The following is a 72,089-nucleotide window of genomic DNA, read 5'->3' as shown; positions in this document are numbered from 1 at the left end:
GCACTGTCTGAGGTGGGATTCGAAACCACGCCTCCTGGGGAGACTGCGACCTGAACGCAACGCCTTAGACCGCTCTGCCATCCTGGCATCTGGTAATGCTCTCTTGAATATGTTTGCTTTGTTCTTGCTTGGTACTTTCAATGGGCACTGTCTGAGGTGGGATTCAACCCACGCCTCCTGGGGAGACTGCGACCTGAACGCAACGCCTTAGACCCCTCTGCCATCCTGGCACCTCGTAATGCTCTTATGACTGTGTTTGCTTTGTTCTTGCTTGGTACTTTCAATGGGCTCTGTCTGAGGTGGGATTCGAACCCCTGCGTCCTGGGGAGACTGCGACCTGAACGCAACGCCTTAGACCGCTCTGCCATCCTGGCACCTGGTAATGCTCTCTTGACTGTGTTTGCTTTGTTATTGCTTGGTACTTTCAATGGGCTCTGTCTGAGGTGGGATTCGAACCCACGACTCCTGGGGAGACTGCGACCTGAACGCAACGCCTTAGACCGCTCTGCCATCCTGGCAACTGGTACCTCTCTCTTGACTGTGTTTCCTTTGTTCTTGGGATTCGAACCCACGCCTCCTGGGGAGACTGCGACCTGAACGCAACGCCTTAGACCGCTCTGCCATCCTGGCAACTGGTAATGCTCTCTTGACTTTGTTTGCTTTGTTATTGCTTGGTACTTTCAATGGGCTCTGTCTGAGGCGGGATTCGAACCCACGCCTCCTGGGAAGACTGCGACCTGAACGCAACGCCTTAGACCAATCTGCCATCCTGGCATCTGGTAATGCTCTCTTGAATGTGTTTGCTTTGTTCTTGGGATTCGAACCCACGCCTCCTGGGGAGACTGCGACCTGAACGCAACGCCTTAGACCGCTCTGCCATCCTGGCAACTGGTACCTCTCTCTTGACTGTGTTTGCTTTTTTCTTGCTAGGTACTTTCAATGGGCTCTGTCTGAGGTGGGATTCGAACCCAAGCCTCCTGGGGAGACTGCAACCTAAACGCAACGCCTTAGACCACTCTGCCATCCTGGCATCTGGGAATGCTCTCTTGAATGTGTTTGCTTTGTTCTTGCTTGGTACTTTCAATGGGAACTGTCTGAGGTGGGATTCGAACCCACGCCTCCTGGGGAGACTGCGACCTGAACGCAACGCCTTAGACCACTCTGCCATCCTGGCATCTGGTAATGCTCTCTTGAATGTGTTTGCTTTGTTCTTGCTTGGTACTTTCAATGGGCTCTGTCTGAGGTGGGATTCGAACCCACGCCTCCTGGGGTGACTGCGACCTGAACGCAACGCCTTAGACCGCTCTGCCATCCTGGCAACTGGTAATGCTCTCTTGACTGTGTTTGCTTTTTTCTCGCTTGGTACTTTCAATGGGTTCTGTCTGAGGTGGGATTCGAACCCACGCCTCCTGGGGTGACTGCAACCTGAACGCAACGCCTTAGACCGCTCTGCCATCCTGGCAACTGGTAATGCTCTCTTGACTGTGTTTGCTTTTTTCTCGCTTGGTACTTTCAATGGGCTCTGTCTGAGGTGGGATTCGAACCCACGCCTCCTGGGGTGACTGCAACCTGAACGCAACGCCTTAGACCGCTCTGCCATCCTGGCATCTGGTAATGCACTCTTGAATGTGTTTGCTTTGTTCTTACTTGGTACTTTCAATGGGCACTGTCAGAGGTGGGATTCAACCCACGCCTCCTGGGGAGACTGCGACCTGAACGCAACGCCTAAGACCGCTCTGCCATCCTGGCACCTCGTAATGCTCTTATGACTGTGTTTGCTTTGTTCTTGCTTGGTACTTTCAATGGGCTATGTCTGAGGTGGGATTCGAACCGACGCCACCTGGGGAGACTGCAACCTGAACGCAACGCCTTAGACCACTCTGCCATCCTGGCATCTGGGAATGCTCTCTTGAATGTGTTTGCTTTGTTCTTGCTTGGTACTTTCAATGGGCACTGTCTGAGGTGGGATTCGAACCCACGCCTCCTGGGGAGACTGCGTCCTGAACGCAACGCCTTAGACCGGTATGCCATCCTGGCAACTGGTAATGCTCTCTTGACTTTGTTTGCTTTGTTATCACTTGGTACTTTCAATGGTCTCTGTCTGAGGTGGGATTCGAACCCACGCCTCCTGGGGAGACTGCGACCTGAACGCAACGCCTTAGACCGCTCTGCCATCCTGGCAACTGGTAATGCTCTCTTGACTGTGTTTGCTTTGTTATTGCTTGGTACTTTCAATGGGCTCTGTCTGAGGTGGGATTCGAACCCACGCCTCCTGGGGAGACTGCGACCTGAACGCAACGCCTTAGACCACACTGCCATCCTGGCAGCTGGTAATGCTCTCTTGACTGTGTTTGCTTGTTTCTTGCTCGGTACGTTCAATGGGCTCTGTCAGAGGCGGGATTCGAACCCACGCCTCCTGGGGAGACTGCGACCTGAACGCAACGCCTTAGACCGCTCTGCCATCCTGGCAACTGGTAATGCTCTCTTGACTGTGTTTGCTTTTTTCTTGCTTGGTACGTTCAATGGGCTCTGTCTGAGGCGGGATTCGAACCCACGCCTCCTGGGGAGACTGCGACCTGAACGCAACGCCTTAGACCGCTCTACCATCCTGGCAACTGGTAATGCTCTCTTGACTTTGTTTGCTTTGTTATTGCTTGGTACTTTCAATGGGCTCTGTCTGAGGTGGGATTCTAAACCACGCCTCCTGGGGAGACTGCGACCTGAACGCAACGCCTTAGACCGCTCTGCCATCCTGGCAACTGGTAATGCTCCCTTGACTGTGTTTGCTTTGTTATTGCTTGGTACTTTCAATGGGCTCTGTCTGAGGTGGGATTCGAACCCACGCCTCCTGGGGAGACTGCGACCTGAACGCAACGCCTTAGACCACACTGCCATCCTGGCAGCTGGTAATGCTCTCTTGACTGTGTTTGCTTGTTTCTTGCTCGGTACGTTCAATGGGCTCTGTCAGAGGCGGGATTCGAACCCACGCCTCCTGGGGAGAATGCGACCTGAACGCAACGCCTTAGACCGCTCTGCCATCCTGGCAACTGGTAATGCTCTCTTGACTGTGTTTGCTTTTTTCTTGCTTGGTACGTTCAATGGGCTCTGTCTGAGGCGGGATTCGAACCCACGCCTCCTGGGGAGACTGCGACCTGAACGCAACGCCTTAGACCGCTCTGCCATCCTGGCAACTGGTAATGCTCTCTTGACTTTGTTTGCTTTGTTATTGCTTGGTACTTTCAATGGGCTCTGTCTGAGGTGGGATTCTAAACCACGCCTCCTGGGGAGACTGCGACCTGAACGCAACGCCTGAGACCGCTCTGCCATCCTGGCAACTGGTAATGCTCTCTTGACTGTCTTTGCTTTGTTATTGCTTGGTACTTTCAATGGGATCTGTCTGAGGTGGGATTCGAACCCACGCCTCCTGGGGAGACTGCGACCTGAACGCAACGCCTTCGACCGCTCTGCCATCCTGGCATTTGGTAATGCTCTCTTGACTGTGTTTCCTTTTTTCTCGCTTGGTACTTTCAATGGGCTCTGTCTGAGGTGGGATTCGAACCCACGCCTCCTGGGGTGACTGCAACCTGAACGCAACGCCTTAGACCGCTCTGCCATCCTGGCACCTCGTAATGCTCTTATGACTGTGTTTGCTTTGTTCTTGCTTGGTACTTTCAATGGGCTAAGTCTGAGGTGGGATTCGAACCGACGCCACCTGGGGAGACTGCAACCTGAACGCAACGCCTTAGACCACTCTGCCATCCTGGCATCTGGGAATGCTCTCTTGAATGTGTTTGCTTTGTTCTTGCTTGGTACTTTCAATGGGCACTGTCTGAGGTGGGATTCGAACCCACGCCTCCTGGGGAGACTGCGACCTGAACGCAACGCCTTAGACCGCTCTGCCATCCTGGCAACTGGTAATTCTCTCTTGACTGTGTTTGCTTTGTTATTGCTTGGTACTTTCAATGGGCTCTGTCTGAGGTGGGATTCGAACCCTCGCCTCCTGGGGAGACTGCGACCTGAACGCAACGCCTTAGACCGCTATGCCATCCTGGCAACTGGTAATGCTCTCTTGACTTTGTTTGCTTTGTTATCACTTGGTACTTTCAATGGTCTCTGTCTGAGGTGGGATTCGAACCCACGCCTCCTGGGGAGACTGCGACCTGAACGCAACGCCTAAGACCGCTCTGCCATCCTGGCAACTGGTAATGCTCTCTTGACTGTGTTTGCTTTGTTATTGCTTGGTACTTTCAATGGGCTCTGTCTAAGGTGGGATTCGAACCCACGCCTCCTGGGGAGACTGCGACCTGAACGCAACGCCTTAGACCACACTGCCATCCTGGCAGCTGGTAATGCTCTCTTGACTGTGTTTGCTTTTTTCTTGCTCGGTACGTTCAATGGGCTCTGTCAGAGGCGGGATTCGAACCCACGCCTCCTGGGGAGACTGCGACCTGAACGCAACGCCTTAGACCGCTCTGCCATCCTGGCAACTGGTAATGCTCTCTTGACTTTGTTTGCTTTGTTCTTGCTTGGTACTTTCAATGGGCTCTGTCAGAGGCGGGATTCGAACCCAGGCCTCCTGGGGAGACTGCGACCTGAACTCAACGCCTTAGACCGCTCCGCCATCCTGGCACCTGGTAATGCTCTCTTGAATGTGGTTGCTTTGTTATTGCTTGGTACTTTCAATGGGCTCTGTCTGAGGTGGGATTCTAAACCACGCCTCCTGGGGAGACTGCGACCTGAACGCAACGCCTGAGACCGCTCTGCCATCCTGGCAACTGGTAATGCTCTCTTGACTGTCTTTGCTTTGTTATTGCTTGGTACTTTCAATGGGATCTGTCTGAGGTGGGATTCGAACCCACGCCTCCTGGGGAGACTGCGACCTGAACGCAACGCCTTCGACCGCTCTGCCATCCTGGCATTTGGTAATGCTCTCTTGACTGTGTTTGCTTTGTTCTTGCTTGGTACTTTCAATGGGCACTGTCTGAGGTGGGATTCGAAACCACGCCTCCTGGGGAGACTGCGACCTGAACGCAACGCCTTAGACCGCTCTGCCATCCTGGCATCTGGTAATGCTCTCTTGAATATGTTTGCTTTGTTCTTGCTTGGTACTTTCAATGGGCACTGTCTGAGGTGGGATTCAACCCACGCCTCCTGGGGAGACTGCGACCTGAACGCAACGCCTTAGACCCCTCTGCCATCCTGGCACCTCGTAATGCTCTTATGACTGTGTTTGCTTTGTTCTTGCTTGGTACTTTCAATGGGCTCTGTCTGAGGTGGGATTCGAACCCCTGCGTCCTGGGGAGACTGCGACCTGAACGCAACGCCTTAGACCGCTCTGCCATCCTGGCACCTGGTAATGCTCTCTTGACTGTGTTTGCTTTGTTATTGCTTGGTACTTTCAATGGGCTCTGTCTGAGGTGGGATTCGAACCCACGACTCCTGGGGAGACTGCGACCTGAACGCAACGCCTTAGACCGCTCTGCCATCCTGGCAACTGGTACCTCTCTCTTGACTGTGTTTCCTTTGTTCTTGGGATTCGAACCCACGCCTCCTGGGGAGACTGTGACCTGAACGCAACGCCTTAGACCGCTCTGCCATCCTGGCAACTGGTAATGCTCTCTTGACTTTGTTTGCTTTGTTATTGCTTGGTACTTTCAATGGGCTCTGTCTGAGGCGGGATTCGAACCCACGCCTCCTGGGAAGACTGCGACCTGAACGCAACGACTTAGACCAATCTGCCATCCTGGCATCTGGTAATGCTCTCTTGAATGTGTTTGCTTTGTTCTTGGGATTCGAACCCACGCCTCCTGGGGAGACTGCGACCTGAACGCAACGCCTTAGACCGCTCTGCCATCCTGGCACCTGGTAATGCTCTCTTGACTGTGTTTGCTTTGTTATTGCTTGGTACTTTCAATGGGCTCTGTCTGAGGTGGGATTCGAACCCACGCCTCCTGGGGAGACTGCGACCTGAACGCAACGCCTTAGACCACACTGCCATCCTGGCAGCTGGTAATGCTCTCTTGACTGTGTTTGCTTGTTTCTTGCTCGGTACGTTCAATGGGCTCTGTCAGAGGCGGGATTCGAACCCACGCCTCCTGGGGAGACTGCGACCTGAACGCAACGCCTTAGACCGCTCTGCCATCCTGGCAACTGGTAATGCTCTCTTGACTGTGTTTGCTTTTTTCTTGCTTGGTACGTTCAATGGGCTCTGTCTGAGGCGGGATTCGAACCCACGCCTCCTGGGGAGACTGCGACCTGAACGCAACGCCTTAGACCGCTCTACCATCCTGGCAACTGGTAATGCTCTCTTGACTTTGTTTGCTTTGTTATTGCTTGGTACTTTCAATGGGCTCTGTCTGAGGTGGGATTCTAAACCACGCCTCCTGGGGAGACTGCGACCTGAACGCAACGCCTTAGACCGCTCTGCCATCCTGGCAACTGGTAATGCTCCCTTGACTGTGTTTGCTTTGTTATTGCTTGGTACTTTCAATGGGCTCTGTCTGAGGTGGGATTCGAACCCACGCCTCCTGGGGAGACTGCGACCTGAACGCAACGCCTTAGACCACACTGCCATCCTGGCAGCTGGTAATGCTCTCTTGACTGTGTTTGCTTGTTTCTTGCTCGGTACGTTCAATGGGCTCTGTCAGAGGCGGGATTCGAACCCACGCCTCCTGGGGAGAATGCGACCTGAACGCAACGCCTTAGACCGCTCTGCCATCCTGGCAACTGGTAATGCTCTCTTGACTGTGTTTGCTTTTTTCTTGCTTGGTACGTTCAATGGGCTCTGTCTGAGGCGGGATTCGAACCCACGCCTCCTGGGGAGACTGCGACCTGAACGCAACGCCTTAGACCGCTCTGCCATCCTGGCAACTGGTAATGCTCTCTTGACTTTGTTTGCTTTGTTATTGCTTGGTACTTTCAATGGGCTCTGTCTGAGGTGGGATTCTAAACCACGCCTCCTGGGGAGACTGCGACCTGAACGCAACGCCTGAGACCGCTCTGCCATCCTGGCAACTGGTAATGCTCTCTTGACTGTCTTTGCTTTGTTATTGCTTGGTACTTTCAATGGGATCTGTCTGAGGTGGGATTCGAACCCACGCCTCCTGGGGAGACTGCGACCTGAACGCAACGCCTTCGACCGCTCTGCCATCCTGGCATTTGGTAATGCTCTCTTGACTGTGTTTCCTTTTTTCTCGCTTGGTACTTTCAATGGGCTCTGTCTGAGGTGGGATTCGAACCCACGCCTCCTGGGGTGACTGCAACCTGAACGCAACGCCTTAGACCGCTCTGCCATCCTGGCACCTCGTAATGCTCTTATGACTGTGTTTGCTTTGTTCTTGCTTGGTACTTTCAATGGGCTAAGTCTGAGGTGGGATTCGAACCGACGCCACCTGGGGAGACTGCAACCTGAACGCAACGCCTTAGACCACTCTGCCATCCTGGCATCTGGGAATGCTCTCTTGAATGTGTTTGCTTTGTTCTTGCTTGGTACTTTCAATGGGCACTGTCTGAGGTGGGATTCGAACCCACGCCTCCTGGGGAGACTGCGACCTGAACGCAACGCCTTAGACCGCTCTGCCATCCTGGCAACTGGTAATTCTCTCTTGACTGTGTTTGCTTTGTTATTGCTTGGTACTTTCAATGGGCTCTGTCTGAGGTGGGATTCGAACCCTCGCCTCCTGGGGAGACTGCGACCTGAACGCAACGCCTTAGACCGCTATGCCATCCTGGCAACTGGTAATGCTCTCTTGACTTTGTTTGCTTTGTTATCACTTGGTACTTTCAATGGTCTCTGTCTGAGGTGGGATTCGAACCCACGCCTCCTGGGGAGACTGCGACCTGAACGCAACGCCTAAGACCGCTCTGCCATCCTGGCAACTGGTAATGCTCTCTTGACTGTGTTTGCTTTGTTATTGCTTGGTACTTTCAATGGGCTCTGTCTAAGGTGGGATTCGAACCCACGCCTCCTGGGGAGACTGCGACCTGAACGCAACGCCTTAGACCACACTGCCATCCTGGCAGCTGGTAATGCTCTCTTGACTGTGTTTGCTTTTTTCTTGCTCGGTACGTTCAATGGGCTCTGTCAGAGGCGGGATTCGAACCCACGCCTCCTGGGGAGACTGCGACCTGAACGCAACGCCTTAGACCGCTCTGCCATCCTGGCAACTGGTAATGCTCTCTTGACTTTGTTTGCTTTGTTCTTGCTTGGTACTTTCAATGGGCTCTGTCAGAGGCGGGATTCGAACCCAGGCCTCCTGGGGAGACTGCGACCTGAACTCAACGCCTTAGACCGCTCCGCCATCCTGGCACCTGGTAATGCTCTCTTGAATGTGGTTGCTTTGTTATTGCTTGGTACTTTCAATGGGCTCTGTCTGAGGTGGGATTCTAAACCACGCCTCCTGGGGAGACTGCGACCTGAACGCAACGCCTGAGACCGCTCTGCCATCCTGGCAACTGGTAATGCTCTCTTGACTGTCTTTGCTTTGTTATTGCTTGGTACTTTCAATGGGATCTGTCTGAGGTGGGATTCGAACCCACGCCTCCTGGGGAGACTGCGACCTGAACGCAACGCCTTCGACCGCTCTGCCATCCTGGCATTTGGTAATGCTCTCTTGACTGTGTTTGCTTTGTTCTTGCTTGGTACTTTCAATGGGCACTGTCTGAGGTGGGATTCGAAACCACGCCTCCTGGGGAGACTGCGACCTGAACGCAACGCCTTAGACCGCTCTGCCATCCTGGCATCTGGTAATGCTCTCTTGAATATGTTTGCTTTGTTCTTGCTTGGTACTTTCAATGGGCACTGTCTGAGGTGGGATTCAACCCACGCCTCCTGGGGAGACTGCGACCTGAACGCAACGCCTTAGACCCCTCTGCCATCCTGGCACCTCGTAATGCTCTTATGACTGTGTTTGCTTTGTTCTTGCTTGGTACTTTCAATGGGCTCTGTCTGAGGTGGGATTCGAACCCCTGCGTCCTGGGGAGACTGCGACCTGAACGCAACGCCTTAGACCGCTCTGCCATCCTGGCACCTGGTAATGCTCTCTTGACTGTGTTTGCTTTGTTATTGCTTGGTACTTTCAATGGGCTCTGTCTGAGGTGGGATTCGAACCCACGACTCCTGGGGAGACTGCGACCTGAACGCAACGCCTTAGACCGCTCTGCCATCCTGGCAACTGGTACCTCTCTCTTGACTGTGTTTCCTTTGTTCTTGGGATTCGAACCCACGCCTCCTGGGGAGACTGCGACCTGAACGCAACGCCTTAGACCGCTCTGCCATCCTGGCAACTGGTAATGCTCTCTTGACTTTGTTTGCTTTGTTATTGCTTGGTACTTTCAATGGGCTCTGTCTGAGGCGGGATTCGAACCCACGCCTCCTGGGAAGACTGCGACCTGAACGCAACGACTTAGACCAATCTGCCATCCTGGCATCTGGTAATGCTCTCTTGAATGTGTTTGCTTTGTTCTTGGGATTCGAACCCACGCCTCCTGGGGAGACTGCGACCTGAACGCAACGCCTTAGACCGCTCTGCCATCCTGGCACCTGGTAATGCTCTCTTGACTGTGTTTGCTTTGTTATTGCTTGGTACTTTCAATGGGCTCTGTCTGAGGTGGGATTCGAACCCACGCCTCCTGGGGAGACTGCGACCTGAACGCAACGCCTTAGACCGCTCTGCCATCCTGGCAACTGGTACCTCTCTCTTGACTGTGTTTGCTTTTTTCTTGCTAGGTACTTTCAATGGGCTCTGTCTGAGGTGGGATTCGAACCCAAGCCTCCTGGGGAGACTGCAACCTGAACGCAACGCCTTAGACCACTCTGCCATCCTGGCATCTGGGAATGCTCTCTTGAATGTGTTTGCTTTGTTCTTGCTTGGTACTTTCAATGGGCACTGTCTGAGGTGGGATTCGAACCCACGCCTCCTGGGGAGACTGCGACCTGAACGCAACGCCTTAGACCACTCTGCCATCCTGGCATCTGGTAATGCTCTCTTGAATGTGTTTGCTTTGTTCTTGCTTGGTACTTTCAATGGGCTCTGTCTGAGGTGGGATTCGAACCCACGCCTCCTGGGGTGACTGCGACCTGAACGCAACGCCTTAGACCGCTCTGCCATCCTGGCAACTGGTAATGCTCTCTTGACTGTGTTTGCTTTTTTCTCGCTTGGTACTTTCAATGGGTTCTGTCTGAGGTGGGATTCGAACCCACGCCTCCTGGGGTGACTGCAACCTGAACGCAACGCCTTAGACCGCTCTGCCATCCTGGCAACTGGTAATGCTCTCTTGACTGTGTTTGCTTTTTTCTCGCTTGGTACTTTCAATGGGCTCTGTCTGAGGTGGGATTCGAACCCACGCCTCCTGGGGTGACTGCAACCTGAACGCAACGCCTTAGACCGCTCTGCCATCCTGGCATCTGGTAATGCACTCTTGAATGTGTTTGCTTTGTTCTTACTTGGTACTTTCAATGGGCACTGTCAGAGGTGGGATTCAACCCACGCCTCCTGGGGAGACTGCGACCTGAACGCAACGCCTAAGACCGCTCTGCCATCCTGGCACCTCGTAATGCTCTTATGACTGTGTTTGCTTTGTTCTTGCTTGGTACTTTCAATGGGCTCTGTCTGAGGTGGGATTCTAAACCACGCCTCCTGGGGAGACTGCGACCTGAACGCAACGCCTTAGACCACTCTGCCATCCTGGCAACTGGTAATGCTCTCTTGACTGTCTTTGCTTTGTTATTGCTTGGTACTTTCAATGGGATCTGTCTGAGGTGGGATTCGAACCCACGCCTCCTGGGGAGACTGCGACCTGAACGCAACGCCTTCGACCGCTCTGCCATCCTGGCATTTGGTAATGCTCTCTTGACTGTGTTTCCTTTTTTCTCGCTTGGTACTTTCAATGGGCTCTGTCTGAGGTGGGATTCGAACCCACGCCTCCTGGGGTGACTGCAACCTGAACGCAACGCCTTAGACCGCTCTGCCATCCTGGCACCTCGTAATGCTCTTATGACTGTGTTTGCTTTGTTCTTGCTTGGTACTTTCAATGGGCTAAGTCTGAGGTGGGATTCGAACCGACGCCACCTGGGGAGACTGCAACCTGAACGCAACGCCTTAGACCACTCTGCCATCCTGGCATCTGGGAATGCTCTCTTGAATGTGTTTGCTTTGTTCTTGCTTGGTACTTTCAATGGGCACTGTCTGAGGTGGGATTCGAACCCACGCCTCCTGGGGAGACTGCGACCTGAACGCAACGCCTTAGACCGCTCTGCCATCCTGGCAACTGGTAATTCTCTCTTGACTGTGTTTGCTTTGTTATTGCTTGGTACTTTCAATGGGCTCTGTCTGAGGTGGGATTCGAACCCTCGCCTCCTGGGGAGACTGCGACCTGAACGCAACGCCTTAGACCGCTATGCCATCCTGGCAACTGGTAATGCTCTCTTGACTTTGTTTGCTTTGTTATCACTTGGTACTTTCAATGGTCTCTGTCTGAGGTGGGATTCGAACCCACGCCTCCTGGGGAGACTGCGACCTGAACGCAACGCCTAAGACCGCTCTGCCATCCTGGCAACTGGTAATGCTCTCTTGACTGTGTTTGCTTTGTTATTGCTTGGTACTTTCAATGGGCTCTGTCTAAGGTGGGATTCGAACCCACGCCTCCTGGGGAGACTGCGACCTGAACGCAACGCCTTAGACCACACTGCCATCCTGGCAGCTGGTAATGCTCTCTTGACTGTGTTTGCTTTTTTCTTGCTCGGTACGTTCAATGGGCTCTGTCAGAGGCGGGATTCGAACCCACGCCTCCTGGGGAGACTGCGACCTGAACGCAACGCCTTAGACCGCTCTGCCATCCTGGCAACTGGTAATGCTCTCTTGACTTTGTTTGCTTTGTTATTGCTTGGTACTTTCAATGGGCTCTGTCTGAGGTGGGATTCTAAACCACGCCTCCTGGGGAGACTGCGACCTGAACGCAACGCCTGAGACCGCTCTGCCATCCTGGCAACTGGTAATGCTCTCTTGACTGTCTTTGCTTTGTTATTGCTTGGTACTTTCAATGGGATCTGTCTGAGGTGGGATTCGAACCCACGCCTCCTGGGGAGACTGCGACCTGAACGCAACGCCTTCGACCGCTCTGCCATCCTGGCATTTGGTAATGCTCTCTTGACTGTGTTTGCTTTGTTCTTGCTTGGTACTTTCAATGGGCACTGTCTGAGGTGGGATTCGAAACCACGCCTCCTGGGGAGACTGCGACCTGAACGCAACGCCTTAGACCGCTCTGCCATCCTGGCATCTGGTAATGCTCTCTTGAATATGTTTGCTTTGTTCTTGCTTGGTACTTTCAATGGGCACTGTCTGAGGTGGGATTCAACCCACGCCTCCTGGGGAGACTGCGACCTGAACGCAACGCCTTAGACCCCTCTGCCATCCTGGCACCTCGTAATGCTCTTATGACTGTGTTTGCTTTGTTCTTGCTTGGTACTTTCAATGGGCTCTGTCTGAGGTGGGATTCGAACCCCTGCGTCCTGGGGAGACTGCGACCTGAACGCAACGCCTTAGACCGCTCTGCCATCCTGGCACCTGGTAATGCTCTCTTGACTGTGTTTGCTTTGTTATTGCTTGGTACTTTCAATGGGCTCTGTCTGAGGTGGGATTCGAACCCACGACTCCTGGGGAGACTGCGACCTGAACGCAACGCCTTAGACCGCTCTGCCATCCTGGCAACTGGTACCTCTCTCTTGACTGTGTTTCCTTTGTTCTTGGGATTCGAACCCACGCCTCCTGGGGAGACTGCGACCTGAACGCAACGCCTTAGACCGCTCTGCCATCCTGGCAACTGGTAATGCTCTCTTGACTTTGTTTGCTTTGTTATTGCTTGGTACTTTCAATGGGCTCTGTCTGAGGCGGGATTCGAACCCACGCCTCCTGGGAAGACTGCGACCTGAACGCAACGCCTTAGACCAATCTGCCATCCTGGCATCTGGTAATGCTCTCTTGAATGTGTTTGCTTTGTTCTTGGGATTCGAACCCACGCCTCCTGGGGAGACTGCGACCTGAACGCAACGCCTTAGACCGCTCTGCCATCCTGGCACCTGGTAATGCTCTCTTGACTGTGTTTGCTTTGTTATTGCTTGGTACTTTCAATGGGCTCTGTCTGAGGTGGGATTCGAACCCACGCCTCCTGGGGAGACTGCGACCTGAACGCAACGCCTTAGACCGCTCTGCCATCCTGGCAACTGGTACCTCTCTCTTGACTGTGTTTGCTTTTTTCTTGCTAGGTACTTTCAATGGGCTCTGTCTGAGGTGGGATTCGAACCCAAGCCTCCTGGGGAGACTGCAACCTGAACGCAACGCCTTAGACCACTCTGCCATCCTGGCATCTGGGAATGCTCTCTTGAATGTGTTTGCTTTGTTCTTGCTTGGTACTTTCAATGGGCACTGTCTGAGGTGGGATTCGAACCCACGCCTCCTGGGGAGACTGCGACCTGAACGCAACGCCTTAGACCACTCTGCCATCCTGGCATCTGGTAATGCTCTCTTGAATGTGTTTGCTTTGTTCTTGCTTGGTACTTTCAATGGGCTCTGTCTGAGGTGGGATTCGAACCCACGCCTCCTGGGGTGACTGCGACCTGAACGCAACGCCTTAGACCGCTCTGCCATCCTGGCAACTGGTAATGCTCTCTTGACTGTGTTTGCTTTTTTCTCGCTTGGTACTTTCAATGGGTTCTGTCTGAGGTGGGATTCGAACCCACGCCTCCTGGGGTGACTGCAACCTGAACGCAACGCCTTAGACCGCTCTGCCATCCTGGCAACTGGTAATGCTCTCTTGACTGTGTTTGCTTTTTTCTCGCTTGGTACTTTCAATGGGCTCTGTCTGAGGTGGGATTCGAACCCACGCCTCCTGGGGTGACTGCAACCTGAACGCAACGCCTTAGACCGCTCTGCCATCCTGGCATCTGGTAATGCACTCTTGAATGTGTTTGCTTTGTTCTTACTTGGTACTTTCAATGGGCACTGTCAGAGGTGGGATTCAACCCACGCCTCCTGGGGAGACTGCGACCTGAACGCAACGCCTAAGACCGCTCTGCCATCCTGGCACCTCGTAATGCTCTTATGACTGTGTTTGCTTTGTTCTTGCTTGGTACTTTCAATGGGCTATGTCTGAGGTGGGATTCGAACCGACGCCACCTGGGGAGACTGCAACCTGAACGCAACGCCTTAGACCACTCTGCCATCCTGGCATCTGGGAATGCTCTCTTGAATGTGTTTGCTTTGTTCTTGCTTGGTACTTTCAATGGGCACTGTCTGAGGTGGGATTCGAACCCACGCCTCCTGGGGAGACTGCGACCTGAACGCAACGCCTTAGACCGGTATGCCATCCTGGCAACTGGTAATGCTCTCTTGACTTTGTTTGCTTTGTTATCACTTGGTACTTTCAATGGTCTCTGTCTGAGGTGGGATTCGAACCCACGCCTCCTGGGGAGACTGCGACCTGAACGCAACGCCTTAGACCGCTCTGCCATCCTGGCAACTGGTAATGCTCTCTTGACTGTGTTTGCTTTGTTATTGCTTGGTACTTTCAATGGGCTCTGTCTGAGGTGGGATTCGAACCCACGCCTCCTGGGGAGACTGCGACCTGAACGCAACGCCTTAGACCACACTGCCATCCTGGCAGCTGGTAATGCTCTCTTGACTGTGTTTGCTTGTTTCTTGCTCGGTACGTTCAATGGGCTCTGTCAGAGGCGGGATTCGAACCCACGCCTCCTGGGGAGACTGCGACCTGAACGCAACGCCTTAGACCGCTCTGCCATCCTGGCAACTGGTAATGCTCTCTTGACTGTGTTTGCTTTTTTCTTGCTTGGTACGTTCAATGGGCTCTGTCTGAGGCGGGATTCGAACCCACGCCTCCTGGGGAGACTGGGACCTGAACGCAACGCCTTAGACCGCTCTGCCATCCTGGCAACTGGTAATGCTCTCTTGACTTTGTTTGCTTTGTTATTGCTTGGTACTTTCAATGGGCTCTGTCTGAGGTGGGATTCTAAACCACGCCTCCTGGGGAGACTGCGACCTGAACGCAACGCCTGAGACCGCTCTGCCATCCTGGCAACTGGTAATGCTCTCTTGACTGTCTTTGCTTTGTTATTGCTTGGTACTTTCAATGGGATCTGTCTGAGGTGGGATTCGAACCCACGCCTCCTGGGGAGACTGCGACCTGAACGCAACGCCTTCGACCGCTCTGCCATCCTGGCATTTGGTAATGCTCTCTTGACTGTGTTTCCTTTTTTCTCGCTTGGTACTTTCAATGGGCTCTGTCTGAGGTGGGATTCGAACCCACGCCTCCTGGGGTGACTGCAACCTGAACGCAACGCCTTAGACCGCTCTGCCATCCTGGCAAATGGTAATGCTCTCTTGACTGTCTTTGCTTTGTTATTGCTTGGTACTTTCAATGGGATCTGTCTGAGGTGGGATTCGAACCCACGCCTCCTGGGGAGACTGCGACCTGAACGCAACGCCTTAGACCGCTCTGCCATCCTGGCAACTGGTAATGCTCTCTTGACTGTCTTTGCTTTGTTATTGCTTGGTACTTTCAATGGGATCTGTCTGAGGTGGGATTCGAACCCACGCCTCCTGGGGAGACTGCGACCTGAACGCAACGCCTTAGACCACACTGCCATCCTGGCAGCTGGTAATGCTCTCTTGACTGTGTTTGCTTGTTTCTTGCTCGGTACGTTCAATGGGCTCTGTCAGAGGCGGGATTCGAACCCACGCCTCCTGGGGAGAATGCGACCTGAACGCAACGCCTTAGACCGCTCTGCCATCCTGGCAACTGGTAATGCTCTCTTGACTGTGTTTGCTTTTTTCTTGCTTGGTACGTTCAATGGGCTCTGTCTGAGGCGGGATTCGAACCCACGCCTCCTGGGGAGACTGCGACCTGAACGCAACGCCTTAGACCGCTCTGCCATCCTGGCAACTGGTAATGCTCTCTTGACTTTGTTTGCTTTGTTATTGCTTGGTACTTTCAATGGGCTCTGTCTGAGGTGGGATTCTAAACCACGCCTCCTGGGGAGACTGCGACCTGAACGCAACGCCTGAGACCGCTCTGCCATCCTGGCAACTGGTAATGCTCTCTTGACTGTCTTTGCTTTGTTATTGCTTGGTACTTTCAATGGGATCTGTCTGAGGTGGGATTCGAACCCACGCCTCCTGGGGAGACTGCGACCTGAACGCAACGCCTTCGACCGCTCTGCCATCCTGGCATTTGGTAATGCTCTCTTGACTGTGTTTCCTTTTTTCTCGCTTGGTACTTTCAATGGGCTCTGTCTGAGGTGGGATTCGAACCCACGCCTCCTGGGGTGACTGCAACCTGAACGCAACGCCTTAGACCGCTCTGCCATCCTGGCATCTGGTAATACACTCTTGAATGTGTTTGCTTTGTTCTTACTTGGTACTTTCAATGGGCACTGTCTGAGGTGGGATTCAACCCACGCCTCCTGGGGAGACTGCGACCTGAACGCAACGCCTTAGACCGCTCTGCCATCCTGGCACCTCGTAATGCTCTTATGACTGTGTTTGCTTTGTTCTTGCTTGGTACTTTCAATGGGCTAAGTCTGAGGTGGGATTCGAACCGACGCCACCTGGGGAGACTGCAACCTGAACGCAACGCCTTAGACCACTCTGCCATCCTGGCATCTGGGAATGCTCTCTTGAATGTGTTTGCTTTGTTCTTGCTTGGTACTTTCAATGGGCACTGTCTGAGGTGGGATTCGAACCCACGCCTCCTGGGGAGACTGCGACCTGAACGCAACGCCTTAGACCGCTCTGCCATCCTGGCAACTGGTAATTCTCTCTTGACTGTGTTTGCTTTGTTATTGCTTGGTACTTTCAATGGGCTCTGTCTGAGGTGGGATTCGAACCCTCGCCTCCTGGGGAGACTGCGACCTGAACGCAACGCCTTAGACCGCTATGCCATCCTGGCAACTGGTAATGCTCTCTTGACTTTGTTTGCTTTGTTATCACTTGGTACTTTCAATGGTCTCTGTCTGAGGTGGGATTCGAACCCACGCCTCCTGGGGAGACTGCGACCTGAACGCAACGCCTAAGACCGCTCTGCCATCCTGGCAACTGGTAATGCTCTCTTGACTGTGTTTGCTTTGTTATTGCTTGGTACTTTCAATGGGCTCTGTCTGAGGTGGGATTCGAACCCACGCCTCCTGGGGAGACTGCGACCTGAACGCAACGCCTTAGACCACACTGCCATCCTGGCAGCTGGTAATGCTCTCTTGACTGTGTTTGCTTTTTTCTTGCTCGGTACGTTCAATGGGCTCTGTCAGAGGCGGGATTCGAACCCACGCCTCCTGGGGAGACTGCGACCTGAACGCAACGCCTTAGACCGCTCTGCCATCCTGGCAACTGGTAATGCTCTCTTGACTTTGTTTGCTTTGTTATTGCTTGGTACTTTCAATGGGCTCTGTCTGAGGTGGGATTCTAAACCACGCCTCCTGGGGAGACTGCGACCTGAACGCAACGCCTGAGACCGCTCTGCCATCCTGGCAACTGGTAATGCTCTCTTGACTGTCTTTGCTTTGTTATTGCTTGGTACTTTCAATGGGATCTGTCTGAGGTGGGATTCGAACCCACGCCTCCTGGGGAGACTGCGACCTGAACGCAACGCCTTCGACCGCTCTGCCATCCTGGCATTTGGTAATGCTCTCTTGACTGTGTTTGCTTTGTTCTTGCTTGGTACTTTCAATGGGCACTGTCTGAGGTGGGATTCGAAACCACGCCTCCTGGGGAGACTGCGACCTGAACGCAACGCCTTAGACCGCTCTGCCATCCTGGCATCTGGTAATGCTCTCTTGAATATGTTTGCTTTGTTCTTGCTTGGTACTTTCAATGGGCACTGTCTGAGGTGGGATTCAACCCACGCCTCCTGGGGAGACTGCGACCTGAACGCAACGCCTTAGACCCCTCTGCCATCCTGGCACCTCGTAATGCTCTTATGACTGTGTTTGCTTTGTTCTTGCTTGGTACTTTCAATGGGCTCTGTCTGAGGTGGGATTCGAACCCCTGCGTCCTGGGGAGACTGCGACCTGAACGCAACGCCTTAGACCGCTCTGCCATCCTGGCACCTGGTAATGCTCTCTTGACTGTGTTTGCTTTGTTATTGCTTGGTACTTTCAATGGGCTCTGTCTGAGGTGGGATTCGAACCCACGACTCCTGGGGAGACTGCGACCTGAACGCAACGCCTTAGACCGCTCTGCCATCCTGGCAACTGGTACCTCTCTCTTGACTGTGTTTCCTTTGTTCTTGGGATTCGAACCCACGCCTCCTGGGGAGACTGCGACCTGAACGCAACGCCTTAGACCGCTCTGCCATCCTGGCAACTGGTAATGCTCTCTTGACTTTGTTTGCTTTGTTATTGCTTGGTACTTTCAATGGGCTCTGTCTGAGGCGGGATTCGAACCCACGCCTCCTGGGAAGACTGCGACCTGAACGCAACGCCTTAGACCAATCTGCCATCCTGGCATCTGGTAATGCTCTCTTGAATGTGTTTGCTTTGTTCTTGGGATTCGAACCCACGCCTCCTGGGGAGACTGCGACCTGAACGCAACGCCTTAGACCGCTCTGCCATCCTGGCAACTGGTACCTCTCTCTTGACTGTGTTTGCTTTTTTCTTGCTAGGTACTTTCAATGGGCTCTGTCTGAGGTGGGATTCGAACCCAAGCCTCCTGGGGAGACTGCAACCTAAACGCAACGCCTTAGACCACTCTGCCATCCTGGCATCTGGGAATGCTCTCTTGAATGTGTTTGCTTTGTTCTTGCTTGGTACTTTCAATGGGAACTGTCTGAGGTGGGATTCGAACCCACGCCTCCTGGGGAGACTGCGACCTGAACGCAACGCCTTAGACCACTCTGCCATCCTGGCATCTGGTAATGCTCTCTTGAATGTGTTTGCTTTGTTCTTGCTTGGTACTTTCAATGGGCTCTGTCTGAGGTGGGATTCGAACCCACGCCTCCTGGGGTGACTGCGACCTGAACGCAACGCCTTAGACCGCTCTGCCATCCTGGCAACTGGTAATGCTCTCTTGACTGTGTTTGCTTTTTTCTCGCTTGGTACTTTCAATGGGTTCTGTCTGAGGTGGGATTCGAACCCACGCCTCCTGGGGTGACTGCAACCTGAACGCAACGCCTTAGACCGCTCTGCCATCCTGGCAACTGGTAATGCTCTCTTGACTGTGTTTGCTTTTTTCTCGCTTGGTACTTTCAATGGGCTCTGTCTGAGGTGGGATTCGAACCCACGCCTCCTGGGGTGACTGCAACCTGAACGCAACGCCTTAGACCGCTCTGCCATCCTGGCATCTGGTAATGCACTCTTGAATGTGTTTGCTTTGTTCTTACTTGGTACTTTCAATGGGCACTGTCAGAGGTGGGATTCAACCCACGCCTCCTGGGGAGACTGCGACCTGAACGCAACGCCTAAGACCGCTCTGCCATCCTGGCACCTCGTAATGCTCTTATGACTGTGTTTGCTTTGTTCTTGCTTGGTACTTTCAATGGGCTATGTCTGAGGTGGGATTCGAACCGACGCCACCTGGGGAGACTGCAACCTGAACGCAACGCCTTAGACCACTCTGCCATCCTGGCATCTGGGAATGCTCTCTTGAATGTGTTTGCTTTGTTCTTGCTTGGTACTTTCAATGGGCACTGTCTGAGGTGGGATTCGAACCCACGCCTCCTGGGGAGACTGCGTCCTGAACGCAACGCCTTAGACCGGTATGCCATCCTGGCAACTGGTAATGCTCTCTTGACTTTGTTTGCTTTGTTATCACTTGGTACTTTCAATGGTCTCTGTCTGAGGTGGGATTCGAACCCACGCCTCCTGGGGAGACTGCGACCTGAACGCAACGCCTTAGACCGCTCTGCCATCCTGGCAACTGGTAATGCTCTCTTGACTGTGTTTGCTTTGTTATTGCTTGGTACTTTCAATGGGCTCTGTCTGAGGTGGGATTCGAACCCACGCCTCCTGGGGAGACTGCGACCTGAACGCAACGCCTTAGACCACACTGCCATCCTGGCAGCTGGTAATGCTCTCTTGACTGTGTTTGCTTGTTTCTTGCTCGGTACGTTCAATGGGCTCTGTCAGAGGCGGGATTCGAACCCACGCCTCCTGGGGAGACTGCGACCTGAACGCAACGCCTTAGACCGCTCTGCCATCCTGGCAACTGGTAATGCTCTCTTGACTGTGTTTGCTTTTTTCTTGCTTGGTACATTCAATGGGCTCTGTCTGAGGCGGGATTCGAACCCACGCCTCCTGGGGAGACTGCGACCTGAACGCAACGCCTTAGACCGCTCTACCATCCTGGCAACTGGTAATGCTCTCTTGACTTTGTTTGCTTTGTTATTGCTTGGTACTTTCAATGGGCTCTGTCTGAGGTGGGATTCTAAACCACGCCTCCTGGGGAGACTGCGACCTGAACGCAACGCCTTAGACCGCTCTGCCATCCTGGCAACTGGTAATGCTCCCTTGACTGTGTTTGCTTTGTTATTGCTTGGTACTTTCAATGGGCTCTGTCTGAGGTGGGATTCGAACCCACGCCTCCTGGGGAGACTGCGACCTGAACGCAACGCCTTAGACCACACTGCCATCCTGGCAGCTGGTAATGCTCTCTTGACTGTGTTTGCTTGTTTCTTGCTCGGTACGTTCAATGGGCTCTGTCAGAGGCGGGATTCGAACCCACGCCTCCTGGGGAGAATGCGACCTGAACGCAACGCCTTAGACCGCTCTGCCATCCTGGCAACTGGTAATGCTCTCTTGACTGTGTTTGCTTTTTTCTTGCTTGGTACGTTCAATGGGCTCTGTCTGAGGCGGGATTCGAACCCACGCCTCCTGGGGAGACTGCGACCTGAACGCAACGCCTTAGACCGCTCTGCCATCCTGGCAACTGGTAATGCTCTCTTGACTTTGTTTGCTTTGTTATTGCTTGGTACTTTCAATGGGCTCTGTCTGAGGTGGGATTCTAAACCACGCCTCCTGGGGAGACTGCGACCTGAACGCAACGCCTGAGACCGCTCTGCCATCCTGGCAACTGGTAATGCTCTCTTGACTGTCTTTGCTTTGTTATTGCTTGGTACTTTCAATGGGATCTGTCTGAGGTGGGATTCGAACCCACGCCTCCTGGGGAGACTGCGACCTGAACGCAACGCCTTCGACCGCTCTGCCATCCTGGCATTTGGTAATGCTCTCTTGACTGTGTTTCCTTTTTTCTCGCTTGGTACTTTCAATGGGCTCTGTCTGAGGTGGGATTCGAACCCACGCCTCCTGGGGTGACTGCAACCTGAACGCAACGCCTTAGACCGCTCTGCCATCCTGGCACCTCGTAATGCTCTTATGACTGTGTTTGCTTTGTTCTTGCTTGGTACTTTCAATGGGCTAAGTCTGAGGTGGGATTCGAACCGACGCCACCTGGGGAGACTGCAACCTGAACGCAACGCCTTAGACCACTCTGCCATCCTGGCATCTGGGAATGCTCTCTTGAATGTGTTTGCTTTGTTCTTGCTTGGTACTTTCAATGGGCACTGTCTGAGGTGGGATTCGAACCCACGCCTCCTGGGGAGACTGCGACCTGAACGCAACGCCTTAGACCGCTCTGCCATCCTGGCAACTGGTAATTCTCTCTTGACTGTGTTTGCTTTGTTATTGCTTGGTACTTTCAATGGGCTCTGTCTGAGGTGGGATTCGAACCCTCGCCTCCTGGGGAGACTGCGACCTGAACGCAACGCCTTAGACCGCTATGCCATCCTGGCAACTGGTAATGCTCTCTTGACTTTGTTTGCTTTGTTATCACTTGGTACTTTCAATGGTCTCTGTCTGAGGTGGGATTCGAACCCACGCCTCCTGGGGAGACTGCGACCTGAACGCAACGCCTAAGACCGCTCTGCCATCCTGGCAACTGGTAATGCTCTCTTGACTGTGTTTGCTTTGTTATTGCTTGGTACTTTCAATGGGCTCTGTCTAAGGTGGGATTCGAACCCACGCCTCCTGGGGAGACTGCGACCTGAACGCAACGCCTTAGACCACACTGCCATCCTGGCAGCTGGTAATGCTCTCTTGACTGTGTTTGCTTTTTTCTTGCTCGGTACGTTCAATGGGCTCTGTCAGAGGCGGGATTCGAACCCACGCCTCCTGGGGAGACTGCGACCTGAACGCAACGCCTTAGACCGCTCTGCCATCCTGGCAACTGGTAATGCTCTCTTGACTTTGTTTGCTTTGTTCTTGCTTGGTACTTTCAATGGGCTCTGTCAGAGGCGGGATTCGAACCCAGGCCTCCTGGGGAGACTGCGACCTGAACTCAACGCCTTAGACCGCTCCGCCATCCTGGCACCTGGTAATGCTCTCTTGAATGTGGTTGCTTTGTTATTGCTTGGTACTTTCAATGGGCTCTGTCTGAGGTGGGATTCTAAACCACGCCTCCTGGGGAGACTGCGACCTGAACGCAACGCCTGAGACCGCTCTGCCATCCTGGCAACTGGTAATGCTCTCTTGACTGTCTTTGCTTTGTTATTGCTTGGTACTTTCAATGGGATCTGTCTGAGGTGGGATTCGAACCCACGCCTCCTGGGGAGACTGCGACCTGAACGCAACGCCTTCGACCGCTCTGCCATCCTGGCATTTGGTAATGCTCTCTTGACTGTGTTTGCTTTGTTCTTGCTTGGTACTTTCAATGGGCACTGTCTGAGGTGGGATTCGAAACCACGCCTCCTGGGGAGACTGCGACCTGAACGCAACGCCTTAGACCGCTCTGCCATCCTGGCATCTGGTAATGCTCTCTTGAATATGTTTGCTTTGTTCTTGCTTGGTACTTTCAATGGGCACTGTCTGAGGTGGGATTCAACCCACGCCTCCTGGGGAGACTGCGACCTGAACGCAACGCCTTAGACCCCTCTGCCATCCTGGCACCTCGTAATGCTCTTATGACTGTGTTTGCTTTGTTCTTGCTTGGTACTTTCAATGGGCTCTGTCTGAGGTGGGATTCGAACCCCTGCGTCCTGGGGAGACTGCGACCTGAACGCAACGCCTTAGACCGCTCTGCCATCCTGGCACCTGGTAATGCTCTCTTGACTGTGTTTGCTTTGTTATTGCTTGGTACTTTCAATGGGCTCTGTCTGAGGTGGGATTCGAACCCACGACTCCTGGGGAGACTGCGACCTGAACGCAACGCCTTAGACCGCTCTGCCATCCTGGCAACTGGTACCTCTCTCTTGACTGTGTTTCCTTTGTTCTTGGGATTCGAACCCACGCCTCCTGGGGAGACTGCGACCTGAACGCAACGCCTTAGACCGCTCTGCCATCCTGGCAACTGGTAATGCTCTCTTGACTTTGTTTGCTTTGTTATTGCTTGGTACTTTCAATGGGCTCTGTCTGAGGCGGGATTCGAACCCACGCCTCCTGGGAAGACTGCGACCTGAACGCAACGACTTAGACCAATCTGCCATCCTGGCATCTGGTAATGCTCTCTTGAATGTGTTTGCTTTGTTCTTGGGATTCGAACCCACGCCTCCTGGGGAGACTGCGACCTGAACGCAACGCCTTAGACCGCTCTGCCATCCTGGCACCTGGTAATGCTCTCTTGACTGTGTTTGCTTTGTTATTGCTTGGTACTTTCAATGGGCTCTGTCTGAGGTGGGATTCGAACCCACGCCTCCTGGGGAGACTGCGACCTGAACGCAACGCCTTAGACCGCTCTGCCATCCTGGCAACTGGTACCTCTCTCTTGACTGTGTTTGCTTTTTTCTTGCTAGGTACTTTCAATGGGCTCTGTCTGAGGTGGGATTCGAACCCAAGCCTCCTGGGGAGACTGCAACCTGAACGCAACGCCTTAGACCACTCTGCCATCCTGGCATCTGGGAATGCTCTCTTGAATGTGTTTGCTTTGTTCTTGCTTGGTACTTTCAATGGGCACTGTCTGAGGTGGGATTCGAACCCACGCCTCCTGGGGAGACTGCGACCTGAACGCAACGCCTTAGACCACTCTGCCATCCTGGCATCTGGTAATGCTCTCTTGAATGTGTTTGCTTTGTTCTTGCTTGGTACTTTCAATGGGCTCTGTCTGAGGTGGGATTCGAACCCACGCCTCCTGGGGTGACTGCGACCTGAACGCAACGCCTTAGACCGCTCTGCCATCCTGGCAACTGGTAATGCTCTCTTGACTGTGTTTGCTTTTTTCTCGCTTGGTACTTTCAATGGGTTCTGTCTGAGGTGGGATTCGAACCCACGCCTCCTGGGGTGACTGCAACCTGAACGCAACGCCTTAGACCGCTCTGCCATCCTGGCAACTGGTAATGCTCTCTTGACTGTGTTTGCTTTTTTCTCGCTTGGTACTTTCAATGGGCTCTGTCTGAGGTGGGATTCGAACCCACGCCTCCTGGGGTGACTGCAACCTGAACGCAACGCCTTAGACCGCTCTGCCATCCTGGCATCTGGTAATGCACTCTTGAATGTGTTTGCTTTGTTCTTACTTGGTACTTTCAATGGGCACTGTCAGAGGTGGGATTCAACCCACGCCTCCTGGGGAGACTGCGACCTGAACGCAACGCCTAAGACCGCTCTGCCATCCTGGCACCTCGTAATGCTCTTATGACTGTGTTTGCTTTGTTCTTGCTTGGTACTTTCAATGGGCTCTGTCTGAGGTGGGATTCTAAACCACGCCTCCTGGGGAGACTGCGACCTGAACGCAACGCCTTAGACCACTCTGCCATCCTGGCAACTGGTAATGCTCTCTTGACTGTCTTTGCTTTGTTATTGCTTGGTACTTTCAATGGGATCTGTCTGAGGTGGGATTCGAACCCACGCCTCCTGGGGAGACTGCGACCTGAACGCAACGCCTTCGACCGCTCTGCCATCCTGGCATTTGGTAATGCTCTCTTGACTGTGTTTCCTTTTTTCTCGCTTGGTACTTTCAATGGGCTCTGTCTGAGGTGGGATTCGAACCCACGCCTCCTGGGGTGACTGCAACCTGAACGCAACGCCTTAGACCGCTCTGCCATCCTGGCACCTCGTAATGCTCTTATGACTGTGTTTGCTTTGTTCTTGCTTGGTACTTTCAATGGGCTAAGTCTGAGGTGGGATTCGAACCGACGCCACCTGGGGAGACTGCAACCTGAACGCAACGCCTTAGACCACTCTGCCATCCTGGCATCTGGGAATGCTCTCTTGAATGTGTTTGCTTTGTTCTTGCTTGGTACTTTCAATGGGCACTGTCTGAGGTGGGATTCGAACCCACGCCTCCTGGGGAGACTGCGACCTGAACGCAACGCCTTAGACCGCTCTGCCATCCTGGCAACTGGTAATTCTCTCTTGACTGTGTTTGCTTTGTTATTGCTTGGTACTTTCAATGGGCTCTGTCTGAGGTGGGATTCGAACCCTCGCCTCCTGGGGAGACTGCGACCTGAACGCAACGCCTTAGACCGCTATGCCATCCTGGCAACTGGTAATGCTCTCTTGACTTTGTTTGCTTTGTTATCACTTGGTACTTTCAATGGTCTCTGTCTGAGGTGGGATTCGAACCCACGCCTCCTGGGGAGACTGCGACCTGAACGCAACGCCTAAGACCGCTCTGCCATCCTGGAAACTGGTAATGCTCTCTTGACTGTGTTTGCTTTGTTATTGCTTGGTACTTTCAATGGGCTCTGTCTAAGGTGGGATTCGAACCCACGCCTCCTGGGGAGACTGCGACCTGAACGCAACGCCTTAGACCACACTGCCATCCTGGCAGCTGGTAATGCTCTCTTGACTGTGTTTGCTTTTTTCTTGCTCGGTACGTTCAATGGGCTCTGTCAGAGGCGGGATTCGAACCCACGCCTCCTGGGGAGACTGCGACCTGAACGCAACGCCTTAGACCGCTCTGCCATCCTGGCAACTGGTAATGCTCTCTTGACTTTGTTTGCTTTGTTATTGCTTGGTACTTTCAATGGGCTCTGTCTGAGGTGGGATTCTAAACCACGCCTCCTGGGGAGACTGCGACCTGAACGCAACGCCTGAGACCGCTCTGCCATCCTGGCAACTGGTAATGCTCTCTTGACTGTCTTTGCTTTGTTATTGCTTGGTACTTTCAATGGGATCTGTCTGAGGTGGGATTCGAACCCACGCCTCCTGGGGAGACTGCGACCTGAACGCAACGCCTTCGACCGCTCTGCCATCCTGGCATTTGGTAATGCTCTCTTGACTGTGTTTGCTTTGTTCTTGCTTGGTACTTTCAATGGGCACTGTCTGAGGTGGGATTCGAAACCACGCCTCCTGGGGAGACTGCGACCTGAACGCAACGCCTTAGACCGCTCTGCCATCCTGGCATCTGGTAATGCTCTCTTGAATATGTTTGCTTTGTTCTTGCTTGGTACTTTCAATGGGCACTGTCTGAGGTGGGATTCAACCCACGCCTCCTGGGGAGACTGCGACCTGAACGCAACGCCTTAGACCCCTCTGCCATCCTGGCACCTCGTAATGCTCTTATGACTGTGTTTGCTTTGTTCTTGCTTGGTACTTTCAATGGGCTCTGTCTGAGGTGGGATTCGAACCCCTGCGTCCTGGGGAGACTGCGACCTGAACGCAACGCCTTAGACCGCTCTGCCATCCTGGCACCTGGTAATGCTCTCTTGACTGTGTTTGCTTTGTTATTGCTTGGTACTTTCAATGGGCTCTGTCTGAGGTGGGATTCGAACCCACGACTCCTGGGGAGACTGCGACCTGAACGCAACGCCTTAGACCGCTCTGCCATCCTGGCAACTGGTACCTCTCTCTTGACTGTGTTTCCTTTGTTCTTGGGATTCGAACCCACGCCTCCTGGGGAGACTGCGACCTGAACGCAACGCCTTAGACCGCTCTGCCATCCTGGCAACTGGTAATGCTCTCTTGACTTTGTTTGCTTTGTTATTGCTTGGTACTTTCAATGGGCTCTGTCTGAGGCGGGATTCGAACCCACGCCTCCTGGGAAGACTGCGACCTGAACGCAACGCCTTAGACCAATCTGCCATCCTGGCATCTGGTAATGCTCTCTTGAATGTGTTTGCTTTGTTCTTGGGATTCGAACCCACGCCTCCTGGGGAGACTGCGACCTGAACGCAACGCCTTAGACCGCTCTGCCATCCTGGCACCTGGTAATGCTCTCTTGACTGTGTTTGCTTTGTTATTGCTTGGTACTTTCAATGGGCTCTGTCTGAGGTGGGATTCGAACCCACGCCTCCTGGGGAGACTGCGACCTGAACGCAACGCCTTAGACCGCTCTGCCATCCTGGCAACTGGTACCTCTCTCTTGACTGTGTTTGCTTTTTTCTTGCTAGGTACTTTCAATGGGCTCTGTCTGAGGTGGGATTCGAACCCAAGCCTCCTGGGGAGACTGCAACCTGAACGCAACGCCTTAGACCACTCTGCCATCCTGGCATCTGGGAATGCTCTCTTGAATGTGTTTGCTTTGTTCTTGCTTGGTACTTTCAATGGGCACTGTCTGAGGTGGGATTCGAACCCACGCCTCCTGGGGAGACTGCGACCTGAACGCAACGCCTTAGACCACTCTGCCATCCTGGCATCTGGTAATGCTCTCTTGAATGTGTTTGCTTTGTTCTTGCTTGGTACTTTCAATGGGCTCTGTCTGAGGTGGGATTCGAACCCACACCTCCTGGGGTGACTGCGACCTGAACGCAACGCCTTAGACCGCTCTGCCATCCTGGCAACTGGTAATGCTCTCTTGACTGTGTTTGCTTTTTTCTCGCTTGGTACTTTCAATGGGTTCTGTCTGAGGTGGGATTCGAACCCACGCCTCCTGGGGTGACTGCAACCTGAACGCAACGCCTTAGACCGCTCTGCCATCCTGGCAACTGGTAATGCTCTCTTGACTGTGTTTGCTTTTTTCTCGCTTGGTACTTTCAATGGGCTCTGTCTGAGGTGGGATTCGAACCCACGCCTCCTGGGGTGACTGCAACCTGAACGCAACGCCTTAGACCACTCTGCCATCCTGGCATCTGGGAATGCTCTCTTAAATGTGTTTGCTTTGTTCTTGCTTGGTACTTTCAATGGGCACTGTCTGAGGTGGGATTCGAACCCACGCCTCCTGGGGAGACTGCGACCTGAACGCAACGCCTTAGACCACTCTGCCATCCTGGCATCTGGTAATGCTCTCTTGAATGTGTTTGCTTTGTTCTTGCTTGGTACTTTCAATGGGCTCTGTCTGAGGTGGGATTCGAACCCACACCTCCTGGGGTGACTGCGACCTGAACGCAACGCCTTAGACCGCTCTGCCATCCTGGCAACTGGTAATGCTCTCTTGACTGTGTTTCCTTTTTTCTCGCTTGGTACTTTCAATGGGCTCTGTCTGAGGTGGGATTCGAACCCACGCCTCCTGGGGTGACTGCAACCTGAACGCAACGCCTTAGACCGCTCTGCCATCCTGGCATCTGGTAATGCACTCTTGAATGTGTTTGCTTTGTTCTTACTTGGTACTTTCAATGGGCACTGTCTGAGGTGGGATTCAACCCACGCCTCCTGGGGAGACTGCGACCTGAACGCAACGCCTTAGACCGCTCTGCCATCCTGGCACCTCGTAATGCTCTTATGACTGTGTTTGCTTTGTTCTTGCTTGGTACTTTCAATGGGCTAAGTCTGAGGTGGGATTCGAACCGACGCCACCTGGGGAGACTGCAACCTGAACGCAACGCCTTAGACCACTCTGCCATCCTGGCATCTGGGAATGCTCTCTTGAATGTGTTTGCTTTGTTCTTGCTTGGTACTTTCAATGGGCACTGTCTGAGGTGGGATTCGAACCCACGCCTCCTGGGGAGACTGCGACCTGAACGCAACGCCTTAGACCGCTCTGCCATCCTGGCAACTGGTAATTCTCTCTTGACTGTGTTTGCTTTGTTATTGCTTGGTACTTTCAATGGGCTCTGTCTGAGGTGGGATTCGAACCCTCGCCTCCTGGGGAGACTGCGACCTGAACGCAACGCCTTAGACCGCTATGCCATCCTGGCAACTGGTAATGCTCTCTTGACTTTGTTTGCTTTGTTATCACTTGGTACTTTCAATGGTCTCTGTCTGAGGTGGGATTCGAACCCACGCCTCCTGGGGAGACTGCGACCTGAACGCAACGCCTAAGACCGCTCTGCCATCCTGGCAACTGGTAATGCTCTCTTGACTGTGTTTGCTTTGTTATTGCTTGGTACTTTCAATGGGCTCTGTCTAAGGTGGGATTCGAACCCACGCCTCCTGGGGAGACTGCGACCTGAACGCAACGCCTTAGACCACACTGCCATCCTGGCAGCTGGTAATGCTCTCTTGACTGTGTTTGCTTTTTTCTTGCTCGGTACGTTCAATGGGCTCTGTCAGAGGCGGGATTCGAACCCACGCCTCCTGGGGAGACTGCGACCTGAACGCAACGCCTTAGACCGCTCTGCCATCCTGGCAACTGGTAATGCTCTCTTGACTTTGTTTGCTTTGTTATTGCTTGGTACTTTCAATGGGCTCTGTCTGAGGTGGGATTCTAAACCACGCCTCCTGGGGAGACTGCGACCTGAACGCAACGCCTGAGACCGCTCTGCCATCCTGGCAACTGGTAATGCTCTCTTGACTGTCTTTGCTTTGTTATTGCTTGGTACTTTCAATGGGATCTGTCTGAGGTGGGATTCGAACCCACGCCTCCTGGGGAGACTGCGACCTGAACGCAACGCCTTCGACCGCTCTGCCATCCTGGCATTTGGTAATGCTCTCTTGACTGTGTTTGCTTTGTTCTTGCTTGGTACTTTCAATGGGCACTGTCTGAGGTGGGATTCGAAACCACGCCTCCTGGGGAGACTGCGACCTGAACGCAACGCCTTAGACCGCTCTGCCATCCTGGCATCTGGTAATGCTCTCTTGAATATGTTTGCTTTGTTCTTGCTTGGTACTTTCAATGGGCACTGTCTGAGGTGGGATTCAACCCACGCCTCCTGGGGAGACTGCGACCTGAACGCAACGCCTTAGACCCCTCTGCCATCCTGGCACCTCGTAATGCTCTTATGACTGTGTTTGCTTTGTTCTTGCTTGGTACTTTCAATGGGCTCTGTCTGAGGTGGGATTCGAACCCCTGCGTCCTGGGGAGACTGCGACCTGAACGCAACGCCTTAGACCGCTCTGCCATCCTGGCACCTGGTAATGCTCTCTTGACTGTGTTTGCTTTGTTATTGCTTGGTACTTTCAATGGGCTCTGTCTGAGGTGGGATTCGAACCCACGACTCCTGGGGAGACTGCGACCTGAACGCAACGCCTTAGACCGCTCTGCCATCCTGGCAACTGGTACCTCTCTCTTGACTGTGTTTCCTTTGTTCTTGGGATTCGAACCCACGCCTCCTGGGGAGACTGCGACCTGAACGCAACGCCTTAGACCGCTCTGCCATCCTGGCAACTGGTAATGCTCTCTTGACTTTGTTTGCTTTGTTATTGCTTGGTACTTTCAATGGGCTCTGTCTGAGGCGGGATTCGAACCCACGCCTCCTGGGAAGACTGCGACCTGAACGCAACGCCTTAGACCAATCTGCCATCCTGGCATCTGGTAATGCTCTCTTGAATGTGTTTGCTTTGTTCTTGGGATTCGAACCCACGCCTCCTGGGGAGACTGCGACCTGAACGCAACGCCTTAGACCGCTCTGCCATCCTGGCACCTGGTAATGCTCTCTTGACTGTGTTTGCTTTGTTATTGCTTGGTACTTTCAATGGGCTCTGTCTGAGGTGGGATTCGAACCCACGCCTCCTGGGGAGACTGCGACCTGAACGCAACGCCTTAGACCGCTCTGCCATCCTGGCAACTGGTACCTCTCTCTTGACTGTGTTTGCTTTTTTCTTGCTAGGTACTTTCAATGGGCTCTGTCTGAGGTGGGATTCGAACCCAAGCCTCCTGGGGAGACTGCAACCTGAACGCAACGCCTTAGACCACTCTGCCATCCTGGCATCTGGGAATGCTCTCTTGAATGTGTTTGCTTTGTTCTTGCTTGGTACTTTCAATGGGCACTGTCTGAGGTGGGATTCGAACCCACGCCTCCTGGGGAGACTGCGACCTGAACGCAACGCCTTAGACCACTCTGCCATCCTGGCATCTGGTAATGCTCTCTTGAATGTGTTTGCTTTGTTCTTGCTTGGTACTTTCAATGGGCTCTGTCTGAGGTGGGATTCGAACCCACGCCTCCTGGGGTGACTGCGACCTGAACGCAACGCCTTAGACCGCTCTGCCATCCTGGCAACTGGTAATGCTCTCTTGACTGTGTTTGCTTTTTTCTCGCTTGGTACTTTCAATGGGTTCTGTCTGAGGTGGGATTCGAACCCACGCCTCCTGGGGTGACTGCAACCTGAACGCAACGCCTTAGACCGCTCTGCCATCCTGGCAACTGGTAATGCTCTCTTGACTGTGTTTGCTTTTTTCTCGCTTGGTACTTTCAATGGGCTCTGTCTGAGGTGGGATTCGAACCCACGCCTCCTGGGGTGACTGCAACCTGAACGCAACGCCTTAGACCGCTCTGCCATCCTGGCATCTGGTAATGCACTCTTGAATGTGTTTGCTTTGTTCTTACTTGGTACTTTCAATGGGCACTGTCAGAGGTGGGATTCAACCCACGCCTCCTGGGGAGACTGCGACCTGAACGCAACGCCTAAGACCGCTCTGCCATCCTGGCACCTCGTAATGCTCTTATGACTGTGTTTGCTTTGTTCTTGCTTGGTACTTTCAATGGGCTATGTCTGAGGTGGGATTCGAACCGACGCCACCTGGGGAGACTGCAACCTGAACGCAACGCCTTAGACCACTCTGCCATCCTGGCATCTGGGAATGCTCTCTTGAATGTGTTTGCTTTGTTCTTGCTTGGTACTTTCAATGGGCACTGTCTGAGGTGGGATTCGAACCCACGCCTCCTGGGGAGACTGCGACCTGAACGCAACGCCTTAGACCGGTATGCCATCCTGGCAACTGGTAATGCTCTCTTGACTTTGTTTGCTTTGTTATCACTTGGTACTTTCAATGGTCTCTGTCTGAGGTGGATTTCGAACCCACGCCTCCTGGGGAGACTGCGACCTGAACGCAACGCCTTAGACCGCTCTGCCATCCTGGCAACTGGTAATGCTCTCTTGACTGTGTTTGCTTTGTTATTGCTTGGTACTTTCAATGGGCTCTGTCTGAGGTGGGATTCGAACCCACGCCTCCTGGGGAGACTGCGACCTGAACGCAACGCCTTAGACCACACTGCCATCCTGGCAGCTGGTAATGCTCTCTTGACTGTGTTTGCTTGTTTCTTGCTCGGTACGTTCAATGGGCTCTGTCAGAGGCGGGATTCGAACCCACGCCTCCTGGGGAGACTGCGACCTGAACGCAACGCCTTAGACCGCTCTGCCATCCTGGCAACTGGTAATGCTCTCTTGACTGTGTTTGCTTTTTTCTTGCTTGGTACGTTCAATGGGCTCTGTCTGAGGCGGGATTCGAACCCACGCCTCCTGGGGAGACTGGGACCTGAACGCAACGCCTTAGACCGCTCTGCCATCCTGGCAACTGGTAATGCTCTCTTGACTTTGTTTGCTTTGTTATTGCTTGGTACTTTCAATGGGCTCTGTCTGAGGTGGGATTCTAAACCACGCCTCCTGGGGAGACTGCGACCTGAACGCAACGCCTGAGACCGCTCTGCCATCCTGGCAACTGGTAATGCTCTCTTGACTGTCTTTGCTTTGTTATTGCTTGGTACTTTCAATGGGATCTGTCTGAGGTGGGATTCGAACCCACGCCTCCTGGGGAGACTGCGACCTGAACGCAACGCCTTCGACCGCTCTGCCATCCTGGCATTTGGTAATGCTCTCTTGACTGTGTTTCCTTTTTTCTCGCTTGGTACTTTCAATGGGCTCTGTCTGAGGTGGGATTCGAACCCACGCCTCCTGGGGTGACTGCAACCTGAACGCAACGCCTTAGACCGCTCTGCCATCCTGGCAAATGGTAATGCTCTCTTGACTGTCTTTGCTTTGTTATTGCTTGGTACTTTCAATGGGATCTGTCTGAGGTGGGATTCGAACCCACGCCTCCTGGGGAGACTGCGACCTGAACGCAACGCCTTAGACCGCTCTGCCATCCTGGCAACTGGTAATGCTCTCTTGACTGTCTTTGCTTTGTTATTGCTTGGTACTTTCAATGGGATCTGTCTGAGGTGGGATTCGAACCCACGCCTCCTGGGGAGACTGCGACCTGAACGCAACGCCTTAGACCACACTGCCATCCTGGCAGCTGGTAATGCTCTCTTGACTGTGTTTGCTTGTTTCTTGCTCGGTACGTTCAATGGGCTCTGTCAGAGGCGGGATTCGAACCCACGCCTCCTGGGGAGAATGCGACCTGAACGCAACGCCTTAGACCGCTCTGCCATCCTGGCAACTGGTAATGCTCTCTTGACTGTGTTTGCTTTTTTCTTGCTTGGTACGTTCAATGGGCTCTGTCTGAGGCGGGATTCGAACCCACGCCTCCTGGGGAGACTGCGACCTGAACGCAACGCCTTAGACCGCTCTGCCATCCTGGCAACTGGTAATGCTCTCTTGACTTTGTTTGCTTTGTTATTGCTTGGTACTTTCAATGGGCTCTGTCTGAGGTGGGATTCTAAACCACGCCTCCTGGGGAGACTGCGACCTGAACGCAACGCCTGAGACCGCTCTGCCATCCTGGCAACTGGTAATGCTCTCTTGACTGTCTTTGCTTTGTTATTGCTTGGTACTTTCAATGGGATCTGTCTGAGGTGGGATTCGAACCCACGCCTCCTGGGGAGACTGCGACCTGAACGCAACGCCTTCGACCGCTCTGCCATCCTGGCATTTGGTAATGCTCTCTTGACTGTGTTTCCTTTTTTCTCGCTTGGTACTTTCAATGGGCTCTGTCTGAGGTGGGATTCGAACCCACGCCTCCTGGGGTGACTGCAACCTGAACGCAACGCCTTAGACCGCTCTGCCATCCTGGCATCTGGTAATGCACTCTTGAATGTGTTTGCTTTGTTCTTACTTGGTACTTTCAATGGGCACTGTCTGAGGTGGGATTCAACCCACGCCTCCTGGGGAGACTGCGACCTGAACGCAACGCCTTAGACCGCTCTGCCATCCTGGCACCTCGTAATGCTCTTATGACTGTGTTTGCTTTGTTCTTGCTTGGTACTTTCAATGGGCTAAGTCTGAGGTGGGATTCGAACCGACGCCACCTGGGGAGACTGCAACCTGAACGCAACGCCTTAGACCACTCTGCCATCCTGGCATCTGGGAATGCTCTCTTGAATGTGTTTGCTTTGTTCTTGCTTGGTACTTTCAATGGGCACTGTCTGAGGTGGGATTCGAACCCACGCCTCCTGGGGAGACTGCGACCTGAACGCAACGCCTTAGACCGCTCTGCCATCCTGGCAACTGGTAATTCTCTCTTGACTGTGTTTGCTTTGTTATTGCTTGGTACTTTCAATGGGCTCTGTCTGAGGTGGGATTCGAACCCTCGCCTCCTGGGGAGACTGCGACCTGAACGCAACGCCTTAGACCGCTATGCCATCCTGGCAACTGGTAATGCTCTCTTGACTTTGTTTGCTTTGTTATCACTTGGTACTTTCAATGGTCTCTGTCTGAGGTGGGATTCGAACCCACGCCTCCTGGGGAGACTGCGACCTGAACGCAACGCCTAAGACCGCTCTGCCATCCTGGCAACTGGTAATGCTCTCTTGACTGTGTTTGCTTTGTTATTGCTTGGTACTTTCAATGGGCTCTGTCTAAGGTGGGATTCGAACCCACGCCTCCTGGGGAGACTGCGACCTGAACGCAACGCCTTAGACCACACTGCCATCCTGGCAGCTGGTAATGCTCTCTTGACTGTGTTTGCTTTTTTCTTGCTCGGTACGTTCAATGGGCTCTGTCAGAGGCGGGATTCGAACCCACGCCTCCTGGGGAGACTGCGACCTGAACGCAACGCCTTAGACCGCTCTGCCATCCTGGCAACTGGTAATGCTCTCTTGACTTTGTTTGCTTTGTTATTGCTTGGTACTTTCAATGGGCTCTGTCTGAGGTGGGATTCTAAACCACGCCTCCTGGGGAGACTGCGACCTGAACGCAACGCCTGAGACCGCTCTGCCATCCTGGCAACTGGTAATGCTCTCTTGACTGTGTTTGCTTTGTTCTTGCTTGGTACTTTCAATGGGCACTGTCTGAGGTGGGATTCGAAACCACGCCTCCTGGGGAGACTGCGACCTGAACGCAACGCCTTAGACCGCTCTGCCATCCTGGCATCTGGTAATGCTCTCTTGAATATGTTTGCTTTGTTCTTGCTTGGTACTTTCAATGGGCACTGTCTGAGGTGGGATTCAACCCACGCCTCCTGGGGAGACTGCGACCTGAACGCAACGCCTTAGACCCCTCTGCCATCCTGGCACCTCGTAATGCTCTTATGACTGTGTTTGCTTTGTTCTTGCTTGGTACTTTCAATGGGCTCTGTCTGAGGTGGGATTCGAACCCCTGCGTCCTGGGGAGACTGCGACCTGAACGCAACGCCTTAGACCGCTCTGCCATCCTGGCACCTGGTAATGCTCTCTTGACTGTGTTTGCTTTGTTATTGCTTGGTACTTTCAATGGGCTCTGTCTGAGGTGGGATTCGAACCCACGACTCCTGGGGAGACTGCGACCTGAACGCAACGCCTTAGACCGCTCTGCCATCCTGGCAACTGGTACCTCTCTCTTGACTGTGTTTCCTTTGTTCTTGGGATTCGAACCCACGCCTCCTGGGGAGACTGCGACCTGAACGCAACGCCTTAGACCGCTCTGCCATCCTGGCAACTGGTAATGCTCTCTTGACTTTGTTTGCTTTGTTATTGCTTGGTACTTTCAATGGGCTCTGTCTGAGGCGGGATTCGAACCCACGCCTCCTGGGAAGACTGCGACCTGAACGCAACGCCTTAGACCAATCTGCCATCCTGGCATCTGGTAATGCTCTCTTGAATGTGTTTGCTTTGTTCTTGGGATTCGAACCCACGCCTCCTGGGGAGACTGCGACCTGAACGCAACGCCTTAGACCGCTCTGCCATCCTGGCACCTGGTAATGCTCTCTTGACTGTGTTTGCTTTGTTATTGCTTGGTACTTTCAATGGGCTCTGTCTGAGGTGGGATTCGAACCCACGCCTCCTGGGGAGACTGCGACCTGAACGCAACGCCTTAGACCGCTCTGCCATCCTGGCAACTGGTACCTCTCTCTTGACTGTGTTTGCTTTTTTCTTGCTAGGTACTTTCAATGGGCTCTGTCTGAGGTGGGATTCGAACCCAAGCCTCCTGGGGAGACTGCAACCTGAACGCAACGCCTTAGACCACTCTGCCATCCTGGCATCTGGGAATGCTCTCTTGAATGTGTTTGCTTTGTTCTTGCTTGGTACTTTCAATGGGCACTGTCTGAGGTGGGATTCGAACCCACGCCTCCTGGGGAGACTGCGACCTGAACGCAACGCCTTAGACCACTCTGCCATCCTGGCATCTGGTAATGCTCTCTTGAATGTGTTTGCTTTGTTCTTGCTTGGTACTTTCAATGGGCTCTGTCTGAGGTGGGATTCGAACCCACGCCTCCTGGGGTGACTGCGACCTGAACGCATCGCCTTAGACCGCTCTGCCATCCTGGCAACTGGTAATGCTCTCTTGACTGTGTTTGCTTTTTTCTCGCTTGGTACTTTCAATGGGTTCTGTCTGAGGTGGGATTCGAACCCACGCCTCCTGGGGTGACTGCAACCTGAACGCAACGCCTTAGACCGCTCTGCCATCCTGGCAACTGGTAATGCTCTCTTGACTGTGTTTGCTTTTTTCTCGCTTGGTACTTTCAATGGGCTCTGTCTGAGGTGGGATTCGAACCCACGCCTCCTGGGGTGACTGCAACCTGAACGCAACGCCTTAGACCGCTCTGCCATCCTGGCATCTGGTAATGCACTCTTGAATGTGTTTGCTTTGTTCTTACTTGGTACTTTCAATGGGCACTGTCAGAGGTGGGATTCAACCCACGCCTCCTGGGGAGACTGCGACCTGAACGCAACGCCTAAGACCGCTCTGCCATCCTGGCACCTCGTAATGCTCTTATGACTGTGTTTGCTTTGTTCTTGCTTGGTACTTTCAATGGGCTATGTCTGAGGTGGGATTCGAACCGACGCCACCTGGGGAGACTGCAACCTGAACGCAACGCCTTAGACCACTCTGCCATCCTGGCATCTGGGAATGCTCTCTTGAATGTGTTTGCTTTGTTCTTGCTTGGTACTTTCAATGGGCACTGTCTGAGGTGGGATTCGAACCCACGCCTCCTGGGGAGACTGCGACCTGAACGCAACGCCTTAGACCGGTATGCCATCCTGGCAACTGGTAATGCTCTCTTGACTTTGTTTGCTTTGTTATCACTTGGTACTTTCAATGGTCTCTGTCTGAGGTGGATTTCGAACCCACGCCTCCTGGGGAGACTGCGACCTGAACGCAACGCCTTAGACCGCTCTGCCATCCTGGCATCTGGTAATGCACTCTTGAATGTGTTTGCTTTGTTCTTACTTGGTACTTTCAATGGGCACTGTCTGAGGTGGGATTCAACCCACGCCTCCTGGGGAGACTGCGACCTGAACGCAACGCCTTAGACCGCTCTGCCATCCTGGCACCTCGTAATGCTCTTATGACTGTGTTTGCTTTGTTCTTGCTTGGTACTTTCAATGGGCTAAGTCTGAGGTGGGATTCGAACCGACGCCACCTGGGGAGACTGCAACCTGAACGCAACGCCTTAGACCACTCTGCCATCCTGGCATCTGGGAATGCTCTCTTGAATGTGTTTGCTTTGTTCTTGCTTGGTACTTTCAATGGGCACTGTCTGAGGTGGGATTCGAACCCACGCCTCCTGGGGAGACTGCGACCTGAACGCAACGCCTTAGACCGCTCTGCCATCCTGGCAACTGGTAATTCTCTCTTGACTGTGTTTGCTTTGTTATTGCTTGGTACTTTCAATGGGCTCTGTCTGAGGTGGGATTCGAACCCTCGCCTCCTGGGGAGACTGCGACCTGAACGCAACGCCTTAGACCGCTATGCCATCCTGGCAACTGGTAATGCTCTCTTGACTTTGTTTGCTTTGTTATCACTTGGTACTTTCAATGGTCTCTGTCTGAGGTGGGATTCGAACCCACGCCTCCTGGGGAGACTGCGACCTGAACGCAACGCCTAAGACCGCTCTGCCATCCTGGCAACTGGTAATGCTCTCTTGACTGTGTTTGCTTTGTTATTGCTTGGTACTTTCAATGGGCTCTGTCTAAGGTGGGATTCGAACCCACGCCTCCTGGGGAGACTGCGACCTGAACGCAACGCCTTAGACCACACTGCCATCCTGGCAGCTGGTAATGCTCTCTTGACTGTGTTTGCTTTTTTCTTGCTCGGTACGTTCAATGGGCTCTGTCAGAGGCGGGATTCGAACCCACGCCTCCTGGGGAGACTGCGACCTGAACGCAACGCCTTAGACCGCTCTGCCATCCTGGCAACTGGTAATGCTCTCTTGACTTTGTTTGCTTTGTTATTGCTTGGTACTTTCAATGGGCTCTGTCTGAGGTGGGATTCTAAACCACGCCTCCTGGGGAGACTGCGACCTGAACGCAACGCCTGAGACCGCTCTGCCATCCTGGCAACTGGTAATGCTCTCTTGACTGTGTTTGCTTTGTTCTTGCTTGGTACTTTCAATGGGCACTGTCTGAGGTGGGATTCGAAACCACGCCTCCTGGGGAGACTGCGACCTGAACGCAACGCCTTAGACCGCTCTGCCATCCTGGCATCTGGTAATGCTCTCTTGAATATGTTTGCTTTGTTCTTGCTTGGTACTTTCAATGGGCACTGTCTGAGGTGGGATTCAACCCACGCCTCCTGGGGAGACTGCGACCTGAACGCAACGCCTTAGACCCCTCTGCCATCCTGGCACCTCGTAATGCTCTTATGACTGTGTTTGCTTTGTTCTTGCTTGGTACTTTCAATGGGCTCTGTCTGAGGTGGGATTCGAACCCCTGCGTCCTGGGGAGACTGCGACCTGAACGCAACGCCTTAGACCGCTCTGCCATCCTGGCACCTGGTAATGCTCTCTTGACTGTGTTTGCTTTGTTATTGCTTGGTACTTTCAATGGGCTCTGTCTGAGGTGGGATTCGAACCCACGACTCCTGGGGAGACTGCGACCTGAACGCAACGCCTTAGACCGCTCTGCCATCCTGGCAACTGGTACCTCTCTCTTGACTGTGTTTCCTTTGTTCTTGGGATTCGAACCCACGCCTCCTGGGGAGACTGCGACCTGAACGCAACGCCTTAGACCGCTCTGCCATCCTGGCAACTGGTAATGCTCTCTTGACTTTGTTTGCTTTGTTATTGCTTGGTACTTTCAATGGGCTCTGTCTGAGGCGGGATTCGAACCCACGCCTCCTGGGAAGACTGCGACCTGAACGCAACGCCTTAGACCAATCTGCCATCCTGGCATCTGGTAATGCTCTCTTGAATGTGTTTGCTTTGTTCTTGGGATTCGAACCCACGCCTCCTGGGGAGACTGCGACCTGAACGCAACGCCTTAGACCGCTCTGCCATCCTGGCACCTGGTAATGCTCTCTTGACTGTGTTTGCTTTGTTATTGCTTGGTACTTTCAATGGGCTCTGTCTGAGGTGGGATTCGAACCCACGCCTCCTGGGGAGACTGCGACCTGAACGCAACGCCTTAGACCGCTCTGCCATCCTGGCAACTGGTACCTCTCTCTTGACTGTGTTTGCTTTTTTCTTGCTAGGTACTTTCAATGGGCTCTGTCTGAGGTGGGATTCGAACCCAAGCCTCCTGGGGAGACTGCAACCTGAACGCAACGCCTTAGACCACTCTGCCATCCTGGCATCTGGGAATGCTCTCTTGAATGTGTTTGCTTTGTTCTTGCTTGGTACTTTCAATGGGCACTGTCTGAGGTGGGATTCGAACCCACGCCTCCTGGGGAGACTGCGACCTGAACGCAACGCCTTAGACCACTCTGCCATCCTGGCATCTGGTAATGCTCTCTTGAATGTGTTTGCTTTGTTCTTGCTTGGTACTTTCAATGGGCTCTGTCTGAGGTGGGATTCGAACCCACGCCTCCTGGGGTGACTGCGACCTGAACGCATCGCCTTAGACCGCTCTGCCATCCTGGCAACTGGTAATGCTCTCTTGACTGTGTTTGCTTTTTTCTCGCTTGGTACTTTCAATGGGTTCTGTCTGAGGTGGGATTCGAACCCACGCCTCCTGGGGTGACTGCAACCTGAACGCAACGCCTTAGACCGCTCTGCCATCCTGGCAACTGGTAATGCTCTCTTGACTGTGTTTGCTTTTTTCTCGCTTGGTACTTTCAATGGGCTCTGTCTGAGGTGGGATTCGAACCCACGCCTCCTGGGGTGACTGCAACCTGAACGCAACGCCTTAGACCGCTCTGCCATCCTGGCATCTGGTAATGCACTCTTGAATGTGTTTGCTTTGTTCTTACTTGGTACTTTCAATGGGCACTGTCAGAGGTGGGATTCAACCCACGCCTCCTGGGGAGACTGCGACCTGAACGCAACGCCTAAGACCGCTCTGCCATCCTGGCACCTCGTAATGCTCTTATGACTGTGTTTGCTTTGTTCTTGCTTGGTACTTTCAATGGGCTATGTCTGAGGTGGGATTCGAACCGACGCCACCTGGGGAGACTGCAACCTGAACGCAACGCCTTAGACCACTCTGCCATCCTGGCATCTGGGAATGCTCTCTTGAATGTGTTTGCTTTGTTCTTGCTTGGTACTTTCAATGGGCACTGTCTGAGGTGGGATTCGAACCCACGCCTCCTGGGGAGACTGCGACCTGAACGCAACGCCTTAGACCGGTATGCCATCCTGGCAACTGGTAATGCTCTCTTGACTTTGTTTGCTTTGTTATCACTTGGTACTTTCAATGGTCTCTGTCTGAGGTGGGATTCGAACCCACGCCTCCTGGGGAGACTGCGACCTGAACGCAACGCCTTAGACCGCTCTGCCATCCTGGCAACTGGTAATGCTCTCTTGACTGTGTTTGCTTTGTTATTGCTTGGTACTTTCAATGGGCTCTGTCTGAGGTGGGATTCGAACCCACGCCTCCTGGGGAGACTGCGACCTGAACGCAACGCCTTAGACCACACTGCCATCCTGGCAGCTGGTAATGCTCTCTTGACTGTGTTTGCTTGTTTCTTGCTCGGTACGTTCAATGGGCTCTGTCAGAGGCGGGATTCGAACCCACGCCTCCTGGGGAGACTGCGACCTGAACGCAACGCCTTAGACCGCTCTGCCATCCTGGCAACTGGTAATGCTCTCTTGACTGTGTTTGCTTTTTTCTTGCTTGGTACGTTCAATGGGCTCTGTCTGAGGCGGGATTCGAACCCACGCCTCCTGGGGAGACTGGGACCTGAACGCAACGCCTTAGACCGCTCTGCCATCCTGGCAACTGGTAATGCTCTCTTGACTTTGTTTGCTTTGTTATTGCTTGGTACTTTCAATGGGCTCTGTCTGAGGTGGGATTCTAAACCACGCCTCCTGGGGAGACTGCGACCTGAACGCAACGCCTGAGACCGCTCTGCCATCCTGGCAACTGGTAATGCTCTCTTGACTGTCTTTGCTTTGTTATTGCTTGGTACTTTCAATGGGATCTGTCTGAGGTGGGATTCGAACCCACGCCTCCTGGGGAGACTGCGACCTGAACGCAACGCCTTCGACCGCTCTGCCATCCTGGCATTTGGTAATGCTCTCTTGACTGTGTTTCCTTTTTTCTCGCTTGGTACTTTCAATGGGCTCTGTCTGAGGTGGGATTCGAACCCACGCCTCCTGGGGTGACTGCAACCTGAACGCAACGCCTTAGACCGCTCTGCCATCCTGGCAAATGGTAATGCTCTCTTGACTGTCTTTGCTTTGTTATTGCTTGGTACTTTCAATGGGATCTGTCTGAGGTGGGATTCGAACCCACGCCTCCTGGGGAGACTGCGACCTGAACGCAACGCCTTAGACCGCTCTGCCATCCTGGCAACTGGTAATGCTCTCTTGACTGTCTTTGCTTTGTTATTGCTTGGTACTTTCAATGGGATCTGTCTGAGGTGGGATTCGAACCCACGCCTCCTGGGGAGACTGCGACCTGAACGCAACGCCTTAGACCACACTGCCATCCTGGCAGCTGGTAATGCTCTCTTGACTGTGTTTGCTTGTTTCTTGCTCGGTACGTTCAATGGGCTCTGTCAGAGGCGGGATTCGAACCCACGCCTCCTGGGGAGAATGCGACCTGAACGCAACGCCTTAGACCGCTCTGCCATCCTGGCAACTGGTAATGCTCTCTTGACTGTGTTTGCTTTTTTCTTGCTTGGTACGTTCAATGGGCTCTGTCTGAGGCGGGATTCGAACCCACGCCTCCTGGGGAGACTGCGACCTGAACGCAACGCCTTAGACCGCTCTGCCATCCTGGCAACTGGTAATGCTCTCTTGACTTTGTTTGCTTTGTTATTGCTTGGTACTTACAATGGGCTCTGTCTGAGGTGGGATTCTAAACCACGCCTCCTGGGGAGACTGCGACCTGAACGCAACGCCTGAGACCGCTCTGCCATCCTGGCAACTGGTAATGCTCTCTTGACTGTCTTTGCTTTGTTATTGCTTGGTACTTTCAATGGGATCTGTCTGAGGTGGGATTCGAACCCACGCCTCCTGGGGAGACTGCGACCTGAACGCAACGCCTTCGACCGCTCTGCCATCCTGGCATTTGGTAATGCTCTCTTGACTGTGTTTCCTTTTTTCTCGCTTGGTACTTTCAATGGGCTCTGTCTGAGGTGGGATTCGAACCCACGCCTCCTGGGGTGACTGCAACCTGAACGCAACGCCTTAGACCGCTCTGCCATCCTGGCATCTGGTAATGCACTCTTGAATGTGTTTGCTTTGTTCTTACTTGGTACTTTCAATGGGCACTGTCTGAGGTGGGATTCAACCCACGCCTCCTGGGGAGACTGCGACCTGAACGCAACGCCTTAGACCGCTCTGCCATCCTGGCACCTCGTAATGCTCTTATGACTGTGTTTGCTTTGTTCTTGCTTGGTACTTTCAATGGGCTAAGTCTGAGGTGGGATTCGAACCGACGCCACCTGGGGAGACTGCAACCTGAACGCAACGCCTTAGACCACTCTGCCATCCTGGCATCTGGGAATGCTCTCTTGAATGTGTTTGCTTTGTTCTTGCTTGGTACTTTCAATGGGCACTGTCTGAGGTGGGATTCGAACCCACGCCTCCTGGGGAGACTGCGACCTGAACGCAACGCCTTAGACCGCTCTGCCATCCTGGCAACTGGTAATTCTCTCTTGACTGTGTTTGCTTTGTTATTGCTTGGTACTTTCAATGGGCTCTGTCTGAGGTGGGATTCGAACCCTCGCCTCCTGGGGAGACTGCGACCTGAACGCAACGCCTTAGACCGCTATGCCATCCTGGCAACTGGTAATGCTCTCTTGACTTTGTTTGCTTTGTTATCACTTGGTACTTTCAATGGTCTCTGTCTGAGGTGGGATTCGAACCCACGCCTCCTGGGGAGACTGCGACCTGAACGCAACGCCTAAGACCGCTCTGCCATCCTGGCAACTGGTAATGCTCTCTTGACTGTGTTTGCTTTGTTATTGCTTGGTACTTTCAATGGGCTCTGTCTAAGGTGGGATTCGAACCCACGCCTCCTGGGGAGACTGCGACCTGAACGCAACGCCTTAGACCACACTGCCATCCTGGCAGCTGGTAATGCTCTCTTGACTGTGTTTGCTTTTTTCTTGCTCGGTACGTTCAATGGGCTCTGTCAGAGGCGGGATTCGAACCCACGCCTCCTGGGGAGACTGCGACCTGAACGCAACGCCTTAGACCGCTCTGCCATCCTGGCAACTGGTAATGCTCTCTTGACTTTGTTTGCTTTGTTATTGCTTGGTACTTTCAATGGGCTCTGTCTGAGGTGGGATTCTAAACCACGCCTCCTGGGGAGACTGCGACCTGAACGCAACGCCTGAGACCGCTCTGCCATCCTGGCAACTGGTAATGCTCTCTTGACTGTCTTTGCTTTGTTATTGCTTGGTACTTTCAATGGGATCTGTCTGAGGTGGGATTCGAACCCACGCCTCCTGGGGAGACTGCGACCTGAACGCAACGCCTTCGACCGCTCTGCCATCCTGGCATTTGGTAATGCTCTCTTGACTGTGTTTGCTTTGTTCTTGCTTGGTACTTTCAATGGGCACTGTCTGAGGTGGGATTCGAAACCACGCCTCCTGGGGAGACTGCGACCTGAACGCAACGCCTTAGACCGCTCTGCCATCCTGGCATCTGGTAATGCTCTCTTGAATATGTTTGCTTTGTTCTTGCTTGGTACTTTCAATGGGCACTGTCTGAGGTGGGATTCAACCCACGCCTCCTGGGGAGACTGCGACCTGAACGCAACGCCTTAGACCCCTCTGCCATCCTGGCACCTCGTAATGCTCTTATGACTGTGTTTGCTTTGTTCTTGCTTGGTACTTTCAATGGGCTCTGTCTGAGGTGGGATTCGAACCCCTGCGTCCTGGGGAGACTGCGACCTGAACGCAACGCCTTAGACCGCTCTGCCATCCTGGCACCTGGTAATGCTCTCTTGACTGTGTTTGCTTTGTTATTGCTTGGTACTTTCAATGGGCTCTGTCTGAGGTGGGATTCGAACCCACGACTCCTGGGGAGACTGCGACCTGAACGCAACGCCTTAGACCGCTCTGCCATCCTGGCAACTGGTACCTCTCTCTTGACTGTGTTTCCTTTGTTCTTGGGATTCGAACCCACGCCTCCTGGGGAGACTGCGACCTGAACGCAACGCCTTAGACCGCTCTGCCATCCTGGCAACTGGTAATGCTCTCTTGACTTTGTTTGCTTTGTTATTGCTTGGTACTTTCAATGGGCTCTGTCTGAGGCGGGATTCGAACCCACGCCTCCTGGGAAGACTGCGACCTGAACGCAACGCCTTAGACCAATCTGCCATCCTGGCATCTGGTAATGCTCTCTTGAATGTGTTTGCTTTGTTCTTGGGATTCGAACCCACGCCTCCTGGGGAGACTGCGACCTGAACGCAACGCCTTAGACCGCTCTGCCATCCTGGCACCTGGTAATGCTCTCTTGACTGTGTTTGCTTTGTTATTGCTTGGTACTTTCAATGGGCTCTGTCTGAGGTGGGATTCGAACCCACGCCTCCTGGGGAGACTGCGACCTGAACGCAACGCCTTAGACCGCTCTGCCATCCTGGCAACTGGTACCTCTCTCTTGACTGTGTTTGCTTTTTTCTTGCTAGGTACTTTCAATGGGCTCTGTCTGAGGTGGGATTCGAACCCAAGCCTCCTGGGGAGACTGCAACCTGAACGCAACGCCTTAGACCACTCTGCCATCCTGGCATCTGGGAATGCTCTCTTGAATGTGTTTGCTTTGTTCTTGCTTGGTACTTTCAATGGGCACTGTCTGAGGTGGGATTCGAACCCACGCCTCCTGGGGAGACTGCGACCTGAACGCAACGCCTTAGACCACTCTGCCATCCTGGCATCTGGTAATGCTCTCTTGAATGTGTTTGCTTTGTTCTTGCTTGGTACTTTCAATGGGCTCTGTCTGAGGTGGGATTCGAACCCACACCTCCTGGGGTGACTGCGACCTGAACGCAACGCCTTAGACCGCTCTGCCATCCTGGCAACTGGTAATGCTCTCTTGACTGTGTTTGCTTTTTTCTCGCTTGGTACTTTCAATGGGTTCTGTCTGAGGTGGGATTCGAACCCACGCCTCCTGGGGTGACTGCAACCTGAACGCAACGCCTTAGACCGCTCTGCCATCCTGGCAACTGGTAATGCTCTCTTGACTGTGTTTGCTTTTTTCTCGCTTGGTACTTTCAATGGGCTCTGTCTGAGGTGGGATTCGAACCCACGCCTCCTGGGGTGACTGCAACCTGAACGCAACGCCTTAGACCGCTCTGCCATCCTGGCATCTGGTAATGCACTCTTGAATGTGTTTGCTTTGTTCTTACTTGGTACTTTCAATGGGCACTGTCTGAGGTGGGATTCAACCCACGCCTCCTGGGGAGACTGCGACCTGAACGCAACGCCTTAGACCGCTCTGCCATCCTGGCACCTCGTAATGCTCTTATGACTGTGTTTGCTTTGTTCTTGCTTGGTACTTTCAATGGGCTAAGTCTGAGGTGGGATTCGAACCGACGCCACCTGGGGAGACTGCAACCTGAACGCAACGCCTTAGACCACTCTGCCATCCTGGCATCTGGGAATGCTCTCTTGAATGTGTTTGCTTTGTTCTTGCTTGGTACTTTCAATGGGCACTGTCTGAGGTGGGATTCGAACCCACGCCTCCTGGGGAGACTGCGACCTGAACGCAACGCCTTAGACCGCTCTGCCATCCTGGCAACTGGTAATTCTCTCTTGACTGTGTTTGCTTTGTTATTGCTTGGTACTTTCAATGGGCTCTGTCTGAGGTGGGATTCGAACCCTCGCCTCCTGGGGAGACTGCGACCTGAACGCAACGCCTTAGACCGCTATGCCATCCTGGCAACTGGTAATGCTCTCTTGACTTTGTTTGCTTTGTTATCACTTGGTACTTTCAATGGTCTCTGTCTGAGGTGGGATTCGAACCCACGCCTCCTGGGGAGACTGCGACCTGAACGCAACGCCTAAGACCGCTCTGCCATCCTGGCAACTGGTAATGCTCTCTTGACTGTGTTTGCTTTGTTATTGCTTGGTACTTTCAATGGGCTCTGTCTAAGGTGGGATTCGAACCCACGCCTCCTGGGGAGACTGCGACCTGAACGCAACGCCTTAGACCACACTGCCATCCTGGCAGCTGGTAATGCTCTCTTGACTGTGTTTGCTTTTTTCTTGCTCGGTACGTTCAATGGGCTCTGTCAGAGGCGGGATTCGAACCCACGCCTCCTGGGGAGACTGCGACCTGAACGCAACGCCTTAGACCGCTCTGCCATCCTGGCAACTGGTAATGCTCTCTTGACTTTGTTTGCTTTGTTATTGCTTGGTACTTTCAATGGGCTCTGTCTGAGGTGGGATTCTAAACCACGCCTCCTGGGGAGACTGCGACCTGAACGCAACGCCTGAGACCGCTCTGCCATCCTGGCAACTGGTAATGCTCTCTTGACTGTCTTTGCTTTGTTATTGCTTGGTACTTTCAATGGGATCTGTCTGAGGTGGGATTCGAACCCACGCCTCCTGGGGAGACTGCGACCTGAACGCAACGCCTTCGACCGCTCTGCCATCCTGGCATTTGGTAATGCTCTCTTGACTGTGTTTGCTTTGTTCTTGCTTGGTACTTTCAATGGGCACTGTCTGAGGTGGGATTCGAAACCACGCCTCCTGGGGAGACTGCGACCTGAACGCAACGCCTTAGACCGCTCTGCCATCCTGGCATCTGGTAATGCTCTCTTGAATATGTTTGCTTTGTTCTTGCTTGGTACTTTCAATGGGCACTGTCTGAGGTGGGATTCAACCCACGCCTCCTGGGGAGACTGCGACCTGAACGCAACGCCTTAGACCCCTCTGCCATCCTGGCACCTCGTAATGCTCTTATGACTGTGTTTGCTTTGTTCTTGCTTGGTACTTTCAATGGGCTCTGTCTGAGGTGGGATTCGAACCCCTGCGTCCTGGGGAGACTGCGACCTGAACGCAACGCCTTAGACCGCTCTGCCATCCTGGCACCTGGTAATGCTCTCTTGACTGTGTTTGCTTTGTTATTGCTTGGTACTTTCAATGGGCTCTGTCTGAGGTGGGATTCGAACCCACGACTCCTGGGGAGACTGCGACCTGAACGCAACGCCTTAGACCGCTCTGCCATCCTGGCAACTGGTACCTCTCTCTTGACTGTGTTTCCTTTGTTCTTGGGATTCGAACCCACGCCTCCTGGGGAGACTGCGACCTGAACGCAACGCCTTAGACCGCTCTGCCATCCTGGCAACTGGTAATGCTCTCTTGACTTTGTTTGCTTTGTTATTGCTTGGTACTTTCAATGGGCTCTGTCTGAGGCGGGATTCGAACCCACGCCTCCTGGGAAGACTGCGACCTGAACGCAACGCCTTAGACCAATCTGCCATCCTGGCATCTGGTAATGCTCTCTTGAATGTGTTTGCTTTGTTCTTGGGATTCGAACCCACGCCTCCTGGGGAGACTGCGACCTGAACGCAACGCCTTAGACCGCTCTGCCATCCTGGCACCTGGTAATGCTCTCTTGACTGTGTTTGCTTTGTTATTGCTTGGTACTTTCAATGGGCTCTGTCTGAGGTGGGATTCGAACCCACGCCTCCTGGGGAGACTGCGACCTGAACGCAACGCCTTAGACCGCTCTGCCATCCTGGCAACTGGTACCTCTCTCTTGACTGTGTTTGCTTTTTTCTTGCTAGGTACTTTCAATGGGCTCTGTCTGAGGTGGGATTCGAACCCAAGCCTCCTGGGGAGACTGCAACCTGAACGCAACGCCTTAGACCACTCTGCCATCCTGGCATCTGGGAATGCTCTCTTGAATGTGTTTGCTTTGTTCTTGCTTGGTACTTTCAATGGGCACTGTCTGAGGTGGGATTCGAACCCACGCCTCCTGGGGAGACTGCGACCTGAACGCAACGCCTTAGACCACTCTGCCATCCTGGCATCTGGTAATGCTCTCTTGAATGTGTTTGCTTTGTTCTTGCTTGGTACTTTCAATGGGCTCTGTCTGAGGTGGGATTCGAACCCACACCTCCTGGGGTGACTGCGACCTGAACGCAACGCCTTAGACCGCTCTGCCATCCTGGCAACTGGTAATGCTCTCTTGACTGTGTTTGCTTTTTTCTCGCTTGGTACTTTCAATGGGTTCTGTCTGAGGTGGGATTCGAACCCACGCCTCCTGGGGTGACTGCAACCTGAACGCAACGCCTTAGACCGCTCTGCCATCCTGGCAACTGGTAATGCTCTCTTGACTGTGTTTGCTTTTTTCTCGCTTGGTACTTTCAATGGGCTCTGTCTGAGGTGGGATTCGAACCCACGCCTCCTGGGGTGACTGCAACCTGAACGCAACGCCTTAGACCGCTCTGCCATCCTGGCATCTGGTAATGCACTCTTGAATGTGTTTGCTTTGTTCTTACTTGGTACTTTCAATGGGCACTGTCAGAGGTGGGATTCAACCCACGCCTCCAGGGGAGACTGCGACATGAACGCAACGCCTAAGACCGCTCTGCCATCCTGGCACCTCGTAATGCTCTTATGACTGTGTTTGCTTTGTTCTTGCTTGGTACTTTCAATGGGCTATGTCTGAGGTGGGATTCGAACCGACGCCACCTGGGGAGACTGCAACCTGAACGCAACGCCTTAGACCACTCTGCCATCCTGGCATCTGGGAATGCTCTCTTGAATGTGTTTGCTTTGTTCTTGCTTGGTACTTTCAATGGGCACTGTCTGAGGTGGGATTCGAACCCACGCCTCCTGGGGAGACTGCGACCTGAACGCAACGCCTTAGACCGGTATGCCATCCTGGCAACTGGTAATGCTCTCTTGACTTTGTTTGCTTTGTTATCACTTGGTACTTTCAATGGTCTCTGTCTGAGGTGGGATTCGAACCCACGCCTCCTGGGGAGACTGCGACCTGAACGCAACGCCTTAGACCGCTCTGCCATCCTGGCAACTGGTAATGCTCTCTTGACTGTGTTTGCTTTTTTCTTGCTTGGTACGTTCAATGGGCTCTGTCTGAGGCGGGATTCGAACCCACGCCTCCTGGGGAGACTGCGACCTGAACGCAACGCCTTAGACCGCTCTGCCATCCTGGCAACTGGTAATGCTCTCTTGACTTTGTTTGCTTTGTTATTGCTTGGTACTTTCAATGGGCTCTGTCTGAGGTGGGATTCTAAACCACGCCTCCTGGGGAGACTGCGACCTGAACGCAACGCCTGAGACCGCTCTGCCATCCTGGCAACTGGTAATGCTCTCTTGACTGTCTTTGCTTTGTTATTGCTTGGTACTTTCAATGGGATCTGTCTGAGGTGGGATTCGAACCCACGCCTCCTGGGGAGACTGCGACCTGAACGCAACGCCTTCGACCGCTCTGCCATCCTGGCATTTGGTAATGCTCTCTTGACTGTGTTTCCTTTTTTCTCGCTTGGTACTTTCAATGGGCTCTGTCTGAGGTGGGATTCGAACCCACGCCTCCTGGGGTGACTGCAACCTGAACGCAACGCCTTAGACCGCTCTGCCATCCTGGCATCTGGTAATGCACTCTTGAATGTGTTTGCTTTGTTCTTACTTGGTACTTTCAATGGGCACTGTCTGAGGTGGGATTCAACCCACGCCTCCTGGGGAGACTGCGACCTGAACGCAACGCCTTAGACCGCTCTGCCATCCTGGCACCTCGTAATGCTCTTATGACTGTGTTTGCTTTGTTCTTGCTTGGTACTTTCAATGGGCTAAGTCTGAGGTGGGATTCGAACCGACGCCACCTGGGGAGACTGCAACCTGAACGCAACGCCTTAGACCACTCTGCCATCCTGGCATCTGGGAATGCTCTCTTGAATGTGTTTGCTTTGTTCTTGCTTGGTACTTTCAATGGGCACTGTCTGAGGTGGGATTCGAACCCACGCCTCCTGGGGAGACTGCGACCTGAACGCAACGCCTTAGACCGCTCTGCCATCCTGGCAACTGGTAATTCTCTCTTGACTGTGTTTGCTTTGTTATTGCTTGGTACTTTCAATGGGCTCTGTCTGAGGTGGGATTCGAACCCTCGCCTCCTGGGGAGACTGCGACCTGAACGCAACGCCTTAGACCGCTATGCCATCCTGGCAACTGGTAATGCTCTCTTGACTTTGTTTGCTTTGTTATCACTTGGTACTTTCAATGGTCTCTGTCTGAGGTGGGATTCGAACCCACGCCTCCTGGGGAGACTGCGACCTGAACGCAACGCCTAAGACCGCTCTGCCATCCTGGCAACTGGTAATGCTCTCTTGACTGTGTTTGCTTTGTTATTGCTTGGTACTTTCAATGGGCTCTGTCTAAGGTGGGATTCGAACCCACGCCTCCTGGGGAGACTGCGACCTGAACGCAACGCCTTAGACCACACTGCCATCCTGGCAGCTGGTAATGCTCTCTTGACTGTGTTTGCTTTTTTCTTGCTCGGTACGTTCAATGGGCTCTGTCAGAGGCGGGATTCGAACCCACGCCTCCTGGGGAGACTGCGACCTGAACGCAACGCCTTAGACCGCTCTGCCATCCTGGCAACTGGTAATGCTCTCTTGACTTTGTTTGCTTTGTTATTGCTTGGTACTTTCAATGGGCTCTGTCTGAGGTGGGATTCTAAACCACGCCTCCTGGGGAGACTGCGACCTGAACGCAACGCCTTAGACCGCTCTGCCATCCTGGCAACTGGTAATGCTCTCTTGACTGTCTTTGCTTTGTTATTGCTTGGTACTTTCAATGGGATCTGTCTGAGGTGGGATTCGAACCCACGCCTCCTGGGGAGACTGCGACCTGAACGCAACGCCTTAGACCACACTGCCATCCTGGCAGCTGGTAATGCTCTCTTGACTGTGTTTGCTTGTTTCTTGCTCGGTACGTTCAATGGGCTCTGTCAGAGGCGGGATTCGAACCCACGCCTCCTGGGGAGAATGCGACCTGAACGCAACGCCTTAGACCGCTCTGCCATCCTGGCAACTGGTAATGCTCTCTTGACTGTGTTTGCTTTTTTCTTGCTTGGTACGTTCAATGGGCTCTGTCTGAGGCGGGATTCGAACCCACGCCTCCTGGGGAGACTGCGACCTGAACGCAACGCCTTAGACCGCTCTGCCATCCTGGCAACTGGTAATGCTCTCTTGACTTTGTTTGCTTTGTTATTGCTTGGTACTTACAATGGGCTCTGTCTGAGGTGGGATTCTAAACCACGCCTCCTGGGGAGACTGCGACCTGAACGCAACGCCTGAGACCGCTCTGCCATCCTGGCAACTGGTAATGCTCTCTTGACTGTCTTTGCTTTGTTATTGCTTGGTACTTTCAATGGGATCTGTCTGAGGTGGGATTCGAACCCACGCCTCCTGGGGAGACTGCGACCTGAACGCAACGCCTTCGACCGCTCTGCCATCCTGGCATTTGGTAATGCTCTCTTGACTGTGTTTCCTTTTTTCTCGCTTGGTACTTTCAATGGGCTCTGTCTGAGGTGGGATTCGAACCCACGCCTCCTGGGGTGACTGCAACCTGAACGCAACGCCTTAGACCGCTCTGCCATCCTGGCATCTGGTAATGCACTCTTGAATGTGTTTGCTTTGTTCTTACTTGGTACTTTCAATGGGCACTGTCTGAGGTGGGATTCAACCCACGCCTCCTGGGGAGACTGCGACCTGAACGCAACGCCTTAGACCGCTCTGCCATCCTGGCACCTCGTAATGCTCTTATGACTGTGTTTGCTTTGTTCTTGCTTGGTACTTTCAATGGGCTAAGTCTGAGGTGGGATTCGAACCGACGCCACCTGGGGAGACTGCAACCTGAACGCAACGCCTTAGACCACTCTGCCATCCTGGCATCTGGGAATGCTCTCTTGAATGTGTTTGCTTTGTTCTTGCTTGGTACTTTCAATGGGCACTGTCTGAGGTGGGATTCGAACCCACGCCTCCTGGGGAGACTGCGACCTGAACGCAACGCCTTAGACCGCTCTGCCATCCTGGCAACTGGTAATTCTCTCTTGACTGTGTTTGCTTTGTTATTGCTTGGTACTTTCAATGGGCTCTGTCTGAGGTGGGATTCGAACCCTCGCCTCCTGGGGAGACTGCGACCTGAACGCAACGCCTTAGACCGCTATGCCATCCTGGCAACTGGTAATGCTCTCTTGACTTTGTTTGCTTTGTTATCACTTGGTACTTTCAATGGTCTCTGTCTGAGGTGGGATTCGAACCCACGCCTCCTGGGGAGACTGCGACCTGAACGCAACGCCTAAGACCGCTCTGCCATCCTGGCAACTGGTAATGCTCTCTTGACTGTGTTTGCTTTGTTATTGCTTGGTACTTTCAATGGGCTCTGTCTAAGGTGGGATTCGAACCCACGCCTCCTGGGGAGACTGCGACCTGAACGCAACGCCTTAGACCACACTGCCATCCTGGCAGCTGGTAATGCTCTCTTGACTGTGTTTGCTTTTTTCTTGCTCGGTACGTTCAATGGGCTCTGTCAGAGGCGGGATTCGAACCCACGCCTCCTGGGGAGACTGCGACCTGAACGCAACGCCTTAGACCGCTCTGCCATCCTGGCAACTGGTAATGCTCTCTTGACTTTGTTTGCTTTGTTATTGCTTGGTACTTTCAATGGGCTCTGTCTGAGGTGGGATTCTAAACCACGCCTCCTGGGGAGACTGCGACCTGAACGCAACGCCTGAGACCGCTCTGCCATCCTGGCAACTGGTAATGCTCTCTTGACTGTCTTTGCTTTGTTATTGCTTGGTACTTTCAATGGGATCTGTCTGAGGTGGGATTCGAACCCACGCCTCCTGGGGAGACTGCGACCTGAACGCAACGCCTTCGACCGCTCTGCCATCCTGGCATTTGGTAATGCTCTCTTGACTGTGTTTGCTTTGTTCTTGCTTGGTACTTTCAATGGGCACTGTCTGAGGTGGGATTCGAAACCACGCCTCCTGGGGAGACTGCGACCTGAACGCAACGCCTTAGACCGCTCTGCCATCCTGGCATCTGGTAATGCTCTCTTGAATATGTTTGCTTTGTTCTTGCTTGGTACTTTCAATGGGCACTGTCTGAGGTGGGATTCAACCCACGCCTCCTGGGGAGACTGCGACCTGAACGCAACGCCTTAGACCCCTCTGCCATCCTGGCACCTCGTAATGCTCTTATGACTGTGTTTGCTTTGTTCTTGCTTGGTACTTTCAATGGGCTCTGTCTGAGGTGGGATTCGAACCCCTGCGTCCTGGGGAGACTGCGACCTGAACGCAACGCCTTAGACCGCTCTGCCATCCTGGCACCTGGTAATGCTCTCTTGACTGTGTTTGCTTTGTTATTGCTTGGTACTTTCAATGGGCTCTGTCTGAGGTGGGATTCGAACCCACGACTCCTGGGGAGACTGCGACCTGAACGCAACGCCTTAGACCGCTCTGCCATCCTGGCAACTGGTACCTCTCTCTTGACTGTGTTTCCTTTGTTCTTGGGATTCGAACCCACGCCTCCTGGGGAGACTGCGACCTGAACGCAACGCCTTAGACCGCTCTGCCATCCTGGCAACTGGTAATGCTCTCTTGACTTTGTTTGCTTTGTTATTGCTTGGTACTTTCAATGGGCTCTGTCTGAGGCGGGATTCGAACCCACGCCTCCTGGGAAGACTGCGACCTGAACGCAACGCCTTAGACCAATCTGCCATCCTGGCATCTGGTAATGCTCTCTTGAATGTGTTTGCTTTGTTCTTGGGATTCGAACCCACGCCTCCTGGGGAGACTGCGACCTGAACGCAACGCCTTAGACCGCTCTGCCATCCTGGCACCTGGTAATGCTCTCTTGACTGTGTTTGCTTTGTTATTGCTTGGTACTTTCAATGGGCTCTGTCTGAGGTGGGATTCGAACCCACGCCTCCTGGGGAGACTGCGACCTGAACGCAACGCCTTAGACCGCTCTGCCATCCTGGCAACTGGTACCTCTCTCTTGACTGTGTTTGCTTTTTTCTTGCTAGGTACTTTCAATGGGCTCTGTCTGAGGTGGGATTCGAACCCAAGCCTCCTGGGGAGACTGCAACCTGAACGCAACGCCTTAGACCACTCTGCCATCCTGGCATCTGGGAATGCTCTCTTGAATGTGTTTGCTTTGTTCTTGCTTGGTACTTTCAATGGGCACTGTCTGAGGTGGGATTCGAACCCACGCCTCCTGGGGAGACTGCGACCTGAACGCAACGCCTTAGACCACTCTGCCATCCTGGCATCTGGTAATGCTCTCTTGAATGTGTTTGCTTTGTTCTTGCTTGGTACTTTCAATGGGCTCTGTCTGAGGTGGGATTCGAACCCACACCTCCTGGGGTGACTGCGACCTGAACGCAACGCCTTAGACCGCTCTGCCATCCTGGCAACTGGTAATGCTCTCTTGACTGTGTTTGCTTTTTTCTCGCTTGGTACTTTCAATGGGTTCTGTCTGAGGTGGGATTCGAACCCACGCCTCCTGGGGTGACTGCAACCTGAACGCAACGCCTTAGACCGCTCTGCCATCCTGGCAACTGGTAATGCTCTCTTGACTGTGTTTGCTTTTTTCTCGCTTGGTACTTTCAATGGGCTCTGTCTGAGGTGGGATTCGAACCCACGCCTCCTGGGGTGACTGCAACCTGAACGCAACGCCTTAGACCGCTCTGCCATCCTGGCATCTGGTAATGCACTCTTGAATGTGTTTGCTTTGTTCTTACTTGGTACTTTCAATGGGCACTGTCAGAGGTGGGATTCAACCCACGCCTCCAGGGGAGACTGCGACCTGAACGCAACGCCTAAGACCGCTCTGCCATCCTGGCACCTCGTAATGCTCTTATGACTGTGTTTGCTTTGTTCTTGCTTGGTACTTTCAATGGGCTATGTCTGAGGTGGGATTCGAACCGACGCCACCTGGGGAGACTGCAACCTGAACGCAACGCCTTAGACCACTCTGCCATCCTGGCATCTGGGAATGCTCTCTTGAATGTGTTTGCTTTGTTCTTGCTTGGTACTTTCAATGGGCACTGTCTGAGGTGGGATTCGAACCCACGCCTCCTGGGGAGACTGCGACCTGAACGCAACGCCTTAGACCGGTATGCCATCCTGGCAACTGGTAATGCTCTCTTGACTTTGTTTGCTTTGTTATCACTTGGTACTTTCAATGGTCTCTGTCTGAGGTGGGATTCGAACCCACGCCTCCTGGGGAGACTGCGACCTGAACGCAACGCCTTAGACCGCTCTGCCATCCTGGCAACTGGTAATGCTCTCTTGACTGTGTTTGCTTTTTTCTTGCTTGGTACGTTCAATGGGCTCTGTCTGAGGCGGGATTCGAACCCACGCCTCCTGGGGAGACTGCGACCTGAACGCAACGCCTTAGACCGCTCTGCCATCCTGGCAACTGGTAATGCTCTCTTGACTTTGTTTGCTTTGTTATTGCTTGGTACTTTCAATGGGCTCTGTCTGAGGTGGGATTCTAAACCACGCCTCCTGGGGAGACTGCGACCTGAACGCAACGCCTGAGACCGCTCTGCCATCCTGGCAACTGGTAATGCTCTCTTGACTGTCTTTGCTTTGTTATTGCTTGGTACTTTCAATGGGATCTGTCTGAGGTGGGATTCGAACCCACGCCTCCTGGGGAGACTGCGACCTGAACGCAACGCCTTCGACCGCTCTGCCATCCTGGCATTTGGTAATGCTCTCTTGACTGTGTTTCCTTTTTTCTCGCTTGGTACTTTCAATGGGCTCTGTCTGAGGTGGGATTCGAACCCACGCCTCCTGGGGTGACTGCAACCTGAACGCAACGCCTTAGACCGCTCTGCCATCCTGGCATCTGGTAATGCACTCTTGAATGTGTTTGCTTTGTTCTTACTTGGTACTTTCAATGGGCACTGTCTGAGGTGGGATTCAACCCACGCCTCCTGGGGAGACTGCGACCTGAACGCAACGCCTTAGACCGCTCTGCCATCCTGGCACCTCGTAATGCTCTTATGACTGTGTTTGCTTTGTTCTTGCTTGGTACTTTCAATGGGCTAAGTCTGAGGTGGGATTCGAACCGACGCCACCTGGGGAGACTGCAACCTGAACGCAACGCCTTAGACCACTCTGCCATCCTGGCATCTGGGAATGCTCTCTTGAATGTGTTTGCTTTGTTCTTGCTTGGTACTTTCAATGGGCACTGTCTGAGGTGGGATTCGAACCCACGCCTCCTGGGGAGACTGCGACCTGAACGCAACGCCTTAGACCGCTCTGCCATCCTGGCAACTGGTAATTCTCTCTTGACTGTGTTTGCTTTGTTATTGCTTGGTACTTTCAATGGGCTCTGTCTGAGGTGGGATTCGAACCCTCGCCTCCTGGGGAGACTGCGACCTGAACGCAACGCCTTAGACCGCTATGCCATCCTGGCAACTGGTAATGCTCTCTTGACTTTGTTTGCTTTGTTATCACTTGGTACTTTCAATGGTCTCTGTCTGAGGTGGGATTCGAACCCACGCCTCCTGGGGAGACTGCGACCTGAACGCAACGCCTAAGACCGCTCTGCCATCCTGGCAACTGGTAATGCTCTCTTGACTGTGTTTGCTTTGTTATTGCTTGGTACTTTCAATGGGCTCTGTCTAAGGTGGGATTCGAACCCACGCCTCCTGGGGAGACTGCGACCTGAACGCAACGCCTTAGACCACACTGCCATCCTGGCAGCTGGTAATGCTCTCTTGACTGTGTTTGCTTTTTTCTTGCTCGGTACGTTCAATGGGCTCTGTCAGAGGCGGGATTCGAACCCACGCCTCCTGGGGAGACTGCGACCTGAACGCAACGCCTTAGACCGCTCTGCCATCCTGGCAACTGGTAATGCTCTCTTGACTTTGTTTGCTTTGTTATTGCTTGGTACTTTCAATGGGCTCTGTCTGAGGTGGGATTCTAAACCACGCCTCCTGGGGAGACTGCGACCTGAACGCAACGCCTGAGACCGCTCTGCCATCCTGGCAACTGGTAATGCTCTCTTGACTGTCTTTGCTTTGTTATTGCTTGGTACTTTCAATGGGATCTGTCTGAGGTGGGATTCGAACCCACGCCTCCTGGGGAGACTGCGACCTGAACGCAACGCCTTCGACCGCTCTGCCATCCTGGCATTTGGTAATGCTCTCTTGACTGTGTTTGCTTTGTTCTTGCTTGGTACTTTCAATGGGCACTGTCTGAGGTGGGATTCGAAACCACGCCTCCTGGGGAGACTGCGACCTGAACGCAACGCCTTAGACCGCTCTGCCATCCTGGCATCTGGTAATGCTCTCTTGAATATGTTTGCTTTGTTCTTGCTTGGTACTTTCAATGGGCACTGTCTGAGGTGGGATTCAACCCACGCCTCCTGGGGAGACTGCGACCTGAACGCAACGCCTTAGACCCCTCTGCCATCCTGGCACCTCGTAATGCTCTTATGACTGTGTTTGCTTTGTTCTTGCTTGGTACTTTCAATGGGCTCTGTCTGAGGTGGGATTCGAACCCCTGCGTCCTGGGGAGACTGCGACCTGAACGCAACGCCTTAGACCGCTCTGCCATCCTGGCACCTGGTAATGCTCTCTTGACTGTGTTTGCTTTGTTATTGCTTGGTACTTTCAATGGGCTCTGTCTGAGGTGGGATTCGAACCCACGACTCCTGGGGAGACTGCGACCTGAACGCAACGCCTTAGACCGCTCTGCCATCCTGGAAACTGGTACCTCTCTCTTGACTGTGTTTCCTTTGTTCTTGGGATTCGAACCCACGCCTCCTGGGGAGACTGCGACCTGAACGCAACGCCTTAGACCGCTCTGCCATCCTGGCAACTGGTAATGCTCTCTTGACTTTGTTTGCTTTGTTATTGCTTGGTACTTTCAATGGGCTCTGTCTGAGGCGGGATTCGAACCCACGCCTCCTGGGAAGACTGCGACCTGAACGCAACGCCTTAGACCAATCTGCCATCCTGGCATCTGGTAATGCTCTCTTGAATGTGTTTGCTTTGTTCTTGGGATTCGAACCCACGCCTCCTGGGGAGACTGCGACCTGAACGCAACGCCTTAGACCGCTCTGCCATCCTGGCACCTGGTAATGCTCTCTTGACTGTGTTTGCTTTGTTATTGCTTGGTACTTTCAATGGGCTCTGTCTGAGGTGGGATTCGAACCCACGCCTCCTGGGGAGACTGCGACCTGAACGCAACGCTTTAGACCGCTCTGCCATCCTGGCAACTGGTACCTCTCTCTTGACTGTGTTTGCTTTTTTCTTGCTAGGTACTTTCAATGGGCTCTGTCTGAGGTGGGATTCGAACCCAAGCCTCCTGGGGAGACTGCAACCTGAACGCAACGCCTTAGACCACTCTGCCATCCTGGCATCTGGGAATGCTCTCTTGAATGTGTTTGCTTTGTTCTTGCTTGGTACTTTCAATGGGCACTGTCTGAGGTGGGATTCGAACCCACGCCTCCTGGGGAGACTGCGACCTGAACGCAACGCCTTAGACCACTCTGCCATCCTGGCATCTGGTAATGCTCTCTTGAATGTGTTTGCTTTGTTCTTGCTTGGTACTTTCAATGGGCTCTGTCTGAGGTGGGATTCGAACCCACACCTCCTGGGGTGACTGCGACCTGAACGCAACGCCTTAGACCGCTCTGCCATCCTGGCAACTGGTAATGCTCTCTTGACTGTGTTTGCTTTTTTCTCGCTTGGTACTTTCAATGGGTTCTGTCTGAGGTGGGATTCGAACCCACGCCTCCTGGGGTGACTGCAACCTGAACGCAACGCCTTAGACCGCTCTGCCATCCTGGCAACTGGTAATGCTCTCTTGACTGTGTTTGCTTTTTTCTCGCTTGGTACTTTCAATGGGCTCTGTCTGAGGTGGGATTCGAACCCACGCCTCCTGGGGTGACTGCAACCTGAACGCAACGCCTTAGACCGCTCTGCCATCCTGGCATCTGGTAATGCACTCTTGAATGTGTTTGCTTTGTTCTTACTTGGTACTTTCAATGGGCACTGTCAGAGGTGGGATTCAACCCACGCCTCCTGGGGAGACTGCGACCTGAACGCAACGCCTAAGACCGCTCTGCCATCCTGGCACCTCGTAATGCTCTTATGACTGTGTTTGCTTTGTTCTTGCTTGGTACTTTCAATGGGCTATGTCTGAGGTGGGATTCGAACCGACGCCACCTGGGGAGACTGCAACCTGAACGCAACGCCTTAGACCACTCTGCCATCCTGGCATCTGGGAATGCTCTCTTGAATGTGTTTGCTTTGTTCTTGCTTGGTACTTTCAATGGGCACTGTCTGAGGTGGGATTCGAACCCACGCCTCCTGGGGAGACTGCGACCTGAACGCAACGCCTTAGACCGGTATGCCATCCTGGCAACTGGTAATGCTCTCTTGACTTTGTTTGCTTTGTTATCACTTGGTACTTTCAATGGTCTCTGTCTGAGGTGGGATTCGAACCCACGCCTCCTGGGGAGACTGCGACCTGAACGCAACGCCTTAGACCGCTCTGCCATCCTGGCAACTGGTAATGCTCTCTTGACTGTGTTTGCTTTGTTATTGCTTGGTACTTTCAATGGGCTCTGTCTGAGGTGGGATTCGAACCCACGCCTCCTGGGGAGACTGCGACCTGAATGCAACGCCTTAGACCACACTGCCATCCTGGCAGCTGGTAATGCTCTCTTGACTGTGTTTGCTTGTTTCTTGCTCGGTACGTTCAATGGGCTCTGTCAGAGGCGGGATTCGAACCCACGCCTCCTGGGGAGACTGCGACCTGAACGCAACGCCTTAGACCGCTCTGCCATCCTGGCAACTGGTAATGCTCTCTTGACTGTGTTTGCTTTTTTCTTGCTTGGTACGTTCAATGGGCTCTGTCTGAGGCGGGATTCGAACCCACGCCTCCTGGGGAGACTGGGACCTGAACGCAACGCCTTAGACCGCTCTGCCATCCTGGCAACTGGTAATGCTCTCTTGACTTTGTTTGCTTTGTTATTGCTTGGTACTTTCAATGGGCTCTGTCTGAGGTGGGATTCTAAACCACGCCTCCTGGGGAGACTGCGACCTGAACGCAACGCCTGAGACCGCTCTGCCATCCTGGCAACTGGTAATGCTCTCTTGACTGTCTTTGCTTTGTTATTGCTTGGTACTTTCAATGGGATCTGTCTGAGGTGGGATTCGAACCCACGCCTCCTGGGGAGACTGCGACCTGAACGCAACGCCTTCGACCGCTCTGCCATCCTGGCATTTGGTAATGCTCTCTTGACTGTGTTTCCTTTTTTCTCGCTTGGTACTTTCAATGGGCTCTGTCTGAGGTGGGATTCGAACCCACGCCTCCTGGGGTGACTGCAACCTGAACGCAACGCCTTAGACCGCTCTGCCATCCTGGCAAATGGTAATGCTCTCTTGACTGTCTTTGCTTTGTTATTGCTTGGTACTTTCAATGGGATCTGTCTGAGGTGGGATTCGAACCCACGCCTCCTGGGGAGACTGCGACCTGAACGCAACGCCTTAGACCGCTCTGCCATCCTGGCAACTGGTAATGCTCTCTTGACTGTCTTTGCTTTGTTATTGCTTGGTACTTTCAATGGGATCTGTCTGAGGTGGGATTCGAACCCACGCCTCCTGGGGAGACTGCGACCTGAACGCAACGCCTTCGACCGCTCTGCCATCCTGGCATTTGGTAATGCTCTCTTGACTGTGTTTCCTTTTTTCTCGCTTGGTACTTTCAATGGGCTCTGTCTGAGGTGGGATTCGAACCCACGCCTCCTGGGGTGACTGCAACCTGAACGCAACGCCTTAGACCGCTCTGCCATCCTGGCATCTGGTAATGCACTCTTGAATGTGTTTGCTTTGTTCTTACTTGGTACTTTCAATGGGCACTCTCTGAGGTGGGATTCAACCCACGCCTCCTGGGGAGACTGCGACCTGAACGCAACGCCTTAGACCGCTCTGCCATCCTGGCACCTCGTAATGCTCTTATGACTGTGTTTGCTTTGTTCTTGCTTGGTACTTTCAATGGGCTAAGTCTGAGGTGGGATTCGAACCGACGCCACCTGGGGAGACTGCAACCTGAACGCAACGCCTTAGACCACTCTGCCATCCTGGCATCTGGGAATGCTCTCTTGAATGTGTTTGCTTTGTTCTTGCTTGGTACTTTCAATGGGCACTGTCTGAGGTGGGATTCGAACCCACGCCTCCTGGGGAGACTGCGACCTGAACGCAACGCCTTAGACCGCTCTGCCATCCTGGCAACTGGTAATTCTCTCTTGACTGTGTTTGCTTTGTTATTGCTTGGTACTTTCAATGGGCTCTGTCTGAGGTGGGATTCGAACCCTCGCCTCCTGGGGAGACTGCGACCTGAACGCAACGCCTTAGACCGCTATGCCATCCTGGCAACTGGTAATGCTCTCTTGACTTTGTTTGCTTTGTTATCACTTGGTACTTTCAATGGTCTCTGTCTGAGGTGGGATTCGAACCCACGCCTCCTGGGGAGACTGCGACCTGAACGCAACGCCTTAGACCGCTCTGCCATCCTGGCACCTTGTAATGCTCTTATGACTGTGTTTGCTTTGTTATTGCTTGGTACTTTCAATGGGCTCTGTCTGAGGTGGGATTCGAACCCACGCCTCCTGGGGAGACTGCGACCTGAACGCAACGCCTTAGACCACACTGCCATCCTGGCAGCTGGTAATGCTCTCTTGACTGTGTTTGCTTTTTTCTTGCTCGGTACGTTCAATGGGCTCTGTCAGAGGCGGGATTCGAACCCACGCCTCCTGGGGAGACTGCGACCTGAACGCAACGCCTTAGACCGCTCTGCCATCCTGGCAACTGGTAATGCTCTCTTGACTTTGTTTGCTTTGTTATTGCTTGGTACTTTCAATGGGCTCTGTCTGAGGTGGGATTCTAAACCACGCCTCCTGGGGAGACTGCGACCTGAACGCAACGCCTGAGACCGCTCTGCCATCCTGGCAACTGGTAATGCTCTCTTGACTGTCTTTGCTTTGTTATTGCTTGGTACTTTCAATGGGATCTGTCTGAGGTGGGATTCGAACCCACGCCTCCTGGGGAGACTGCGACCTGAATGCAACGCCTTCGACCGCTCTGCCATCCTGGCATTTGGTAATGCTCTCTTGACTGTGTTTGCTTTGTTCTTGCTTGGTACTTTCAATGGGCACTGTCTGAGGTGGGATTCAACCCACGCCTCCTGGGGAGACTGCGACCTGAACGCAACGCCTTAGACCGCTCTGCCATCCTGGCACCTGGTAATGCTCTCTTGACTGTGTTTGCTTTGTTATTGCTTGGTACTTTAAATGGGCTCTGTCTGAGGTGGGATTCGAACCCACGACTCCTGGGGAGACTGCGACCTGAACGCAACGCCTTAGACCGCTCTGCCATCCTGGCAACTGGTACCTCTCTCTTGACTGTGTTTCCTTTGTTCTTGGGATTCGAACCCACGCCTCCTGGGGAGACTGCGACCTGAACGCAACGCCTTAGACCGCTCTGCCATCCTGGCAACTGGTAATGCTCTCTTGACTTTGTTTGCTTTGTTATTGCTTGGTACTTTCAATGGGCTCTGTCTGAGGCGGGATTCGAACCCACGCCTCCTGGGAAGACTGCGACCTGAACGCAACGCCTTAGACCAATCTGCCATCCTGGCATCTGGTAATGCTCTCTTGAATGTGTTTGCTTTGTTCTTGGGATTCGAACCCACGCCTCCTGGGGAGACTGCGACCTGAACGCAACGCCTTAGACCGCTCTGCCATCCTGGCACCTGGTAATGCTCTCTTGACTGTGTTTGCTTTGTTATTGCTTGGTACTTTCAATGGGCTCTGTCTGAGGTGGGATTCGAACCCACGCCTCCTGGGGAGACTGCGACCTGAACGCAACGCCTTAGACCGCTCTGCCATCCTGGCAACTGGTACCTCTCTCTTGACTGTGTTTGCTTTTTTCTTGCTAGGTACTTTCAATGGGCTCTGTCTGAGGTGGGATTCGAACCCAAGCCTCCTGGGGAGACTGCAACCTGAACGCAACGCCTTAGACCACTCTGCCATCCTGGCATCTGGGAATGCTCTCTTGAATGTGTTTGCTTTGTTCTTGCTTGGTACTTTCAATGGGCACTGTCTGAGGTGGGATTCGAACCCACGCCTCCTGGGGAGACTGCGACCTGAACGCAACGCCTTAGACCACTCTGCCATCCTGGCATCTGGTAATGCTCTCTTGAATGTGTTTGCTTTGTTCTTGCTTGGTACTTTCAATGGGCTCTGTCTGAGGTGGGATTCGAACCCACGCCTCCTGGGGTGACTGCGACCTGAACGCAACGCCTTAGACCGCTCTGCCATCCTGGCAACTGGTAATGCTCTCTTGACTGTGTTTGCTTTTTTCTCGCTTGGTACTTTCAATGGGTTCTGTCTGAGGTGGGATTCGAACCCACGCCTCCTGGGGTGACTGCAACCTGAACGCAACGCCTTAGACCGCTCTGCCATCCTGGCAACTGGTAATGCTCTCTTGACTGTGTTTGCTTTTTTCTCGCTTGGTACTTTCAATGGGCTCTGTCTGAGGTGGGATTCGAACCCACGCCTCCTGGGGTGACTGCAACCTGAACGCAACGCCTTAGACCGCTCTGCCATCCTGGCACCTGGTAATGCTCTCTTGACTGTGTTTGCTTTGTTATTGCTTGGTACTTTCAATGGGCTCTGTCTGAGGTGGGATTCGAAACCACGCCTCCTGGGGAGACTGCGACCTTAACGCAACGCCTAAGACCGCTCTGCCATCCTGGCACCTCGTAATGCTCTTATGACTGTGTTTGCTTTGTTCTTGCTTGGTACTTTCAATGGGCTCTGTCTGAGGTGGGATTCGAACCCCTGCGTCCTGGGGAGACTGCGACCTGAACGCAACGCCTTAGACCGCTCTGCCATCCTGGCACCTGGTAATGCTCTCTTGACTGTGTTTGCTTTGTTATTGCTTGGTACTTTCAATGGGCTCTGTCTGAGGTGGGATTCGAAACCACGCCTCCTGGGGAGACTGCGACCTTAACGCAACGCCTTAGACCGCTCTGCCATCCTGGCATCTGGTAATGCTCTCTTGAATATGTTTGCTTTGTTCTTGCTTGGTACTTTCAATGGGCACTGTCTGAGGTGGGATTCAACCCACGCCTCCTGGGGTGACTGCAACCTGAACGCAACGCCTTAGACCGCTCTGCCATCCTGGCATCTGGTAATGCACTCTTGAATGTGTTTGCTTTGTTCTTACTTGGTACTTTCAATGGGCACTGTCAGAGGTGGAATTCAACCCACGCCTCCTGGGGAGACTGCGACCTGAACGCAACGCCTAAGACCGCTCTGCCATCCTGGCACCTCGTAATGCTCTTATGACTGTGTTTGCTTTGTTCTTGCTTGGTACTTTCAATGGGCTCTGTCTGAGGTGGGATTCGAACCCCTGCGTCCTGGGGAGACTGCGACCTGAACGCAACGCCTTAGACCGCTCTGCCATCCTGGCACCTGGTAATGCTCTCTTGACTGTGTTTGCTTTGTTATTGCTTGGTACTTTCAATGGGCTCTGTCTGAGGTGGGATTCGAAACCACGCCTCCTGGGGAGACTGCGACCTTAACGCAACGCCTTAGACCGCTCTGCCATCCTGGCATCTGGTAATGCTCTCTTGAATATGTTTGCTTTGTTCTTGCTTGGTACTTTCAATGGGCTCTGTCTGAGGTGGGATTCGAACCCCTGCGTCCTGGGGAGACTGCGACCTGAACGCAACGCCTTAGACCGCTCTGCCATCCTGGCACCTGGTAATGCTCTCTTGACTGTGTTTGCTTTGTTATTGCTTGGTACTTTCAATGGGCTCTGTCTGAGGTGGGATTCGAAACCACGCCTCCTGGGGAGACTGCGACCTGAACGCAACGCCTTAGACCGCTCTGCCATCCTGGCAACTGGTAATGCTCTCTTGACTTTGTTTGCTTTGTTATTGCTTGGTACTTTCAATGGGCTCTGTCTGAGGTGGGATTCTAAACCACGCCTCCTGGGGAGACTGCGACCTGAACGCAACGCCTGAGACCGCTCTGCCATCCTGGCAACTGGTAATGCTCTCTTGACTGTCTTTGCTTTGTTATTGCTTGGTACTTTCAATGGGATCTGTCTGAGGTGGGATTCGAACCCACGCCTCCTGGGGAGACTGCGACCTGAACGCAACGCCTTCGACCGCTCTGCCATCCTGGCATTTGGTAATGCTCTCTTGACTGTGTTTCCTTTTTTCTCGCTTGGTACTTTCAATGGGCTCTGTCTGAGGTGGGATTCGAACCCACGCCTCCTGGGGTGACTGCAACCTGAACGCAACGCCTTAGACCGCTCTGCCATCCTGGCATCTGGTAATGCACTCTTGAATGTGTTTGCTTTGTTCTTACTTGGTACTTTCAATGGGCACTGTCTGAGGTGGGATTCAACCCACGCCTCCTGGGGAGACTGCGACCTGAACGCAACGCCTTAGACCGCTCTGCCATCCTGGCACCTCGTAATGCTCTTATGACTGTGTTTGCTTTGTTCTTGCTTGGTACTTTCAATGGGCTAAGTCTGAGTTGGGATTCGAACCGACGCCACCTGGGGAGACTGCAACCTGAACGCAACGCCTTAGACCACTCTGCCATCCTGGCATCTGGGAATGCTCTCTTGAATGTGTTTGCTTTGTTCTTGCTTGGTACATTCAATGGGCACTGTCTGAGGTGGGATTCGAACCCACGCCTCCTGGGGAGACTGCGACCTGAACGCAACGCCTTAGACCGCTATGCCATCCTGGCAACTGGGTAATCTCGTTGCACACTTGAGTACAATGACAATAAAGGGATTTCTATTCTATTCTATTCTACTTTCAATGGTCTCTGTCTGAGGTGGGATTCGAACCCACGCCTCCTGGGGAGACTGCGACCTGAACGCAACGCCTTAGACCGCTCTGCCATCCTGGCAACTGGTAATGCTCTCTTGACTGTGTTTGCTTTGTTATTGCTTGGTACTTTCAATGGGCTCTGTCTGAGGTGGGATTCGAACCCACGCCTCCTGGGGAGACTGCGACCTGAACGCAACGCCTTAGACCACACTGCCATCCTGGCAGCTGGTAATGCTCTCTTGACTGTGTTTGCTTTTTTCTTGCGCGGTACGTTCAATGGGCTCTGTCAGAGGCGGGATTCGAACCCACGCCTCCTGGGGAGACTGCGACCTGAACGCAACGCCTTAGACCGCTCTGCCATCCTGGCAACTGGTAATGCTCTCTTGACTGTGTTTGCTTTTTTCTTGCTTGGTACCTTCAATGGGCTCTGTCTGAGGCGGGATTCGAACCCACGCCCCCTGGGGAGACTGCGACCTGAACGCAACGCCTTAGACCGCTCTGCCATCCTGGCAACTGGTAATGCTCTCTTGACTTTGTTTGCTTTGTTATTGCTTGGTACTTTCAATGGGCTCTGTCTGAGGTGGGATTCTAAACCACGCCTCCTGGGGAGACTGCGACCTGAACGCAACGCCTGAGACCGCTCTGCCATCCTGGCAACTGGTAATGCTCTCTTGACTGTCTTTGCTTTGTTATTGCTTGGTACTTTCAATGGGATCTGTCTGAGGTGGGATTCGAACCCACGCCTCCTGGGGAGACTGCGACCTGAACGCAACGCCTTCGACCGCTCTGCCATCCTGGCATTTGGTAATGCTCTCTTGACTGTGTTTGCTTTGTTCTTGCTTGGTACTTTCAATGGGCACTGTCTGAGGTGGGATTCGAAACCACGCCTCCTGGGGAGACTGCGACCTTAACGCAACGCCTTAGACCGCTCTGCCATCCTGGCATCTGGTAATGCTCTCTTGAATATGTTTGCTTTGTTCTTGCTTGGTACTTTCAATGGGCACTGTCTGAGGTGGGATTCAACCCACGCCTCCTGGGGAGACTGCGACCTGAACGCAACGCCTTAGACCCCTCTGCCATCCTGGCACCTCGTAATGCTCTTATGACTGTGTTTGCTTTGTTCTTGCTTGGTACTTTCAATGGGCTCTGTCTGAGGTGGGATTCGAACCCCTGCGTCCTGGGGAGACTGCGACCTGAACGCAACGCCTTAGACCGCTCTGCCATCCTGGCACCTGGTAATGCTCTCTTGACTGTGTTTGCTTTGTTATTGCTTGGTACTTTCAATGGGCTCTGTCTGAGGTGGGATTCGAACCCACGACTCCTGGGGAGACTGCGACCTGAATGCAACGCCTTAGACCGCTCTGCCATCCTGGCAACTGGTACCTCTCTCTTGACTGTGTTTCCTTTGTTCTTGGGATTCTAACCCACGCCTCCTGGGGAGACTGCGACCTGAACGCAACGCCTTAGACCGCTCTGCCATCCTGGCAACTGGTAATGCTCTCTTGACTTTGTTTGCTTTGTTATTGCTTAGTACTTTCAATGGGCTCTGTCTGAGGCGGGATTCGAACCCACGCCTCCTGGGAAGACTGAGACCTGAACGCAACGCCTTAGACCAATCTGCCATCCTGGCATCTGGTAATGCTCTCTTGAATGTGTTTGCTTTGTTCTTGGGATTCGAACCCACGCCTCCTGGGGAGACTGCGACCTGAACGCAACGCCTTAGACCGCTCTGCCATCCTGGCACCTGGTAATGCTCTCTTGACTGTGTTTGCTTTGTTATTGCTTGGTACTTTCAATGGGCTCTGTCTGAGGTGGGATTCGAACCCACGCCTCCTGGGGAGACTGCGACCTGAACGCAACGCCTTAGACCGCTCTGCCATCCTGGCAACTGGTAATGCTCTCTTGACTGTGTTTGCTTTGTTATTGCTTGGTACTTTCAATGGGCTCTGTCTGAGGTGGGATTCGAACCCACGCCTCCTGGGGAGACTGCAACCTGAACGCAACGCCTTAGACCACACTGCCATCCTGGCAGCTGGTAATGCTCTCTTGACTGTGTTTGCTTTTTTCTTGCTCGGTACGTTCAATGGGCTCTGTCAGAGGCGGGATTCGAACCCACGCCTCCTGGGGAGACTGCGACCTGAACGCAACGCCTTAGACCGCTCTGCCATCCTGGGCACTGGTAATGCTCTCTTGACTGTGTTTGCTTTTTTCTTGCTTGGTACCTTCAATGGGCTCTGTCTGAGGCGGGATTCGAACCCACGCCCCCTGGGGAGACTGCGACCTGAACGCAACGCCTTAGACCGCTCTGCCATCCTGGCAACTGGTAATGCTCTCTTGACTTTGTTTGCTTTGTTATTGCTTGGTACTTTCAATGGGCTCTGTCTGAGGTGGGATTCTAAACCACGCCTCCTGGGGAGACTGCGACCTGAACGCAACGCCTGAGACCGCTCTGCCATCCTGGCAACTGGTAATGCTCTCTTGACTGTCTTTGCTTTGTTATTGCTTGGTACTTTCAATGGGATGTGTCTGAGGTGGGATTCGAACCCACGCCTCCTGGGGAGACTGCGACCTGAACGCAACGCCTTCGACCGCTCTGCCATCCTGGCATTTGGTAATGCTCTCTTGACTGTGTTTGCTTTGTTCTTGCTTGGTACTTTCAATGGGCACTGTCTGAGGTGGGATTCGAAACCACGCCTCCTGGGGAGACTGCGACCTTAACGCAACGCCTTAGACCGCTCTGCCATCCTGGCATCTGGTAATGCTCTCTTGAATATGTTTGCTTTGTTCTTGCTTGGTACTTTCAATGGGCACTGTCTGAGGTGGGATTCAACCCACGCCTCCTGGGGAGACTGCGACCTGAACGCAACGCCTTAGACCCCTCTGCCATCCTGGCACCTCGTAATGCTCTTATGACTGTGTTTGCTTTGTTCTTGCTTGGTACTTTCAATGGGCTCTGTCTGAGGTGGGATTCGAACCCCTGCGTCCTGGGGAGACTGCGACCTGAACGCAACGCCTTAGACCGCTCTGCCATCCTGGCACCTGGTAATGCTCTCTTGACTGTGTTTGCTTTGTTATTGCTTGGTACTTTCAATGGGCTCTGTCTGAGGTGGGATTCGAACCCACGACTCCTGGGGAGACTGCGACCTGAACGCAACGCCTTAGACCGCTCTGCCATCCTGGCAACTGGTACCTCTCTCTTGACTGTGTTTCCTTTGTTCTTGGGATTCTAACCCACGCCTCCTGGGGAGACTGCGACCTGAACGCAACGCCTTAGACCGCTCTGCCATCCTGGCAACTGGTAATGCTCTCTTGACTTTGTTTGCTTTGTTATTGCTTGGTACTTTCAATGGGCTCTGTCTGAGGCGGGATTCGAACCCACGCCTCCTGAGAAGACTGAGACCTGAACGCAACGCCTTAGACCAATCTGCCATCCTGGCATCTGGTAATGCTCTCTTGAATGTGTTTGCTTTGTTCTTGGGATTCGAACCCACGCCTCCTGGGGAGACTGCGACCTGAACGCAACGCCTTAGACCGCTCTGCCATCCTGGCACCTGGTAATGCTCTCTTGACTGTGTTTGCTTTGTTATTGCTTGGTACTTTCAATGGGCTCTGTCTGAGGTGGGATTCGAACCCACGCCTCCTGGGGAGACTGCGACCTGAACGCAACGCCTTAGACCGCTCTGCCATCCTGGCAACTGGTACCTCTCTCTTGACTGTGTTTGCTTTTTTCTTGCTAGGTACTTTCAATGGGCTCTGTCTGAGGTGGGATTCGAACCCACGCCTCCTGGGGAGACTGCAACCTGAACGCAACGCCTTAGACCACTCTGCCATCCTGGCATCTGGGAATGCTCTCTTGAATGTGTTTGCTTTGTTCTTGCTTGGTACTTTCAATGGGCACTGTCTGAGGTGGGATTCGAACCCACGCCTCCTGGGGAGACTGCGACCTGAACGCAACGCCTTAGACCACTCTGCCATCCTGGCATCTGGTAATGCTCTCTTGAATGTGTTTGCTTTGTTCTTGCTTGGTACTTTCAATGGGCTCTGTCTGAGGTGGGATTCGAACCCACGCCTCCTGGGGTGACTGCGACCTGAACGCAACGCCTTAGACCGCTCTGCCATCCTGGCAACTGGTAATGCTCTCTTGACTGTGTTTGCTTTTTTCTCGCTTGGTACTTTCAATGGTCTCTGTCTGAGGTGGGATTCGAACCCACGCCTCCTGGGGAGACTGCGACCTGAACGCAACGCCTTAGACCGCTCTGCCATCCTGGCAACTGGTAATGCTCTCTTGACTTTGTTTGCTTTGTTATTGCTTGGTACTTTCAATGGGCTCTGTCTGAGGTGGGATTCTAAACCACGCCTCCTGGGGAGACTGCGACCTGAACGCAACGCCTGAGACCGCTCTGCCATCCTGGCAACTGGTAATGCTCTCTTGACTGTCTTTGCTTTGTTATTGCTTGGTACTTTCAATGGGATCTGTCTGAGGTGGGATTCGAACCCACGCCTCCTGGGGAGACTGCGACCTGAACGCAACGCCTTAGACCGCTCTGCCATCCTGGCAACTGGTAATGCTCTCTTGACTGTGTTTGCTTTTTTCTTGCTTGATACGTTCAATGGGCTCTGTCTGAGGCGGGATTCGAACCCACGCCTCCAGGGGAGACTGCGACCTGAACGCAACGCCTTAGACCGCTCCGCCATCCTGGCACCTAGTAATGCTCTCTTGAATGTGTTTGCTTTGTTCTTGCTTGGTACTTTCAATGGGCACTGTCTGAGGTGGGATTCTAACCCACGCCTCCTGGGGAGACTGCGACCTGAACACAACGCCTTAGACCACTCTGCCATCCTGGCATCTGGTAATGCTCTCTTGAATGTGTTTGCTTTGTTCTTGGGATTCGAACCCACGCCTCCTGGGAGACTGCGACCTGAACGCAACGCCTTAGACCGCTCTGCCATCCTGGCACCTGGTAATGCTCTCTTGACTGTGTTTGCTTTGTTCTTGCTTGGTACTTTCAATGGGCTCTGTCTGAGGTGGGATTCGAACCCACGCCTCCTGGGGTGACTGCAACCTGAACGCAACGCCTTAGACCGCTCTGCCATCCTGGCAAATGGTAATGCACTCTTGAATGTGTTTGCTTTGTTCTTACTTGGTACTTTCAATGGGCACTGTCTGAGGTGGGATTCAACCCACGCCTCCTGGGGAGACTGCGACCTGAACGCAACGCCTTAGACCGCTCTGCCATCCTGGCAACTGGTAATGCTCTCTTGACTGTGTTTGCTTTGTTCTTGCTTGGTACTTTCAATGGGCTATGTCTGAGGTGGGATTCGAACCCACGCCACCTGGGGAGACTGCAACCTGAACGCAACGCCTTAGACCACTCTGCCATCCTGGCATCTGGTAATGCTCTCTTGATTGTGTTTGCTTTGTTTTTGCTTGGTACTTTCAATGGGCTCTGTCTGAGGTGGGATTCGAACCCACGCCTCCTGGGGAGACTGCGACCTGAACGCAACGCCTTAGACCACACTGCC

Source organism: Idiotropiscis lumnitzeri, chromosome 22 (genome assembly GCF_059441095.1).
Source record: "Idiotropiscis lumnitzeri isolate Australia: NSW breed Sydney's pygmy pipehorse chromosome 22, RoL_Ilum_1.0, whole genome shotgun sequence".
Taxonomy (NCBI): domain Eukaryota; kingdom Metazoa; phylum Chordata; class Actinopteri; order Syngnathiformes; family Syngnathidae; genus Idiotropiscis; species Idiotropiscis lumnitzeri.
Note: the sequence above shows the minus strand (reverse complement) of the source record.